This window comes from Miscanthus floridulus, chromosome 15 (assembly GCF_019320115.1).
Source record: "Miscanthus floridulus cultivar M001 chromosome 15, ASM1932011v1, whole genome shotgun sequence".
Lineage (NCBI taxonomy): Eukaryota > Viridiplantae > Streptophyta > Magnoliopsida > Poales > Poaceae > Miscanthus > Miscanthus floridulus.
This window is the reverse complement of record NC_089594.1, coordinates 39,566,876-39,638,964: the sequence shown is the minus strand read 5'-3', so window position 1 is coordinate 39,638,964 and position 72,089 is coordinate 39,566,876. Positions and strand designations below refer to the sequence as shown.

Below are 72,089 nucleotides of genomic sequence, written 5' to 3'. Positions count from 1 at the left end.
TATAAGTGGACGTAACTTGACAACATTTTTGCGAAAAAGGCAATTAACCGTTGTACAGTTGTGATTCTTTTATCAAGTTAATTATAACTATCCATTTCTAGGTTAGCAACTATCCTATGCCAAACATGTGGTATGTTATTTAGAATCATACAATAGTAACCATAGCAGATATTGTAATTCCATATTCATTTGAACCATCACGTTTCATAACACAGTTACTACGATGTTGGAGCTAGCCAAGTTTCTCACTATCCGGGAGAGACGGCGATTCGAATCGATTTCAACCAGCTGGGAATTTATTCCTAACACAAACCCAGATCTATCAGCCACGATAGTCTTAGGTCACCTTTGGTACAACTCCGCATTTCGCGGGTTCGTACTGCGCCGCACAATCTGGAACACCAGATGCCAGGATGCTCAGGCCAAGCCTGCCCTTGGGCTCAGTCTGATCGTTCCCCGGAAGGAGCGCACAACAGAACGATTCCCGGCCTGAGTTGAATTACTCGGCTTCGCGGTCGGAACGAGTTATCCGGCCAGCTAAGTGAGAGGCATGCGTTCAATCTTGTCAGAAGTTCCAACAACGGTACGGTCCTTAATCAACACAGACGGGGATAAGTCCACACACCAAGACCTCCATGCCTTGTTGCTTCCCTATCGACCTCCCGTCCGGTCTCAATTTACTTTTACCACATGGTTCTGTTCCACGATAGCAGATATAGCCAACCGTGCTCCGGTATCCACCTATATCTCGCAGGTGACAGAACATCACCCGACTTCTACCGGTCTAAGCATGGCTAAGCATATATTCGCTCCTGGACCTATACCAGTTAAAGGGTTAATATCTGGACAAGGAATGTACATGCATCAAGTGGTTTCATTCAACTCTTATAACCTAATGCATCAATCATAAATACGTAAGTAAACATTTATAAAATACTGGGAGACTTATAATGCTCCGGGGCTTGCCTCGCAGAAAGGAAGTAGGACGATGGTCAGGGCACTCCGGAAGCTCTTCAGGGTTCTGCTCCACGCCTTCGGGAACGGGAACTTGCGGATTCTCCTGCGGGTTCCCTTCCTCTGCTTCTTCGAATTCCAGCAACGTGATCTCTTCCTCCGATCCTAGATGCATGAGTATGGTATGAGTATCATGAATGCATAGATGTTAACAAGTGCATCGCGTTGTTTGAGTAGGTGCATATCTCTTCTCAATTATTACTTAACTATTTCTACAATGCATCGACTACACCATAACCAGCAGCTACTTGTTTCACTCATAACTGGAGTTCTACAAATTCAAAAACAGTGATCCTGGACTTTCTAGAAAGCTTATCAAATTCTCTACAACTTTGTTATTAACCATTTTTACAGTCTACACTTGTTTCAACATGTAACTCATTACACTCTAGAATCAGTCCAGAAATGTGTTAACATGCAATATAAAGTAAGAATATTTCTACATCAGGTAATCATTCAAAATTTGACAACATATAACCTACCAACAGTGTAAGCATACCAAATACAGTTAAGATGATATAATAGTGAAGCCCAAACTATTTATTAAATTGCCTTTATTATTTTATTTAGATATCTAGGCTAAATAATAAATATATATCAAATGTGCTTAATAAATTCTCAAAATTTTACAGAGTCTTACTAATGCTATCAAAGGGCTACTATAAAAATTTCATGTCATTTTACTAAGTAGAACATCCTATACAAAAATGATAAGGAAGCAAGGCTTGAAATAGCATAAATGGAAAATCCTATTGAAAAGTGTCAAGCAACAGATTTCTTATTTTTCTCAACATCCATATGGTACTAGTATCACCTCCAATAAATTTCATGAATTTTGGACTTATAATTAATTTATAAAAATTCATGCAAGGATTAACTATTTATAAAAGAAAAATCTATAACTATAGATCTACACATGCACTGGTTCTCAAATTTTTATCCAAGCTCAGGTATGACAAGAATAGCCTACCACAAAAATTTCATAAATTTTGGAGCACAGGAACTCTAGATATAAAATAAACAAATTTGAATGCATTCAAAAGCACATTTGAAATCCCTATTTAAATTTTTAGAAATTTCTACTGTTGAAGCCAAGAACATATTTTTACTAAATACTACACTTCCTAAGCAACATAATCATATTTATTTCACAATTTTTGGAGCTAGCAAACTGGAGATACAAATTTCACAAAACAAATCAAAAACTGGATTCAAAATGAGTTAGCCCTCTCTACTGCTGTCGCTGACAGGTGGGACCCGGTGGTCAGGGGACCCCACGCGTCAGTGACACGGAGCAGAGCAGCGGCGCTGCTGGGCACTGCGCGACTGCGGCTCGACGACGGCGAGCTTCGCCGGCGGTGAGGTCATCAGGGTAGGACCTACATGACCTGGCGAACCTATTGAGCCGCTTGGTCGGACCTATTGCTGACCCTAGAGCTAGCGGCGGCGGCCATGGTGGAATGGCGAGGCTGGACCACGGCAAAACACCGGCGACGTCCTCGGTGACCCGACCTAAGGCTCGGACGAGCACCGGGGTACTACGGCGGACCTAGCGCGCTAGCTAACGCTTGAAGAGGGGGACTGTGGCGCTCCGGCCACGATGACGGAGCTAGCGGCAGGAGCTCCGGCGAGCCTGTGCACGCGGCTGGAGCTTACCGAGCGTGGTCAGCGGGCACGGGCGGGCGCAGTGAGTCGCTGAGATGATGGTGAAGAGGTTGCGGGGGCGATTGAGTGGCCAGGCGTGGGTTGGTGCCGTCAACGGCGACGGCGGCGCTGCTGCTGTGCTTGCGGGCGCTGCGAACGGCGAAGGAGACCGAGGCGAAGTGAAAATGGAGCGTGGCTGAGTGCGGGCGGGTGCTGGGGACTTGAAGGCGCGCGCCTGCCTGCCTTGGCCGTGCTGGACAGAGCGCCGGCGACGTGCGGCCAGCCGCGACGTCCACGCGGCGCGCGGACTCTGCCCCGGTCGGCCACTGAAGAACGGACGATTCAGTTCGTCAGTCGCCCGATCAGTGCCTGACAGCGCGTTTTCGAAACGGTTTATCGGCTAATCGGTGGCTCCTTCGTGCAAACATCCAGAATATATTTTGTAGACCTATGTACCATTTACAAAATCACTTAAGAAACCTTCCTCTAATTCGCAACAGATAGGGAGAAAAATCGATCCTAAGGTGAGCCTGTCAACTGCCATAGCAAAAAGGGACTTAGAAAAATTTGTTAAGTAATGAAAGCTTAGTTTTGCTGGTTTTTGTGGGACCCATTCAAGCATGTTAGAAGCTAAATCAGTTCATGACCCAAAAATAAAAGTTGTTCCTTATGTCAAACACTACAACTTTGCTTTAGTGAACTCCTCCATGCAAGGTCCCTAACACCTAGTTCAACTTTAGTCAAACTTGTCACTTTGAAATCATGATACACATTCAAACCATGGCTAAATGACCAAACTAGCCCTAGCCCTAAATACCAAAGTTGTTCATGATGATACCCTAAGCATGTTAAGACAATTTGCAAGGTCATTTAAGCATTTCAAGTAGTAGTCACTCATATAGCTATTCAGCCCAACACATGAAATAACACTCAAATGCTTGATCATGAAATATGGCCTTCATGAACAAGGTTCCTTTTACTAACCTAAGTATAGCTAAGGTGTTTTAGTGACTAGCATTACCCACTTGCATTCATTTGTACAAGATCATATGCATATGTTCCAAGAAACATGAAATAACAAGCAATGTTTCATATGTTTCGATCAAATGTTTCAATTGTAAATGATGATTTATGGATGCTTGATGCTCATGCTCATGTTATGCAAGTCAAGTTATGCAAGGCTAACACCCGAGGTGTTACAGCCCCTCCCCCTTATAAAAATCTCGTCCTGAGATTTGCAAGACCTACCATTCTTGGAAAAAGGCGGGATAAACTTCTTGCAGATAATCTTCTCTTTCCCATGTAGCATCTTGTTCACTATGATTGTTCCACACCACCTTATAGAACTTAATGATCTTACTCCTTAGTCACTCTCTCCATCACTTCTAATACTCGAATTGGCTTTTCTTCATAAGTCAAATCCGATTGAAGTTGCACGTTGGTGGGTGCAATAGCTTCTTCCGGTACTCGAAGACATTTCTTTAGCTGAGAAACATGGAACACATCAAAGATTGCACTCATCTCTGTTGGTAGTTGTAGCTTATACGCAACATTTCCTTTCCGTTCCAAAATTTTGTATGGCCCTACATATCTTGGTGAAAGCTTCTTTTTCATCCCAAATCTCTTCACACCTTTCATGGGTGATACTCTTAAGTACACATAGTCACCTACTTCAAAAGTTAGTGGTCTTCTTCTTCTATCGGCATAACTCTTCTGTCTTGATTGAGCTGCCTTCATGTGTTGTTGGATGATACGTACTTGTTCTTCGGCTTCATTGACAAAATCAATACCAAAATATCTCCTTTCACCGGGCTCAATCCAATTCAATGGAGTTCTGCACTTTCTGCCATACAAGGCTTCAAATGGAGCCATTTTGATACTCGCTTGATAACTGTTGTTATAGGAGAATTCAGCTAAAGGTAACCATTTCTCCCATGACCCTTTTGAAGATATAACACAAGCTCTAAGTAAATCTTCTAGGATTTGGTTTACTCTCTCTGTCTGTCCTGAAGTTTGCGGATGATAAGCTGAACTTCTGATTAGCTTGGTTCCCAAAGCTTGGTGTAAGTGCTCCCAGAAACGAGCTATGAACTGCGGTCCTCTATCCGATATTATGGTCCGGGGTACTCCATGCAACTTCACGATCTGGGAAACATATAACTCAGAATATTTACCCGCGTGATATGTTGTGTGAACTGGTACAAAATGGGCTGACTTGGTGAGACGATCAACAATGACCCAGATTGAATCGTGACCTTGGGGCGTTGTTGGAAGGCCTGTGATAAAGTCCATACTGATCTCCTCCCATTTCCATCCTGGGATAGGCAGTGGCTGAAGTAATCCAGCGGTTTTCATATGGACGGCTTTCACTCTACTGCAGTTATCACACCTTGCAACATAGGCTGCGATCTCTTTCTTCATCTTAGTCCACCAAAAACGGGTTTTCAAGTCTTGATACATCTTACTACTACCCGGGTGGATAGACAATTTGGAGGAGTGAGCTTCTTCTAAAATTTGATTCCTTAGCTCTCGGTCTTTCGGCACCACTAGCCGGTCCTCAAACCATAATACACCTCTTTCATCCAATCTAAAGTGTTTTGTTTCTTGCTCTTGCATTTTTCTCTTGATGTGACTTATTCCTACATCTGTCTGCTGTAGCTCTATGATTCGGCCCTCAAGCGAACAACTGATTGTGATATTGTGGAGTACGGCAGGATGTAGCAAGTTGAATCCATCTTCCAATAGTGCTTCCATAGTGTTGCAATGGGACTTCCGACTAAGTGCATCAGCTACTACATTTGCTTTACCCGGATGGTAATGCACTTCCAGATTATAATCCTTAATCAATTCCAACCATCTACGTTGTCTCATGTTCAGTTCTGGCTGGGTAAAGATATACTTGAGGCTTTTGTGGTCAGTATAGATATGACATACATTGCCTAACAAGTAATGTCTCCATATCTTTAGTGCATGGACAACGGCTGCAAGTTCCAAATCATGTGTAGGGTAGTTGGACTTCATGTTTTCTCAGTTGCCGAGAGGCATATGCAATTACTCTCCCTTCTTGCATAAGTACACATCCCAAGCCTATTCCTGATGCATCACAAAATACATCAAAAGGCTTCTCAATGTCTGGTTGTGCTAGCACTGGTGCTGTAGTCAACAAAGTTCTGAGGGTGTGAAAAGCTGTTTCACATTCTGGTGTCCACTTGTATTTCTCATCTTTCTGAAGTAGTCTGGTCATAGGCTTAGCTATCTTTGAGAAGTCTGGAATAAACCGACGATAGTATCCTGCTAACCCTAGGAAACTCCGAACTTCATGCACCGAAGTTGGGGCTTTCCAATCCATGACCTCTTGCACTTTTGATGGGTCTACTGAGATTCCATCTCTGGATAAAATGTGACCTAAGAAAGGCACTTTGCTCATCCAAAATTCACATTTGCTAAACTTGGCATATAGCTTATGTTCCCTCAGTCTGGATAGGACAATCCTCAGATGCTCTTCATGATCTGACTCAGTTTCTGAATAAATCAATATGTCATCGATAAACACGACCACGAACTTATCAAGTTCGGGCATGAATACCGAGTTCATTAGGTACATAAAGTAGGCTGGAGCATTTGTTAGTCCGAAAGACATAACCAAATACTCGTATAAGCCGTACCTAGTAGAGAAAGCAGTCTTCGGTATATCCTCCGGTCTGATCTTTATCTGATGGTAACCTGATCTTAAGTCAATTTTGGAGAATACTTTTGCCTTCGCTAGCTGATCGAACAAGATGTCGATGCGGGGTAACGGATATTTGTTCTTGATGGTCACAGCATTGAGTGGTCTGTAATCTACACACATCCTCAGTGACTTATCCTTCTTTTTCACAAACAATGCTGGACATCCCCACGGAGATGAGCTAGGTTGGATAAGACCCTTTGTCCAATAGATCTTGCAATTGAACCTTTAAGTTCTGCTAACTCATTGGGTGGCATTCTATAGGGCCTTCTGGATATGGGTGCGGTACCTGGCACTAATTCGATCTTAAATTCCACATCCCTATCCGGTGGTAGACCTGGTAATTCCTCTGGAAATACATCCGGAAACTCACAAACCACTGGGATATCACATATGGTGGTGGCTTGGATAGCACAGGCTAAATGTTGGGGTTCGAAATCGCGGGAGAGTGGAACTAGAAAAGCATTCCCTCCCGTGGGTTCTCTCAACATGATAGTACGGGTGCTAGTGTCAATAAGAGCACCATGATACTTCATCCAATTCATGCCTAAGATTACACTTATCGACAACCCCGGCAATATTATCAGATCTGTTGTGTACTCCCTCCCTTGTATCAAGATGAGTACATTTTTGACTATCTTTTTGGTAGTAACAGTTCCCCCTGCTGAACTTATATTAAAACCCCCTTTACTTACTTCAATTATTTCTTGATCATGTCTAGATGCAAATGCTTGACTCATAAATGAATGAGAAGCTCCCGAATCAAATAAAACAACAGCGGGATGCTTGTTGACAAGAAACATACCAGCCGTGACAACTTCTCCGGCGGGCACTTCCTCCACAGCGGTATAATGCACTTGTCCCTGACGTGCCCTGGCATTCATCTGCCTTTGATTGTTCTGATTTGGGTTGCCATTCCTCTTGGGGTGGGGGCACTCCTTGGACCAATGACCCAGTTGGTTGCAGTTGAAACAAGGTTGATTACTTTTGAATCCGGTGGAGCTGTCCTGATTACCATTCCCTTTTGGTAAGGCAATAGTGAACGCCTTACGAAACGGTTTCTGTGGCCTGTTATTCTGAGCTTTCGGTGGTGGAGGCCTGAACTTGGATGCAGGTGGACGAAATGGTGGCCTAGCTGCGATAGGCGCTTTTGACTGAAAAGATCCGGATGCACTGGCCTCATATGCCCTCTTGCGACCCTTAGCAACTGCATGCAGGTTGTTGTGGTTTTCTTGGGTCAAGGCATCACTAATAAACTCATTGTACGTGGCACATCGAGAATTTGCCATAGTCTTCATTAATTTGGTTCCCAAACCTCGCTTGAAACTCTCAATCTTTTTCTCTTCAGTATCCACAAAACTTGGAGCATATCTTGACAAGTTGTTGAATGCGTGCATATATTCTGTGAGTGACTTGGTTCCCTGAGTGAGCCTCATAAATTCGGCTGCTTTCATGCGCATCAGGCCCGGGGGAATATGGTGTCCCCTAAAAGCCAGCTTGAATTGATCCCAGGTCACTCTCGCATTAGCAGGCAGAGACGACAGAAAGTGCGTCCACCAGATTCCTGCTGGTCCTTGCAGCTGATGAGAAGCATATTCAGCTTTGAGGTGCTCGGTGACCCTTAGCAGACGAAATTTCTGCTCGATGGTATTCAGCCACTCATCGGCCTGCAGTGGTTCCTCAGCCACCTTGAAGATCGGAGGCTTCGTGTCCAGAAACTCCTTGAAGGTACTGTGCTGATTTGGCTCGGCCCCTGGTTGCTGTGGGTGGCCACGAGCAGTGTTTTGCGCGATGAGGCGCAAAGCTTCTTCCATTGTCCTCTGGCTACCCAGGAACTGGGTAAAGAATTCCTGAGCAGATGGTGGCGGTGGGGGTGGCAAGTCATCATGGTTGCCATCCTGGCTGCTGCTAGCTCCTGCACGGGTGCGCGTCATCTGCGAAGTTGCAACAATAAGCGATTATGGGTCGATGCCAAGAGATTGCAGACGAATTAGGTACTCATGCCAAACTGAAATTACTGGAGAAAAATTCTCGAAAGCACAATAAAAACAGAGGCATAATAATTCATTCTCGCAACATGACATCGCCAATTTGACCACTTATCGTGCTCATAACGCATGCAATTTAAAGCGTGATGACCGACAAGGAACTGGAATTGCATCAACGTTTACCCAAACGTGCAATTTAACATTACAGGATAGTCTGGTTACTAATGCCAAATTCCAACTACTAGGTTCATTACATAAATAAAGGTGATACATTAGTCTTCCCACTACACGCTAAGTGATCTAATCCTCATCATGATCACTATCGAGGTCAGACGCAGAATCATCTCCTTCCCCAGGTTCTATTTCTTCTTCAGGTGCCACTTCTTCTTCCTCCTCGTACCCCTCTAGACCCATTTCTGCGGCTCCAGGTGGTACATAAGGGTGGAGCTGATTGTGCAGTAGGTGAACTTCTTCATGCAGATTATCATTGTATCCCTCCGCATTGGCCAGCTGCTGTTCCAGCTCAAACTAGTCGAGCTCTCAGGACATCTTCCCTGGACCAAGCTGCATTTCGCTGGTGAGTTAACCTAGTCATCTCTTCAGTGAGCCTCTCTATCTCGGCGTCGTGCTCCCTCTGAAGCTGACGTCGGTCTTCGCGGGCATGACCAAGAGCACCAGACACACGTCTGAGGCTACCTTCAACTCCATCTAACACTCTCATCACTGCGAACATGGCGCTCATTGCAGGGCTATCGCTGTTCTGCCCTTCTGCTGCACCAATTTCTAAGGGCCTTCCTCTAGCCTGCTGCCATGAGTCAGTGAAGGGATTACCTCTTGGAAAGACTCCAACCAAAGCGGCTGCCAGTTCCTGAGGAAAACGTTCCATGATATTCCTCAAGATTCCAAAGGCTGCCCTGCCAGCTGCTTCCTCAGCAGTCCTGCCAGTCGACTCATAACACCAACCTGTCCACTCTAGACTCGTCACCTCGGGGACGGAACAACTACCTCCACAGTAACTAAGAGACCTTCTCCCAACCGCTCATTCGCCCAGAAGTAGCGGGGTTCCATTCCATCAGGATAGCCTACATAGCTGAGCACTCTCCATAAGAGTGTAGGCATCCCAAACTCTCCAAGGAACGTGTGACGTTGACGGGTACGTGGAGCAAGCTGACGGCTAGGAGCTCTGCCTCCGGTGGATTTGCGAGCAGTCTGCTTGGTGCGTGCCATCTGCACCATTAACATGTACTCATTGGTGAGACAATGCCATAATGGATAAGAGTTACATAACCGAGTAAGAATCTTTATAAGGGGAGGAACAATTGTAATTATGTGAATGGTATTTTAACATGATGCATGCTCGTGCCGTACGTCCTCACAAACTTAGGAAAAATTGGTTTCTAACGGTAGACACGGTGGCATACATACGTTCTCTCATAAATAGCGTAACTAGTCGAGCTACACGTTTCGTTGTTAGTGTACCTGCATAAAATTTCATTTCAGCCCTAAACCCATAATGAATATGCAGAATGTAATTGTAAATACTTCCATATATGTATACCCATACATATACTTCCATATCAATCTACCCGACAAGAATTTAAACCCACAATTAAATACGTACCATATACACATGCAAGCATGCATACATAGCCGTACCAAAACTAACTCTTCCCGACCGCACGCTCACATCTTGCGGTCATACTCTCATCTTACCTTGGCGTAGAGGCATTTGATCCATACACTACCACTCAAGTGAATGGCATCCATACTATAGCACGCCGTATGGACGACGAAGTAAAAACCCCCATGTTAGTACTTAAATAGCCACCTATTAGTCCTTAATTTGGGCATAAGGAAAGTGATCATTGGCACACTTTAGATTTCAAATACCTATTATATACTAATAGTTGCTAGAGAGGGGTTTTTGGAAAACAAAAACTTTTGTTTTTAAATACACTTGTGACAATTAACGTTGAATCTTGCTCTGATGCCAGCTGTCGCAGAACCGACCAATTTATAAGAATACAAGTATAATGGCAATCCGCAAGCGGTCGCACTGTCATACTTGAACCCATATAAACCCGGTAGTCCGTCGAGTACCACGACGGGTCTCGATAAACGATTTACAACAACCAAGATCGTACAGGATTCAACATACATGCCACATATTACATAAAGTTCACAGATACTTTTCGTCATCAGAGTACGAATAAAAGTTATTACAAAACAAGTTTGATAAACAAAGCGGAAGCAAATAAGTTCGAGATAAAGTTTTCCAACATAGTTTAATACAGTGCCAAACCAGATCACGGTCCACAAAAGCAAAGATAGGAATTACTAAGGAAGCCTGCCCAAGGCTTACTCCTCATCCACAGCGGGATAGAAGCAACTCTTGCAATAACCATGATACACAGTGCCATCTGCAACAATGGGAAAATAAACCCTGAGTACGAGAAGGTACTCAGCTAGACTTACCCGTCATGAACCAGAAATAAAATGACTCCAAGGATTATGCAAGGCTGTATAAGTGGACGTAACTTGACAACATTTTTGCGAAAAAGGCAATTAACCGTTGTACAGTTGTGATTCTTTTATCAAGTTAATTATAACTATCCATTTCTAGGTTAGCAACTATCCTATGCCAAACATGTGGTATGTTATTTAGAATCATACAATAGTAACCATAGCAGATATTGCAATTCCATATTCATTTGAACCATCACGTTTCATAACACAGTTACTACGATGTTGGAGCTAGCCAAGTTTCTCACTATCCGGGAGAGACGGCGATTCGAATCGATTTCAACCAGCTGGGAATTTATTCCTAACACAAACCCAGATCTATCAGCCACGATAGTCTTAGGTCACCTTTGGTACAACTCCGGTACACATTTCGCGGGTTCGTACTGCGCCGCACAATCTGGAACACCAGATGCCAGGATGCTCAGGCCAAGCCTGCCCTTGGGCTCAGTCTGATCGTTCCCCGGAAGGAGCGCACAACAGAACGATTCCCGGCCTGAGTTGAATTACTCGGCTTCGCGGTCGGAACGAGTTATCCGGCCAGCTAAGTGAGAGGCATGCGTTCAATCTTGTCAGAAGTTCCAACAACGGTACGGTCCTTGATCGACACAGACGGGGATAGATCCACACCCAAGACCTCCATGCCTTGTTGCTTTTCCTATCGACATCCCGCCCGGTCTCAATTTATTTTTACCACATGGTTCTGTTCCACGATAGCAGATATAGCCAACCGTGCTCCGGTATCCACCTATATCTCGCAGGTAACAGGACATCACCCGACTTCTACCGGTCTAAGCATGGCTAAGCATATATTCGATCCTGGACCTATACCGGTTAAAGGGTTAATATCTGGACAAGGAATGTACATGCATCAAGTGGTTTCATTCAACTCTTATACCTAATGCATCAATCATAAATACGTAAGTAAACATTTGTAAATTACTGGGAGACTTATAATGCTCCGGGGCTTGCCTCGCAGAAAGGAAGTAGGACGATGGTCAGGGCACTCCGGAAGCTCTTCAGGGTTCTGCTCCACGCCTTCGGGAGCGGGGACTTGCGGATTCTCCTGCGGGTTCCCTTCCTCTGCTTCTTCGAATTCCAGCAACGTGATCTCTTCCTCCGATCCTAGATGCATGAGTATGGTATGAGTATCACGAATGCATAGATGTTAACAAGTGCATCGCGTTGTTTGAGTAGGTGCATATCTCTTCTCAATTATTACTTAACTATTTCTACAATGCATCGACTACACCATAACCAGCAGCTACTTGTTTCACTCATAACTGGAGTTCTACAAATTTCAAAAACAGTGATCCTGGACTTTCTGGAAAGCTTATCAAATTCTCTACAACTTTGTTATTAACCATTTTTACAGTCTACACTTGTTTCAACATGTAACTCATTACACTCTAGAATCAGTCCAGAAATGTGTTAACATGCAATATAAAGTAAGAATATTTCTACATCAGGTAATCATTCAAAATTTAACAACATATAACCTACCAACAGTGTAAGCATACCAAATACAGTTAAGATGATATAATGGTGAAGCCCAAACTATTTATTAAATTGCCTTTATTATTTTATTTAGATATCTAGGCTAAATAATAAATATATATCAAATGTGCTTAATAAATTCTCAAAATTTTACAGAGTCTTACTAATGCTATCAAAGGGCTACTATAAAAATTTCATGTCATTTTACTAAGTAGAACATCCTATACAAAAATGATAAGGAAGCAAGGCTTGAAATGGCATAAATGGAAAATCCTATTGAAAAGTGTCAAGCAACAGATTTCTTATTTTTCTTAACATCCATATGGTACTAGTATCACCTCCAATAAATTTCATGAATTTTGGACTTATAATTAATTTATAAAAATTCATGCAAGGATTAACTATTTATAAAAGAAAAATCTATAACTATAGATCTACACATACACTGGTTCTCAAATTTTTATCCAAGCTCAGGTATGACAAGAATAGCCTACCACAAAAATTTCATAAATTTTGGAGCACAGGAACTCTAGATATAAAATAAACAAATTTGAATGCATTCAAAAGCACATTTGAAATCCCTATTTAAATTTTCAGAAATTTCTACTGTTGAAGCCAAGAACATATTTTTACTAAATACTACACTTCCTAAGCAACATAATCATATTTATTTCACAATTTTTGGAGCTAGCAAACTGGAGATACAAATTTCACAAAACAAATCAAAAACTGGATTCAAAATGAGTTGGCCCTCTCTACTGCTGTCGCTGACAGGTGGGACCCGGTGGTCAGGGGGACCCCACGCGTCAGTGACACGGAGCAGAGCAGCGGCGCTGCTGGGCACTGCGCGACTGCGGCTCGACGACGGCGAGCTTCGCCGGCGGTGAGGTCATCAGGGTAGGACCTACATGACCTGGCGAACCTATTGAGCCGCTTGGTCGGACCTATTGCTGACCCTAGAGCTAGCGGCGGCGGCCATGGCGGAATGGCGAGGCTGGACCACGGCAAAACACCGGCGACGTCCTCGGTGACCCGACCTAAGGCTCGGACGAGCACCGGGGTACTACGGCGGACCTAGCGCGCTAGCTAACGCTTGAAGAGGGGGACTGTGGCGCTCCGGCCACGATGACGGAGCTAGCGGCAGGAGCTCCGGCGAGCCTGTGCACGCGGCTGGAGCTTACCGAGCGTGGTCAGCGGGCACGGGCGGGCGCAGTGAGTCGCTGAGATGATGGTGAAGAGGTTGCGGTGGCGATTGAGTGGCCAGGCGTGGGTTGGTGCCGTCAACGGCGACGGCGGCGCTGCTGCTGTGCTTGCGGGCGCTGCGAACGGCGAAGGAGACCGAGGCGAAGTGAAAATGGAGCGTGGCTGAGTGCGGGCGGGTGCTGGGGACTTGAAGGCGCGCGCCTGCCTGCCTTGGCCGCGCTGGACAGAGCGCCGGCGACGCGCGGCCAGCCGCGACGTCCACGCGGCGCGCGGACTCTGCCCCGGTCGGCCACTGAAGAACGGACGATTCAGTTCGTCAGTCGCCCGATCAGTGCCTGACAGCGCGTTTTCGAAACGGTTTATCAGGCTAATCGGTGGCTCCTTCGTGCAAACATCCAGAATATATTTTGTAGACCTATGTACCATTTACAAAATCACTTAAGAAACCTTCCTCTAATTCGCAACAGATAGGGAGAAAAATCGATCCTAAGGTGAGCCTGTCAACTGCCATAGCAAAAAGGACTTAGAAAAATTTGTTAAGTAATGAAAGCTTAGTTTTGCTGGTTTTTGTGGGACCCATTCAAGCATGTTAGAAGCTAAATCAGTTCATGACCCAAAAATAAAAGTTGTTCCTTATGTCAAACACTACAACTTTGCTTTAGTGAACTCCTCCATGCAAGGTCCCTAACACCTAGTTCAACTTTAGTCAAACTTGTCACTTTGAAATCATGATACACATTCAAACCATGGCTAAATGACCAAACTAGCCCTAGCCCTAAATACCAAAGTTGTTCATGATGATACCCTAAGCATGTTAAGACAATTTGCAAGGTCATTTAAGCATTTCAAGTAGTAGTCACTCATATAGCTATTCAGCCCAACACATGAAATAACACTCAAATGCTTGATCATGAAATATGGCCTTCATGAACAAGGTTCCTTTTGCTAACCTAAGTATAGCTAAGGTGTTTTAGTGACTAGCATTACCCACTTGCATTCATTTGTACAAGATCATATGCATATGTTCCAAGAAACATGAAATAACAAGCAATGTTTCATATGTTTCGATCAAATGTTTCAATTGTAAATGATGATTTATGATGCTTGATGCTCATGCTCATGTTATGCAAGTCAAGTTATGCAAGGCTAACACCCGAGGTGTTACAGCCCCTCCCCCGAGGTGTTATGCAAGTCAAGTTATGCAAGGCTAACACCCGAGGTATTATAATTTAGATTTTTTTAGAATTGAGAGAATATAAAATAATCGTACAAGGATGGAGAAACATTGGCCATAACGTGTCATTCTAAGCTTCCTTTGGAACTAGATATCGATATTCATTAGATGTATTTGAGCGAGCTTTATGGGTACATGAAAATTCAGTCTGTTCGCTTGTTGGTTTCAGCCAGGGTTTATCAGCCAAGATACAATATTTTTTTCTCACAACAAACCAGCATCAGCCGGGGTTATCAACCCAGAAACCAACCAGCGAACATGTTGTTTGTCTATGGTCCATAAACATTGGGCCTCCTTTGGATTGGAGGATTTTCATAAGAAAAGTAAAGGATTTTATTTCCTATAGGATTGAGAATTGTGTTTCCAATGATGCTCATTTCAAAGGAACACCGTAGGAAAAGAAACATCTAACTAGACCTCATTTTTTTCATTCCATCGCGTAGGACCGAGGCAAGTATGCCTGTTGCCGCTAATGCAAAGGGTCTAGGGTGCCTGCAAGTGGAGTATGTGAAGATCAATGTTGTATGCCTTTAATAATTTATCTATCTTTCCAATTCCTTTCCTGTGCTGTATCCAAAGGGTTATACTCCTAGTTTTCATGTGTTTCTCAATCCTCCGTTTCGCATATACTCTATCCAAAGGGTTATACTCGTAGTTTTCATGTGTTTCTCAATCCTCCGTTTCGCATATACATTCCTATCAAAATCCTATATTTTCACTATTCCTGTGTTTGATCTTTCCTGTGTTCCAAAGGGGGCCTTAATCATGATTTCTAAGGCCCCTGAATTGTAATTCTATAGAAAAACTTACTATGAATCCCTTTGGAATAAAGGATTGGGTTCCTACAAATCACATAAAATTCCTATGGAATGGCTTGTTTCGAAGGAATTTTGGAGGAATTTTACCAATAGGTTGAACCTCATGGAATGTTTCCTTTGTGTCATTCCCTCATCAAATTCCTATGTTTTTCCTATGCTACATCGAAACGTTCATCGATCTTACATTTTCTGTGTTTCTTCAATCCATATGAGATGTTAGAACATTCTATTCCTACGTTTTTTCTTATTTCTACCTTTCTAAAATCATGCATTCCAAAAAGGCTATAAAAGATTATTAGGTCTTTGACAAAATTTAGTTTAGTGGACCATAGAAAAGAGCAATCATGATATCTTTATTTTCTTTGAAAAGGCCTTTGACAAAATAGAACATGAAGTAGTACTTACTTTGATGGAGGCTAAAGGTTTTGGGCAAACTTGGATTGGTTGTATCAAATCAATTCTTTCTTCAGACACATCAGTTGTTCTGTTAAAGGAGTGCTGGGAAAACTTTTGATTGCAAATGGGGTGTTAGACAAATTGATCTTTATCCCCATTACTGTTTGTTCTTACAACATGCTTTTTTCAATGACCAGCCAAGGATCTTTGCTCCACGGTTTTGGTCAAAATAACAAAGCCAAAGACAATCTATTACCCAATTCGCCAATCCTGTTGCAAACTACCTCTTACTTCCCTATCATGCAACATGCTGATGACACCTTAATCATCATGAAAGGTGATGCCAGACAACTTTTATTTTTAAATTAGTACCAAACACCTTCTTGGAATCTACCGTTCTAAAGGTTAACTTCAAGAAATTAATGATGGTTCCCATAAACATCTATGAGAAAAAGCTAAATTATCTAGCAAGAAGTTTTGGCTATGCAAAAGGCTCTTTACCCACATACTTAGGGCTACATCTTGGAATCACAGCCAAAGCTAGAAGAATTCATTCCCTTGTATAAATAAATGCGAAAGAAGATTAGCAAGTGTCACCACCTTCCTCTCCCAAGTTGGTCGGCTAGAGCTTACAAATGTAGCTTTTTCATTTCCACCGAGTTTTTACATGAGTACCTTCACTCTACTAGCTTCTATTGTCAAGCAAATAGATAAATACAGAAAACAAGCCACGTTTAGCCTCCAAAAAATTTTCCTTAATCCTATGTTTTTTTTTGAAATTAAACTGTCCATTCCAAATAGACCGTGCACTGAGGCATACACATACTCGCTGTGTTCCAAATTATAGAATATTTTAACTTTTCTTGATATACAGATTTTACTAGATATATATTATGTCTAAATACATAGTATAATTAATATACCTAGAAAAAAATTAAATGCCTTATTATAATTTAGATTTTTTTTAGAATTGAGAGAATATAAAATAATCGTACAAGGATGGAGAATCATTGGCCATAACATGTCATTCTAAGCTTCCTTTGGAACTAGATATCGATATTCACTAGATGTATTTGAGCGAGCTTTATGGGTACATGAAAATTCAGTCTGTTCGCTTGTTGGTTTCAGCCAGGGTTTATCAGCCAAGGTACAGTATTTTTCTCTCACAACAAACCAGCATCAGCCGGGGTTATCAACCCAGAAACCAACCAGCGAACATGTTGTTTGTCTATGGTCCATAAACATTGGGCCTCCTTTGGATTGGAGGATTTTCATAAGAAAAGTAAAGGATTTTATTTCCTATAGGATTGAGAATTGTGTTTCCTATCCTGCTCATTTCAAAGGAACATCGTAGGAAAAGAAACATCTAACTAGACCTCATTTTTTTCATTCCATCGCGTAGGACCGAGGCAAGTATGCCTGTTGCCGCTAATGCAAAGGGTCTAGGGTGCCTGCAAGTGGAGTATGTGAAGATCAATGCTGTATGCCTTTAATAATTTATCTATCTTTCCAATTCCTTTCCTGTGCTGTATCCAAAGGGTTATACTCCTAGTTTTCATGTGTTTCTCAATCCTCCGTTTCGCATATACACTACAAACTTCTAACCCTTGCGCAACGACGAGAAAATGTTGCAATAGGCCTAATTTTGTTGCAAAAGGTAGTTCATACCACGAAATCGCGTTCGTTGGCAATGGTTGCAAAAAGTCACGTTGCAATAAGAACTTGCAACCGTTGCTAGTTTGGCGTTGCAAGAGTTAGCTTTTCTTGCAACGTTGCCAAGCATTGCAATAGGACGTTATCGCAACATTCATTGGCGTGGCAATATGAGCACTTGCCACGTTCGTCTTCGTAGCGAGAGGTGGTAAATACAACGAGCGATAGTGCGGCAATAGATTTTTGTTGCCACACTATAATTTTGTTGCTTAAGGTGTTGTTGCCACGACCGTTGTGTCGTGGCAAGTAAATCATTTGCCACGCAAATGTAATCGTTGTGAGAGAGTATACATTATTGCCATGCTTGTCTTGGCGTGGCAATAGTATCATTTGCCACGCAAATTTATCCATTGCGAGATACCGTTCATTATTGCCACGGCCGCGTTGCCGTTGCAACAATATCATTTGCCACGCAATTTTATTCGCTGCGATATACCGTTCATTATTGCCATGACCTCGGTGCCGTTGCAACAGTAGAATTTGCCACACAATTTTATTCGTTGCGGAAGATTAATTGTTATTGCAACAATAGTCATGTCGTGGCAATAGTATTATTTGCAACATAAATAAGTCTGTTACCATACAGCATATTGCCACGCATCACGGCTCGTAGGTATAGCTTTTATTGCAACGCTAGTAACATTTAATTTTGGTTTAATAAATCATCATTGCAAATCAATAAACCATATCAAAAGCAATTGCACCCACATATATTAATTATAATTAATCATTCAATATGTTGCCAAACCCATGAAATAGTAGCTAAAATCATAAACGAGTGTACAATTAACTCATTATTTGACAACTTTTTACAAACTTCCTAACATCTATGCAGCACTTGAGAAATTCCTAGCAGCCCAACATGTCATCTCCTCGACTATGTCCTCGCTTGATTATGAGCCTCCCACTGAAACCTTGTCCACCTACTGCCAAAAGAATATGATTGGGATATTAGAACAATATTAAGTTTACTAATTTTTGCACAAATGTAAAGACATGAAGATATAAAATGGTTCTAATTTCTAATTTCATATACAAAAGCCATCAACCAAGCTTTTGCATAGTTGAAGTTCTACTGCAATTCTGCAAATGAGCAAATGTTGTCGGTCTAGTTGCTGCAATTCCTTTTTCCATGAAAAAGATGGAAGTCATGTTCCATTGTTCCAGAACCACAAACGTATGAATCAATTTCTAGTTTTACTCAAATTCTTAGTGTATGCTTATTACAATTATGTTTTTCCATGAAAATAGCATTCTGTGTTTTCACAACAATTTGATATTTTGTTCTCTACTTTCTCAATCTTTATTTTGGTCTCTGTATATCCCTCTCTTTTCAGAGTTTAAATGTTGTTCAAGATGTCAGCAATCCTTACTCCTTGGAAGCGTAGATGGCTGGGAATTTTAGCAAAATTTCATTGTAAGTATAGGTTGATTATATAAGTTCAATTGACTTTACAAATGATAATCTATATTTTTTTTGTAGGCTACATACTGAAGGCATGGTTCTATTGGGTAATACAAGTTTTTGTAAAAGTCTAGCAGACACATGCAGCTGTGTTCCATTTGATTGCATTATAAGATGTATGCATTCTCTTTTGCTCTTTATAAATTCTGCTAAAAGAAGCAGAGTCTATCAGCAAGCCTTGGGGAGGGATGGAGAAGAAAATACGGCTTTGATCCTATCCATCGTGGCCTTTTCAACGGATCAGATGCAGCTACTGCATATGTTACAGTAGCAGTTTAGTTGATTAGAAAAATCATAACTTGAGTTGTAGACAACGAAAAATTATATTCTTTAACAATACGAAAAGCCCATGAAATTCTCTACATCTTTCTAGTTATTTGTTAAATAAGATTCTGTAGTTATCATGGTCAAAAAACACAAACACCTACTGCTATCCAGACCAAGGTCAAAACCTGACCGGCTACTTTCAAAATTCATAACTCTAATTCTCTAAGTCTAAAATCATGACCTTTCACGACGACAAACATCTTTAAACCCTCTACAACTTTTGTATTATCAAGTATCACATAAAAGATAGATTACTACTCAGAACAACTCACCCAATCAAACCTGCACAAGCTGCAGTTTTTAGCACGAATGTTCAATGTATTTTCTACATATCCTAGTTCAACAAGGAAGGTCACATTTGATAAAATTTCATTAAATCATGCAAGAATTGAGATTCCAATTAACTGGTTATTACCTTCCTCCTTTTGGGATTATTTCTTGTCCTATTCATCAGCTGTTGTGAAGTGATATACGTCTTCAATGCAGTCACATTTGCAGTGTTTTCGTTGAAAAGAGCTCTGTTGGGAGGTGCAGTACTTCTAGTGGAGCGAGTAGGTGCTGGTGCACCTTTTTGTACAGTGACAACGCTTCCAGGCTGAGTCTACAATACGGTGACAACGCTTCCAGGCTGAGTCTACAAACATCAAGTTGTTTGATCTATTTTAGCTACAGTTCAAGGTACATGGAACATAGTGAAATAATGTCATTACCTCCTGTAACCCATCTTCATTTTCATTTTAATGTCCACCGGTCTCATCTTCCTCTTCTATGATTGGTGCAACTTGTGTACTGGCATTGTTTTGCAGGGTACTCTATACATACAAATATTGGGGGTGAAAGATTCGCCATCAAAATCATAAGATTATCAAGAGTACAAAGGATAAAAAATTATTCTAATACCATAATCATAGCTCCTTTGTGCTGCGCTAGCATATTAAGAAATTCTTGCTTCATTTCTTCTCTTAAGTTTATCTTAGCATTTTCCAGCTCCTCTTGCATCCTCCTATTTTCTTCTTTCTCCCTTTCCCTTTCTGCAGCTTCTTGTGCAATCTGTTCTTTGAGCTTGTCAACCTCCACTTCTAAAGCAATGCTCTTCTCCCTAGCTGCAGCTTGAGCACGTGCATGTACTTCAAGGTTCTCTTTCATAAGTTCTCTACGAGTTCGATATGTAGCCAAATATCCATGCCCATGTAATTTGGATGATTTGATTTGCGTTGTTTCTTTGTAGCATGACTGGAAAATCATGTTCTCCTCAACAGTTGTAAGTGCTGGTCTATCAGATTCTAATCCAATCTCACCAATTTTCATGGTTGCATTTTCCTAAATTAAATAACAGAACCTGTAAAGAGTTGCTTGACACTACCAGCAGCTATAAAAAAGGTTGACGAAACATTTACTTACATATACTGAAGCTGATACAGGATTTGACCATGCGCCATGTTTTGTGTGAGTGGTCCTCCAAAGAAGAAGATCACTTGGCTCTTCACCAGTTTCTTGGTCTCTCTAGGATGCCAAAAAATTCAGCACACAAGTATTGTATCATACAAGGGAAGGACTAGATTAGTGTATCTAATGATTACCAGCTCAAAGCTACATTGTGAGAAGTTCTTTGAACCCATCACATGCTTGGTTCTTTGCTGCTGACGGTTGGAGGAGTTCTGGCTGCTAAGTTTCTGCAGAATGAGAACAAGTGGTATGTAACAATGCAACTTTGGTCCATCAATTTTGTTTGACAAAGTAGATTTTACTAGCACTGATCTTGAATTTATCAGATCCAAAATACAACTGCAAGTAGTGCCACTCAAAAAGGTGTATTTCTTCGAGTTTATTTCGTATCCTCTCACCATAACTATTAACAGGTTTGCATGAGACAGCTAGACACACACATAAGATATGCACTCTCCTGCTTCACTACTAAAGGCACTGAACATAGGAAAAGAAGTTCATACACACTGTGTCCTCACGCCTACTTGGCTACTAGAGGCACTGAACATAGGAAAAGAAGTGAAATAATTAGCTACCTTTCAGAAAAAAAAGAATCTATAGTATTACAAGTACTAAGACTAAGACAGAGGAACCTTTGTATGTAGATGCATCACAGAACCGAGTAACAATCATATCTTTTCTGCTCACATAAGTGGAACAACCATCTTTTGCCAACAAGTATGATTGCTGAAAAATGTGGTCTATTCGACCACTCATTGTACTCCTAAACTATATACTTATATACTTCTAGCTTGGTTATGTATAAATATGAAACTAGTAGCATATAAATAGACGGACAGAGCAAAATATACTTCTAGCTTGGTTAAATATGAATCTGAAACTAGTAGCATATATATAAACCGACGGACGACAGAGCAAAATATAGACAACACTAATCTCACAAGTTCAGAATATTCAGTCAACCATCCCATCAGCACAAGCTTCTTCATGTGCATCTGCCTCGTCCGCCGTCGTTGCTGGAAACTAGTACTCGCTAGCACTAGCACTGCTCGATGCTACATCTAATCACGGCTGAGACAAACCAAGACTGCAAGAGGGGAAAAAACATGGAGAATTTGAGAGCATTCATATGGGAGAACAATGGAGAAAGGAAGGGAACTCACTTCACCTGAGATGGACAGCGAGTAGCCATGGATGTGCCTTCGGGCAACATCGATCCCCTGACCTCCAGCACGCGAATCCGCCGTGCCACCACCTCCGCGCCTGCCTCCGTCACGGCTGGATTCGCTCACGAACCCCACGAAGATAATGTAAATGAAGAGCCATACGAGGGAAGTGCTTCATCGTGAAACAGAAGGAGGAGCATCACACCGGATCAAGGACCCTACCCGCCAAATCCAAGCTCTTTCCATGGATCCCAGCCACCCGCCTGCGTGCATGGATCCCACCCGGCCGCCCGCACGCCCGTGCGACCGTGGATCCTGGCCACACCCACGCCATTCGAGGTCAGAGGAGGTGGACCGCTATTGTAGTCGCTCAAGGAGAGAACGTCGAGGAGAGGGGAACCAGGGGAGGCGGCGAATCGGGAGTTCGGGAGTTGAGGAGAAAGTTTGGGGCGGCGGATCTGGGAAAGTGGGGAGGTGGGGCGGCGATGTAGGAGGGTGGAGATCAGAGAGAGAGAGAGCGCGCGCTAAGATTTTTTATTGGCGCTGAGGGAAGGAACGCGGGATTTTTTTAATCTATCTAATTTTGAAATTATTTGGTGTTGTGAAGCTTTATGCTTAATTTTAAATTTATTTGAATTTTAAATAGTTCTGAAACCTGGTCTTTGAAACTAAACTGTTGGGGGCATTTTTATTTCTCATTTTTGTTGTTCTCGTACACAAAATTATTTCAGACCCAACGTGTGTGGTAAACAAGATCTTTATTTCACAATAGAACTTATATATGAAAACATAGATACATTTTAAGATCACTTTCAAATTTGGTAAGAAAAAACCAGACGTTTGTATACTTTATTTATCCTCTTAGTACGTAAGATTTTTTCACATTAAGCAATACATATTTGCACAGGGCAATGGGCACTTGCATAATATGCCATATCAACTTATGATTAGTCGCTTATTCTTCAGAGTAAATTGCACTCACCATACAACAACTATCCAAGTAGGTGCATATTAGTCCAACATCTTATAATTTGTCCAATTTAATGCGGTAACTATCTAGGTGGGTGCATATTGGTCTAACATCTTGTAGTCTGTTTAATTTGATGCGAGAACTTGGCTCGCTGATGTATATACGGTCCAAGCACATGTGTTCGATGCCATTGGGAGCTACATCATAGCGTGCTTAGCTCATGGAACGTTTAGCTCGAATCGCCGACATAATGACTCATTTGCAGGCAACCTTCTTACTTGTTGCATTTAATTTAGGCTTGATCTATTTTTAATTCAATAAAATCAAATAAATCTTAGCCCATGTTAAATGTTATAGTCCAATATAGTTTAGTTTAATATGGATTTTGCCTAGACATTAACTCAACTTAAATAGGTGAAATATGTGTGGTCCTATTGAAAAGTTAAAGGATGTGCCACACGCACATCCTTGACGCCACCCAGCTAAGATGTGAGTGTGCACAAGCGGGGCCATGCCATGACATCTCTGCTCACTGTGTCGGGCGATCAAGTTTTTGGAAAGCGCACGGTTGCCTAGTGGGTTTTTGCATATTGATGTTAGTACAATTAAGGGTCTAATTATTTTTGTGAGATGTAGACATATTACAAGTGTACGTGGGTGCATGACAACACAAGGAGACCACCCAATTGAAAATCGTTGTGGCGTATTGACCATCGAAGGCTTACCTTAAACTTCTATTTTGAATTTGAGTATAGGAAAAACCCCTGAACAGAGTTGCAGCTCTTCCTCCATGCAATGGACAACCCGTGTATCAGCTTTTGTTTTTAGGGGTGAAAACTGATGAAAACAGTATTATAGTATAGAAAGAAAATTGGTTGGTTTGGTAATTTCCATATTTATGAAATCAGTGGAAGCTCTTATTGGCCAAATTCAGAAATGGTATAACAATATAGTAAATGATTAAACATGAGTGACGATGAGATGAACATGCTAGGGTGTAGCTTCCAATGGCAGTGATATAGAAAGTTCAATTAAATTCTAAAGAATGCAAATTGTTACAAAAAGTTACAATTAAATCAGTAACATAGACAAAAATATAGAATCGAGGCTACATTGAAGTTTCATTCAAAAAATATAAAGTTAACTACTAGTCACTTTAAAACTTGCTAGTGAGTAGAGACGTTTTGACACAATTTTTGTTTTAACATTTGATATATTATGTCTAGATACATGGTTAACCAAACTGTCTAGATATTTATTTGGATGAATGTACTGCAATGAATTAATGTATTGATATATGAATTTTTTTAGAACTTAATTACACTTTTAAAGTACATGTAATTCAAATACAAAGTGATCCAATAAATAGACACAAATAAATTTAAATCTTTAAAAGTAAAGTTGTCAATGTGAAATAATTAATTATATTTTTTGCACCAAAATACCTTTTCTAAGAATTTAAATTTCCCTATGACTTTTCTAAAAATAAAATTTTATTTGAAAGTTCCATTGTTTTTACTTGCATTGTTTTGCATCAAAAATGAATTTACAAACTCAGCGGACGGGTGCTGTGAAGTGAAGGGCATGGTGAGTTCGCACCTTGGATCGCTGGGCGCGGGATGAAATTTTCAGAGAGCAAACTTGCGCGCGACAACAAAACCGCCGCCGCATGCCCGCGCAGCTCTTTGTAGGTTTGGCCTCTCCCAAATTCCCCACCGCCCCTCACAGCCTCACTCTAGGCACCGTCGCCCCTCAGGTCCTCTCTCGGCCGCACCTCCGGCCGTCCAGCCCGTAGCATCCTTGCAGGCAGTGCTTGCAGCATCCAGGCGCACATCTTCATGGTTGTACCGTAAGTATGCAACACTAAGGCCAAGTCGATGCGTCCAAGACTCTAAAGCGCTTCCTGTTCCGCCTCTGATCTGCTTCTCCGGCGGCATGGGTGCACGGCGGCAGGCGCGATGCATCCAAACTCCAAAGCCAGCCATCCTGGGGCGAGGGGCACGGCATGGCGGCCGGACAGCACCCCAGTAGTTGCGGGCAATGTGTACATGGACGACGCCCAACATCTGTTTGAGGAGATGCTTGCAAGGTAATTAATTTGTTATAGTTCTTGAACGTTCTTGTATGCAACATATATTATCTGGTGAGCGGGTGACGAAACAAATAGGTCAAGGTACATGGTTCCTCCATATGAACTGAAAAATAGCAGTAATACTTGCTTTGCTACGAATTTTGTTTTTATTCTGTACAGATAAACACAAAAAATTTACATACTGCATTGGACATTTTTATGTTTAGATTAATCAGCAGGATCTCTTAGTTATCTCTGGAGGTGCAGTATCACTAATGTCGCCCTCCCTTGATTATATCCTGTGAGTGAAACCAAGATTAGAAATTGAGATGACTTTAGAAGATTAGAACTTCCATATAGGAAGAGTCGAAGACACAAGTTTATTTAATTATTGACCACCACCATGCTGTTATCGCTCTGCAAATTGCCAACTAGATGCATCAGTTTTTTGGTTGAAAAGGATAAATCTTATGGCACTAACAAGATGTTATGTGTAGTGCTGCTAATTGCACATCGCAAGCTTAACATGCAAACAAAGTGTGATGTTATTTATAGTTGGGTTAGCTTATATAAAAAAAGTGCGCTGTTTTTAATTGTATAGTGCTGGTACATATTGGCCTTTAAAAATGTGGTAAAGTAAAGAAATATATTGCTATGCAGATCCCATTTCTTTTCTAAATTCTACTGATATTTGCAATCTACTGTGTAGATTCTTCAACCTCAATATTAGAAAAACAGGTATTGGATTGAAGCAATAATTTGGCAATTGAATTTTATCACATCTGTTTCAGATTATTGTGCTGCACAATTTCCAGATTATTGTCCTGTACTTCTTTATTCATTTGGGTACTTTTGATCTCTGGTTCAGTCGGCCCCAACAATCGCGTTTGAGTGGGCTCCTGATTTCTCCAATGCTGAATCACATATAGTAGCTGGTGCTGTGTACGGTTGACACCTGCGAATTGTATTCAAATTGACAGACATGGATATGTATGTTTGCCATACCATTTCCTTCCTCTTTATCTTCCATACTCAGCTAATTAGTTAAGCCTAGTAGATGTGCATTACTGAACCACCATGAACCCCCATTGTGTGTCTCACGAGGCATTACTGAACCTCCATGAACCCCGTTGTTGGGCTCACACTTTCTATAGGTACTATATGGCGGTAGGGTAGTGCAGTTCCATTCGAGCTTCGATAAAAGCTAGTGTTTATTGCCTTTTACCTTTCTTCCTGGATTTACCAGGAGATATGCATGTATGATTGTTCCAAAGCGTGAATACTGGGCAGAAAATTGCCTTTTAATTTGCTCATTTACGTGTAGTTTATTACTGGTAGCAATGTAGCTTATATATACATACTCTCTGCAAATCACAGTACCAGTCATGGCTGTTAAAACATCAGAATAAAATGTATAACATAAGTATTAATTGGACATAGTTAATAGAAAATTTATTAATTTCTACAAATTAGGTCAACAGATATTATTGATCAGGATCATGAGTCATACAAGTGGCTGCCGGCAGGCAGCGGCGGGCATCGGGCGGCCTTGACGTCGATGCGGAGTTGCGGCGCGACTCGAATCGGAGGCTGAGGCTACTCCGCCGGTAGCTGGGGCAGCCGCCCCACCCCGCCCCTATGGCAGCTCCGTCGTTGTATTACAAGTCACAAGTATAAACCACGATATGGATGTACTAGCTACCGAGACATAGGCAATGACGTGCCACTCAATGGATGAGACATAGGCAATGACGTGCCCCTATGATCATGATGAGGCACTCGGTGGCATACGACATCGCACTTGGTAGCATATGACATGGCACTCGAGAGGATGAGACTACATATCAAGTTGTTGTTCGACGTGGCATCCTAGCTACATATGACACCACATCTACCTAACATAGTCAAAGATGTGGCACTCGTTGGACACGATGAGGTAGGCACTCAATGGCATAAGACATAGAACTTGAAAGGTCCAGAACACATATCTAGTCGACATGGCACACTGAGTACTACACCACAACAATGTTAGACATGGAATGAAATGGGACAAATTGTGACTAGTTGGAGACGATGAGCTAGGCACTCGATGGCATAAGACATAGCACTCAAAAGGAGCATATCACATAAGACATAGCACTCGAATGGCACCGCTACAACCTCAAGCATAAATCATAGTCCCGCAGCACCTGCTCACCACTGAGCGGCATTGGAGCTTCCCTAGTTTCAGCCTTGTTATTGAAGCTCGTCTTGTTCCTTCGCCACTTATGGTTCATGGGCAGAAATCGGCGATGTCCCAAGTAGCAATGCTTTGAGCCATGTTTTAACCACAAGTAATCAGTATGCTTGTGACAATAAGGACAAGCAAACTTACCTTTTGTGCTCCAACCAGATAACATCGCATATGTGGGGAAATCATTAATTGTCCACAGCAGAATTGCATGTAGAGTAAAATTCTTCTTCTCCTTCTCATCCCATGTTAAAAGTCCATTAACCCATAGATCATGTAGCTCATCGATCAGAGGTTGCAAATATACATCAATGTTCACTCCAGGAGATTTAGGCCTAGGTATCAACATCGGCATCATCCAATAAGGTTGTTTCAAACACAGCCAAGGAGGCAGGTTATAAGGAATCAGTATCACGGGCCAACAAGTGTAATTAACATTCAACATCCCAAACGGATTGAAGCCATCAGATGCAAGTCCCAGTCTAACATTACGTGGATCAGAATCAAACCACTTATACCTGTCATTCACGTGCTTCCACGCCAATGAGTCTGCTGGATGCCGCATTTTCCCATCACTAACCAATTCTTCCTTGTGCCACCGCATCAATGATGATGTTTCCTTTGACATATATAATCTTTGCAATCGAGGAGTAAGTGGAAAATACCTTAGAACTTTTCAAGGAGTGCGCTTCTTTGCTCCACCACTTTCGCTAGACTCGCCAATCTCATCAGAATTTGTGTCGTCTTTCTTCTACCTACTCTCACCACATGTTGGACACGTGTCCATATCAGCCAACGACCCACGAAATAACACGCAGTCATTCACACAAGCATCGATCTTAATGTATGTGAGGCCAAGGTCGCGGATAATCTTTTGTGCTTTCTTGATAGTGTCTGGGATACAATGTCCTAGGGGGAGTGTATCTCTCCATAGGCTAAGTGTTTGCTCTGCGTTCTCCTTACTCCATCCACCCATGCACTTAAGCTGAAAGAGCTTGACCAAGAATGATACCTTGGTAAGCTGTGAGCCTGGCAACAACTCTTGTTGCGCATCTATGAACAAATCAAAGAATTTCTTTGCACTCTCACAAGGCTCTTCATTGGTATTGCCACTGGTCGCACCCCAAATTAATGCGGACAACAGATTGTTGGCGGATGATGCATCATCTGGTGGGCCTACATTCAGATCCCTATCATCATTCAAAAATATGCCAGCGTTACCTTTCTCTTTGACAAAGTTCTCATCAAACCCTTTAGTTAGCAAGTCCATTTGAACCTTGGATTTTCTTTTGTATACGACTCCACAACACCTTGAACATGGACATGGTGCAGTTTCTGATGCATAGGTGCCTTCAAAAATAGTATCAATAAATTTGTCCAGACCTGCTTGCCACTCAACTGATGACCGAGGCAACAGCATCCAACTCCGATCATCATCATGTGCCATTAATTATATCTTCAAAATATCACAATGATTTCCTGTAGCACGTTAAATTGAAGGGATCATGACATTATTATAAACTTTATTTATCAGAGATAAAGAAAATTAAAAATATGTCAATTTTCTGAGCCAAGCTTAAAAAATGGCCCTTTACTTTAACTATAATTTAATAAACTTTAATGCATCCAAAGGGCATTTTTATCAAACTTTATATACTAGTATATCTAGAGCAATATTCAGAAGCTTAGCACTGTCCACTGTGACAACAGCTACCTAGCGTGTTTTGCTGTTTTCTCCATCCATGTCAGAACAGTAGTTAATGGAAACAAATGATTATCTCCTTAAAATAAATGTGATGAACCAAAACTCAGATTGGAGTATTACACATTAAGTCACAATAACTAATCAACGCTGCTAGACCAAGCCAAAAACGAAACAGCTAGACCTCAGCATAAATAGAGTACCATTGGCTAAGAATGGAATGTTTTTGCACTGAACCAGACAAATTAAAAAAATGTGTGGATTAGCCAATGCATCTGAATAAGAATCTTGCAAAAATTTGTCTGGATTATCAACAACAGTGAGTAATTTGATCTAGTCAAGTACCAAACTTAACAGTAATATGTAGAGAAAAAACTGAGCAATAATGCAAGCATACGTGATTCTCTTTTTCACGTCGATGATCGCTGGCCAGCTGCTGATCGTCTCTCTCGTGGATGATGAAGGGTGCGAGGTGAAACTAGTTCAATGCTCCGTCCCCTCTCGCACGCCGAGGAAGGACTAGACGGTGCTCGCTCTCCTTATCTCGTCGATGATCAGGAAGGAACTAGGGCACCAATATGCCGTAGTCGTTGCAGGGAATTCAAGGGCCGTGACGACTATGGCCGTAGGGAAGGGGCGCCGCGATGACAAAGGCTTCAGGGAGGCCTTGACGGCTTGACCATGCTAGCTGCTAGTGCTGGCTATAGGGATCAGGGGGGGCTCCACCACGTTCTTCGCAAGGAGACAGCATGTGGGGGAAGAAGAGAGGCCGCGGGAGAGAAGGAGCCACGACAGGAGCTACAGGCCACGACCTCTACGTGATATGTAAAATTAGATTAGATCCTTTTTCCAATATAACTGGTCAACATTAATTAATATAGGGTACTTTCGCTATTACTAACACAAACATAGACCTAGCCTAGTGGTAGGAGCTTACTTTCAAGACCAAGAGGTCTCAGGTTCGAAACCCATATTGTTGTCATTTTTTTTAAAAAAAATTATGCAACCATTAAAGTGGAAAGGCTTAGGTATTGCAACAATGTAATTTTTCGTTGCTATATTATAACCTTTTTGCAATGAACGAAACTGCTACATACAACGAAACCATAATCGTTGCAACCTTAGTGATTGCAACGAACTATTTTTTTCGTTGCTATATGTACCAATTTTTTGCAACGCAAGCGACTATTATATACAACGGAACATATTCGTGGCGATATAGATGGGCTATTGCAACCATAAAATAAAGAGTTGCAATATCACCTTAGTATTGCAACGAAAATAAACTTGCCCGCAACGCAAATCAAATCGTGGCAACATTAATCACTTATTGCAACCGTTCAATAATTTGTTGCGATAACACTTACTTTTTGCAACGATCTCCGCACTTATGGCCACAAAACAATCTTCATGGCAAAAAATCAATCTATCGCAACCAAAAGTGAAAATCGTTGTGATAACAACGCTTATTGCAACGAAACCATGCCGTTGCGATAAAAAAGCGTGGTATAAGGGCCAGAAGTTAGTAGTGATACTCTATCCAAAGGGTTATACTCGTTGTTTTCATGTGTTTCTCAATCCTCCGTTTCGCATATACATTCCTATCAAAATCCTATATTTTCACAATTCCTGTGTTTGATCTTTCCTGTGTTCCAAAGGGGGCCTTAATCATGATTTCTAAGGCCCCTGAATTGTAATTCTATAGAAAAACTTACTATGAATCCCTTTGGAATAAAGGATTGGGTTCCTACTAATCACATAAAATTCCTATGGAATGGCTTGTTTCGAAGGAATTTTGGAGGAATTTTACCAATAGGTTGAACCTCATGGAATGTTTCCTTTGTGTCATTCCCTCATCAAATTCCTATGTTTTTCCTATGCTACATCGAAACGTTCATCGATCTTACATTTTCTGTGTTTCTTCAATCCATATGAGATGTTAGAACATTCTATTCCTACGTTTTTTTTCTTATTTCTACCTTTCTGAAATCATGCATCCCAAAAAGGCTATAAAAGATTATTAGGTCTTTGACAAAATTATGTTTAGTGGACCATAGAAAAGAGCAATCATGATATCTTTATTTTCTTTGAAAAGGCCTTTGACAAAATAGAACATGAAGTAGTACTTACTTTGATGGAGGCTAAAGGTTTTGGGCAAACTTGGATTGGTTGTATCAAATCAATTCTTTCTTCAGACACATCAGTTGTTCTGTTAAAGGAGTGCTGGGAAAACTTTTGATTGCAAATGGGGTGTTAGACAAATTGATCTTTATCCCCATTACTGTTTGTTCTTACAACAGGCTTTTTTCAATGACCAGCCAAGGATCTTTGCTCCACAGTTTTGGTCAAAAAAACAAAGCCAAAGACAATCCATTACCCAATTCGCCAATCCTGTTGCAAACTACCTCTTACTTCCCTATCATGCAACATGCTGATGACACCTTAATCATCATGAAAGGTGATGCCAGACAACTTTTATTTTTAAATTAGTACCAAACACCTTCTTGGAATCTACCATTCTAAAGGTTAACTTCAAGAAATTAATGATGGTTCCCATAAACATCTATGAGAAAAAGCTAAATTATCTAGCAAGAAGTTTTGGCTATGCAAAAGGCTCTTTACCCACATACTTAGGGCTACATCTTGGAATCACAGCCAAAGCTAGAAGAATTCATTCCCTTGTATAAATAAATGCGAAAGAAGATTAGCAAGTGTCACCACCTTCCTCTCCCAAGTTGGTCGGCTAGAGCTTACAAATGTAGCTTTTTCATTTCCACCGAGTTTTTACATGAGTACCTTCACTCTACTAGCTTCTATTGTCAAGCAAATAGATAAATACAGAAAACAAGCCACGTTTAGCCTCCGAAAAAATTTCCTTAATCCTATGTTTTTTTTTGAAATTGAACTGTCCATTCCAAATAGACCGTGCACTGAGGCATACACATACTCGTTTTGTTCCAAATTATAGAATATTTTAACTTTTCTTGATTATATATTATGTCTAAATACATAGTATAATTAATATACCTAGAAAAAAAAATTAAATGCCTTATTATAATTTAGATTTTTTTAGAATTGAGAGAATATAAAATAATCATACAAGGATGGAGAAACATTGGCCATAACGTGTCATTCTAAGCTACCTTTGGAACTAGATATCTATATTCACTAGATGTATTTGAGCGAGCTTTATGGGTACATGAAAATTCAGTCTGTTCGCTTGTTGGTTTCAGCCAGGGTTTATCAGCCAAGGTACAATATTTTTCTCTCACAATAAACCAGCATCAGCCGGGGTTTCAGCCCAGAAACCAACTAGCGAACATGTTGATTGTCTATAGTCCATAAACATTAGGCCTCCTTTGGGGAGGATTTTCATAAGAAAAGTAAAGGATTTTATTTCCTATAGGATTGAGAATTGTGTTTCCTATGATGCTCATTTCAAAGGAACACCGTAGGAAAAGAAACATCTAGCTAGACCTCATTTTTTTCATTCCATCACGTAGGACCGAGGCAAGTATGCCTGTTGCCGCTAATGCAAAGGGTCTAGGGTGCCTGCAAGTGGAGTATGTGAAGATCAATGCGGCATGCCTTTAATAATTTATCTATCTTTCCAATTCCTTTCCTGTGCTCTATCCAAAGGGTTATACTCCTAGTTTTCATGTGTTTCTCAATCCTCCGTTTCGCATATACTCTATCCAAAGGGTTATACTCGTAGTTTTCATGTGTTTCTCAATCCTCCGTTTCGCATATACATTCCTATCAAAATCCTACATTTTTCCTATTCCTGTGTTTGATCTTTCCTGTGTTCCAAAGGGGGCCTTAATCATGATTTCTAAGGCCCCCGGATTGTAATTCTATTGAAAAACTTACTATGAATCCCTTTGGAATAAAGGATTGGGTTTCTACAAATCACATAAAATTCCTATGGAATGGCTTGTTTCGAAGGAATTTTGGAGGAATTTTGCCAATAGGTTGAACCTCATGGAATGTTTCCTTTGTGTCATTCCCTCATCAAATTCCTATGTTTTTCCTATGCTACATCGAAACGTTCATCGATCTTACATTTTCTGTGTTTCTTCAATCCATATGAGATGTTAGAACGTTCTATTCCTATGTTTTTCCTTATTTCTGCCTTTCTAAAATCATGCATTCCAAAAAGGCTATAAAAGATTATTAGGTCTTTGACAAAATTATGTTTAGTGGACCATAGAAAAGAGCAATCATGATATCTTTATTTTCTTTGAAAAGGCCTTTGACAAAATAGAACATGAAGTAGTACTTACTTTGATGGAGGCTAAATGTTTTGGGCAAACATGGATTGGTTGTATCAAATCAATTCTTTCTTTAGACACATCAGTTGTTTTGTTAAAGGAGTGCTGGGAAAACTTTTGATTGCAAATGGGGTGTTAGACAAATTGATCTTTATCCCCATTACTGTTTGTTCTTACAACAGGCTTTTTTCAATGACCCGCCAAGGATCTTTGCTCCACAGTTTTGGTCAAAAAAACAAGCCAAAGACAATCCATTACCCAATTCGCCAATCCTGTTGCAAACTACCTCTTACTTCCCTATCATTCAACATGCTGATGACACCTTAATCATCATGAAAGGTGATGCCAGACAACTTTTATTTTTAAATTAGTACCAAACACCTTCTTGGAATCTACCGTTCTAAAGGTTAACTTCAAGAAATTAATGATGGTTCCCATAAACATCTATGAGAAAAAGCTAAATTATCTAGCAAGAAGTTTTGGCTATGCAAAAGGCTCTTTACCCACATACTTAGGGCTACATCTTGGAATCACAGCCAAAGCTAGAAGAATTCATTCCCTTGTATAAATAAATGCGAAAGAAGATTAGCAAGTGTCACCACCTTCCTCTCCCAAGTTGGTCGGCTAGAGCTTACAAATGTAGCTTTTTCATTTCCACCGAGTTTTTACATGAGTACCTTCACTCTACTAGCTTCTATTGTCAAGCAAATAGATAAATACAGAAAACAAGCCACGTTTAGCCTCTGAAAAATTTTCCTTAATCCTATGTTTTTTTTTTGAAATTGAACTGTCCATTCCAAATAGACCGTGCACTAGGGCATACACATACTCACTGTGTTCCAAATTATAGAATATTTTAACTTTTCTTGATATACAGATTTTACTAGATATATATTATGTCTAAATACATAGTATAATTAATATACCTAGAAAAAAATTAAATGCCTTATTATAATTTAGATTTTTTTTAGAATTGAGAGAATATAAAATAATCGTACAAGGATGGAGAAACATTGGCCATAACGTGTCATTCTAAGCTTCCTTTGGAACTAGATATCTATATTCACTAGATGTATTTGAGCGAGCTTTATGGGTATATGAAAATTCAGTCTGTTCGCTTGTTGGTTTCAGCCAGGGTTTATCAGCCAAGGTACAATATTTTTCTCTCACAACAAACCAGCATCAGCCGGGGTTATCAACCCAGAAACCAACCAGCAAACATGTTGATTGTCTATGGTCCATAAACATTAGGCCTCCTTTGGATTGGAGGATTTTCATAAGAAAAGTAAAGGATTTTATTTCCTATAGGATTGAGAATTGTGTTTCCTATCCTGCTCATTTCAAAGGAACACCGTAGGAAAAGAAACATCTAACTAGACCTCATTTTTTTCATTCCATCGCGTAGGACCGAGGGAAGTATGCCTGTTGCCGCTAATGCAAAGGGTCTAGGGTGCCTGCAAGTGGAGTATGTGAAGATCAATGCTGTATGCCTTTAATAATTTATCTATCTTTCCAATTCCTTTCCTGTGCTGTATCCAAAGGGTTATACTCCTAGTTTTCATGTGTTTCTCAATCCTCCGTTTCGCATATACTCTATCCAAAGGGTTATACTCGTAGTTTTCATGTGTTTCTCAATCCTCCGTTTCGCATATACATTCCTATCAAAATCCTACATTTTTCCTATTCCTGTGTTTGATCTTTCCTGTGTTCCAAAGGGGGCCTTAATCATGATTTCTATGGCCCCCGGATTGTAATTCTATTGAAAAACTTACTATGAATCCCTTTGGAATAAAGGATTGGGTTCCTACAAATCACATAAAATTCCTATGGAATGGCTTGTTTCGAAGGATTTTTGGAGGAATTTTGCCAATAGGTTGAACCTCATGGAATGTTTCCTTTGTGTCATTCCCTCATCAAATTCCTATGTTTTTCCTATGCTACATCGAAATGTTCATCGATCTTACATTTTCTGTGTTTCTTCAATCCATATGAGATGTTAGAACATTCTATTCCTATGTTTTTTCTTATTTCTGCCTTTCTAAAATCATGCATTCCAAAAAGGCTATAAAAGATTATTAGGTCTTTGACAGAATTATGTTTAGTGGACCATAGAAAAGAGCAATCATGATATCTTTATTTTCTTTGAAAAGGCCTTCGACAAAATAGAACATGAAGTAGTACTTACTTTGATGGAGGCTAAAGGTTTTGGGCAAACTTGGATTGGTTGTATCAAATCAATTCTTTCTTCAGACACATCAGTTGTTCTGTTAAAGGAGTGCTGGGAAAACTTTTGATTGCAAATGGGGTGTTAGACAAATTGATCTTTATCCCCATTACTGTTTGTTCTTACAACAGGCTTTTTTCATTGACCAGCCAAGGATCTTTGCTCCACAGTTTTGGTCAAAAAAACAAAGCCAAAGACAATCCATTACCCAATTCGCCAATCCTGTTGCAAACTACCTCTTACTTCCCTATCATGCAACATGCTGATGACACCTTAATCATCATGAAAGGTGATGCCAGACAACTTTTATTTTTAAATTAGTACCAAACACCTTCTTGGAATCTACCGTTCTAAAGGTTAACTTCAAGAAATTAATGATGGTTCCCATAAACATCTATGAGAAAAAGCTAAATTATCTAGCAAGAAGTTTTGGCTATGCAAAAGGCTCTTTACCCACATACTTAGGGCTACATCTTGGAATCACAGCCAAAGCTAGAAGAATTCATTCCCTTGTATAAATAAATGCGAAAGAAGATTAGCATGTGTCACCACCTTCCTCTCCCAAGTTGGTCGGCTAGAGCTTACAAATGTAGCTTTTTCATTTCCACCGAGTTTTTACATGAGTACCTTCACTCTACTAGCTTCTATTGTCAAGCAAATAGATAAATACAGAAAACAAGCCACGTTTAGCCTCCGAAAATTTTTCCTTAATCCTATGTTTTTTTTTGAAATTGAACTGTCCATTCCAAATAGACCGTGCACTGAGGCATACACATACTCGCTTTGTTCCAAATTATAGAATATTTTAACTTTTCTTGATATATAGATTTTACTAGATATATATTATGTCTAAATACATAGTATAATTAATATACCTAGAAAAAAATTAAATGCCTTATTATAATTTAGATTTTTTTTAGAATTGAGAGAATATAAAATAATCGTACAAGGATGGAGAAACATTGGCCATAACGTGTCATTCTAAGCTTCCTTTGGAACTAGATATCTATATTCACTAGATGTATTTGAGCGAGCTTTATGGGTACATGAAAATTCAGTCTGTTCGCTTGTTGGTTTCAGCCAGGGTTTATCAGCCAAGGTACAGTATTTTTCTCTCACAACAAACCAGCATCAGCCGGGGTTATCAACCCAGAAACCAACCAGCGAACATGTTGTTTGTCTATGGTCCATAAACATTGGGCCTCCTTTGGATTGGAGGATTTTCATAAGAAAAGTAAAGGATTTTATTTCCTATAGGATTGAGAATTGTGTTTCCTATCCTGCTCATTTCAAAGGAACACCGTAGGAAAAGAAACATCTAACTAGACCTCATTTTTTTCATTCCATCGCGTAGGACCGAGGCAAGTATGCCTGTTGCCGCTAATGCAAAGGGTCTAGGGTGCCTGCAAGTGGAGTATGTGAAGATCAATGCTGTATGCCTTTAATAATTTATCTATCTTTCCAATTCCTTTCCTGTGCTGTATCCAAAGGGTTATACTCCTAGTTTTCATGTGTTTCTCAATCCTCCGTTTCGCATATACTCTATCCAAAGGGTTATACTCGTAGTTTTCATGTGTTTCTCAATCCTCCGTTTCGCATATACATTCCTATCAAAATCCTACATTTTTCCTATTCCTGTGTTTGATCTTTCCTGCGTTCCAAAGGGGGCCTTAATCATGATTTCTAAGGCCCCCGGATTGTAATTCTATTGAAAAACTTACTATGAATCCCTTTGGAATAAAGGATTGGGTTCCTACAAATCACATAAAATTCCTATGGAATGGCTTGTTTCGAAGGAATTTTGGAGGAATTTTACAAATAGGTTGAACCTCATGGAATGTTTCCTTTGTGTCATTCCCTCATCAAATTCCTATGTTTTTCCTATGCTACATCGAAACGTTCATCGATCTTACATTTTCTGTGTTTCTTCAATCCATATGAGATGTTAGAACATTCTATTCCTACGTTTTTTCTTATTTCTACCTTTCTAAAATCATGCATTCCAAAAAGGCTATAAATGATTATTAGGTCTTTGACAAAATTTAGTTTAGTGGACCATAGAAAAGAGCAATCATGATATCTTTATTTTCTTTGAAAAGGCCTTTGACAAAATAGAACATGAAGTTGTACTTACTTTGATGGAGGCTAAAGGTTTTGGGCAAGTGCTGGGAAAACTTTTGATTGCAAATGGGGTGTTAGACAAATTGATCTTTATCCCCATTATTGTTTGTTCTTACAACTGGCTTTTTTCAATGACCAGTCAAGGATCTTTGCTCCATAGTTTTGGTCAAAAAACAAAGCCAAAGACAATCCATTACTCAATTCGCTAATCATGTTGCAAACTACCTCTTACTTCCCTATCATGCAACATGCTGATGGCACCTTAATCATCATGAAAGGTGATGCCAGACAACTTTTATTTTTAAATTAGTACCAAACACCTTCTTGGAATCTACCATTCTAAAGGTTAACTTCAAGAAATTAATGATGGTTCCCATAACCATCTATGAGAAAAAGCTAAATTATCTAGCAAGAAGTTTTGGCTATGCAAAAGGCTCTTTACCCACATACTTAGGGCTACATCTTGGAATCACATCCAAAGATAGAAGAATTCATTCCCTGGTATAAATAAATGTGAAAGAAGATTAGCAAGTGTCACCACCTTCCTCTCCCAAGTTGGTTGGCTAGAGCTTACAAATGTAGCTTTCTCATTTCCACTGACTTTTTACATGAGTACCGTCACTCTACTAGCTTCTATTGTCAAGCAAATAGATAAATACAGAAAACATTGTCTTTAGAGGGGTTTAGACATAAATGCAAGAAAAACTCCAAAAGCCGCATGGAAAATGGTTTGTTTGCCAAAGGATGAAGGTTGATTGTGAGTCATTGGTCTCAAAAAATACAATAAAGCTCTAATGCTAAAAATTTTCACAAGTTCTTCAATAAGAAAGGTATTCCTGTTGGCCGTGTATGTCCAATTTAGGAAAAGTTGTATAAAAATGGAAGGCTGCCAAACCACATAAAGAAAAGGGTGTTTTTGGTGGAGAGAAAAAGAATCTGGAAACCTTCAAAGATATATCATTGGTGCAACTAAGAAATGGAGAACTTGCTTATTCTAGATAGACAAATGGAGTGTTGAGGTCATGGGAGACAAATTTCCAAAACTACAATCTTTTGCAAAGAACAAGTACATTTCATCCAGAGCTTTCTCACAAGAGCTTTGCACTCATCAGTTATCTCACTTTTAGATACTGCTTTTAGCCAGTTACAACTCATTATTTCTCTAGCGGAAGAGACACAATTGAATTACAATGATGATATCTGGGGATATGTTTGGGGATCAAACTCCTTCTCATCTTCAGAAGAATACAAAGTTCTAGTAGGCCATCCTCAAGTTCATGGTGTTTACAAGTGGCTCTGGGAATCCTTTTGTCAGCCAAAGCATAAGGTTTTCTTTTGGTTACTTATCAAAGATAGGCTTAGCATAAGGAACACTCATAGAAAGAGAAACATTGGGGATCAAACTCCTCATCTTTAGAAACATCCAAAGTTCTAGTAGGCCATCCTCAAATTCATGGTGTTTACAAGTGGCTCTAGGAACCCTTTTGTTAGCCAAAGCATGAGGTTTTGTTTTGGTCACTAATCAAAGATAGGCTAAGTATGAGGAACACTCTTAAAAGGAGAAATAAACACTTCAAATCTTATGATTGTGTCCTTTAGCTTTGTCACCTGGTAATAGAGGAAACCTTAGAGCACCTGTTTCTAAGCTACCCTTTTGCAAGATCTTGTTGGAGCCTTTTGAATGTTAACATTCCTACACATGTCAGTTTCCTAGAAATCTTTACCTCCTTCAGTGATAAGATTCAATCATAGTTCTTTATGAATTCAATCATTCTTCTATGCACAATTTGGACCACTAGAAATGACAGAATTTTCAAAGGAATTCAAATGAATCTTTATGACTGCAAGATGAATTTCACTAAGGAAATCTCGCTACTATCCTTTAGGGCAAAGTCAAAATTTCAGCAGCTTTTAACTTACATATCCAAAATCTGTTGTAACTTGATGTTTGGCGCTTATTTTCTTTGTCTCCTTTGTTTCTTGAACTTTCTTGTATTTAAACTCAACTTGTTCTTAATATATAACTGCAGGGGCCAAGGCCCCTCCAGATGATTCTTAAAAATAATAATAACATGTTTTCTGTATATTGGGCCTTGGGTACCCTTGTCACAAGGGAAAACAACCAACCTAGAGGGGTTTGGCCGATCCGACTACTCGAGGGGCCCAAACTAGTTGGGTACCTCATCTACTACTTGGTGAACAAGGCACAACAAGATGTATTAGAAACTAACTCTGTTTGACTAGATTTTCTTATAACAAACTAGGAAACCAACATGTAAAATGATTAGGACTCTATCTGTGTAACACTACCCCTTGGCTATGTAAGGAGGAGGTAGGGAGTCCCTGATCGGTCATCCCAACTTAGATCTCAAGATCATTCATAGCGCATCCCTCATCAACCAAGATAGATAGCTCCACCTATAGATACATCATTGTGATCCCCTACTCGCAACTGACCTTGAATGCACGACGCCAAAGCAATAAAATGAGATAGGACACACCCACTACCAGGCCACGGGTTTCCCTGATGGTCGAAAACCGTTAGGAGAAGCTAAAAAACGATAGGATATGAGTGGGGTGGGGAGTGGATATGAGTGGATTAGGGTTTTGGGTGAGTGGGAGCGCATGTTGTAGGCCCAATAGCACAAGCCAAGGCCATCATGCGCGTCATTTTTTTTGTGAAGCCGCTTCTTTTTTGTTCGAGTTTGGATCCGCTTGCCCGCACGTAGCAGTTTTGGTTGCCACTATGTGGACAAAAGTGAACTCCAGACATAGTTGGCTAGCCGACAGGATAACTATTGTAACACCCCTGGTGTTATGAGCTTGCTTAGCACTGAGATTGAGGCTCGAGAGAGATTAGCCAAACAAGTTTTTGGGTTTTAAAAATTTTAAACGCACATGAAATGATAAACGAATCCAATGCGACTCACTTTTGTGGACTCAACTAAATATCCAAGTTAACTTACTTAGTGCGTAAAAGTGCTAATAAAAATCCTAACAAGAAGAATGGGATAATTTATTTTAATTGTTTGGCACGAAAAATAATTTATATAAACAAAAACAAAATATAACTTGTGTGTAATACTTAAGTAAAGTTGAAAAATGCAACTTTAATTTTTAAAAATGAATGTTGTTAACTAGTGTTCTTGGAGCTCAAAAAGTGAATTAGAAATTAAAATCAACCCTTTTCGTTAAGTCGGTAAACACTTGAACCATGTTTAAAGTGCCATTTTTGGTGAATTATATTGAGCAAAATAATTAAATAGTGCTTAAATGTTTTGTTCCCATGAGTTAGTATGAAGTATGGACTATTGCATGGCATACTTGTTGGATGGAGTTAACAAGGTTTAGACCTTTTAAAATTTTGGCAAAAGGGCTAGTGGCTGTTAGTCCAAAATTAAAATCTTTATTTTTTCTAAGTATAGAAAGGCACTAGACAATGCCATTTTGGCAATTAATTTCTAAAAAATTTAGGTAAACACTATAGCTGTGTTTTGGCATGGTTGATTGCACCGAAGTGTGATCTTTGTAATGGAGTAGGGGTTAGAGGGGTTTGAGCTCGTTTGGGCCATGCAAAAATCTCGTGAAGTTGCAAGAAGGTCACGTTTGTTGGCGGTTGTGACCCATGGTCGCGGTCACCACATTGGTTCGTCATGCCATAGCCGTTGGCCGCGCTCTATCCCGTAGGCTATGCCCTGTCACACGCGCGCCGCCGTCTGGCTCATTGCTGCGCACGGCTGCTGGCTATGGTGAGGTTGGGCCGCTACACTGCCGCACTGCTGTTGCGCACCGCGGTCGCGTCCTTGGTAGTGTCAAGCACGCCATCGAGGCCCCTCGCGCGTGCCACTGATGTGTGCTAGGCCAACGTCATGACGCGTCGAGCCGCTGTGCCTTGGTTGCAGCTGCCCCATCATGCGCAACGCGCTCTCAATCGCGCACCTCACCTATGCGCCGCGCTGCTCTTGTCGTGTTGCCTGGCCTTACCGAGCCGGTCCTACCACGAAGCTACAGGGAGGGTGTAGCCTTGCGCATGTGGAGCAGTCGGCGTGTCGCTGCCCTCCCCGCACGCCGTTTCGTTGCACTAGCCCCACGCGATAGCCTTGCGCGATCACTGTTTCGCTACCGCCGGCCGCATCCCGCCAAGGTCGAGCCATCCCATTCCGGCACTCCATGACGCTCTCTCTCTGAGCCTCACCCATGTGGATGCCCTCGTTTCATTAACGCGGCCTCAGCCAAAGTTGGCTGAGCCTTGAAGGTTCGCTGCCCTGTCTTCCCTTATCGCCGACGGAACCACACCGCTTCGCAAGTTAAATGCGCGCTGTCCGTGATATCTCATCTCGATTTATTGCTCCAGTAGCTAGGAATAGAAGCTAGCTAGCAGCCCGACCCGCACCAAGGCGTAGGCAAGCCCTGTTGCCAGCCAGATTCGAGTTTTTGCTCACCACCGATCAGTTTCGCCGCCATGTCATACTCGTGTTGAGGGTGAGCCTCTTGTCACCAGTAGCAGTTCAATTGATGGGTGTTTTGAGCTCTCCTTGACCCCCTCGTGCTGGTGCTCACCTTCTTTTGGTTAGAAGCTTCATCGGTGACGAGGTGATGTGCTGGTGTCCGTCTCGGAGCATCGCTGCCCCGCCAGCTCGCATGTGGCCAGACCACCTCAGCCCTTCCCAATTTTAACCATCACCACTGCGTGCACCTTGGTGAGCTCCGACTGCTTTTTCGCCACTGCGTTACCTCCGTTAGATCTTTAGGTCACCGGTACGGCCTCGCCGTCATCACAAAATGCGTTGTCCCAGTTGCCACTGTGGTCGACTATGCTGCAGTGCCTCTCCCGGTACCTAACCACCGCCTCTAGAAGCACGCTGCCAAAACTTAGATGCTTGGCTGCCGTAGGTCACTGGAGACCCTTTCCGATGGCCGGCGTAACTATAGTTGTTGCCGGTGTGCCACGCCGTCGCACGTGGGCACGCCAGGGAGCCGCCTGTTGCGAAGACAACATTTTCAGGGTGTTTTGGGCAAAGCTTGAGTCTAATGAAATCGTGATTCACTGTGTCGCTTGATTGTCTAATAGTGCGAGCCCTCTTTTGCAAAAGCGCGAGCGCGCGGGGCTCTCCCACCTTGGGCCGTTGCTGGGCCTGCCGGTCGAGCACGACCACGCTCCCGTGGCTTCGTGGGCCGCTGGGTCGGATTAGTCGCCACCGACCTTTTTCATTTTCCTAAAGCGTTTTCTAATTTAGTTTCTAAAGCAAACTTGTAAATTCCATATAAATTTGTGTTGTTGACCAAAAATGGTAAAACTAATTTTGTTAGGTTCATAAAATTATGATCTATCTGCTGGTATATCTTGTTCATATAGCTTCATAGTATTTTCAGGAGTTATTTAATTAAATTGAGATGCTTAATATTGTTAAGATATAAACTTGTAGGAATTTTGTAATAAATTGGTGATAGTGTTGGCTCTGAGAATTTCACAGTAAATTTCTAATATTATTAGGTGCTCACTATAATTTTTGTAGCTCCATAATAATTAGTTTGCTAAGATAGCTAATGAGCCCTAGTTTGAATATATATTAAATCAATGAAATGAAGTAAAGAAACACCTTGGGGATTGTAGAACTAAAACACTTATCCGGAAACAACGCCTTATGCAACAATGTGGATACGTAGCCTAGTATGTTAGTCATTAGAGCTAGCTCGTAGCTTGAGAGGCATAATCCTATTTTAAGAGTTGCGGTTACCGTTGATTAATTGCGTCTCTGCGTTGCATCCACATATGTCATAATATGAAAAACGATGGATCGCAGAGATGATCGGAGTAGCAAAAAAGATGATGCCTTGATGATCGTGTCACCATGATAGAATGCTAACTTTTGGTTATATCTTACCTAGGCAAGCCCCGGTGCATAACCCCTATTATTCTGCACTTTAGTTTATGCTTGCGCATTAAGTTTAAAGGAGTTGAATGAAATCCACTTGCATAAATATATCCTTATCCTATGAGTCTTACTAGTATGACATGATCGTGTAGATTGCTGTGCTACAGGATTCCGGTAGAAGTCAAGTGATTACCTGTCACTCGCGAGAGATTGGACAAGATATTATTGTTACTATTATCATCACATGGAATATGAATGGATAATAATTAGGGACTGGGCGGAACTGTACTTTGAATTTGAAATTGGATTGTGTTGGGCAATCGAGCGAGGCTCTGGTTGCACTCGTTCCGCCTGTGTCGATTGAGGATCGTCCGTTGTTGTGGATGGTAGTCAGGTCACAGACTTATTATCCTGAGCATATACTTGTTTATGGGAGCAGAAAGACTTATTACTCTCTTGTCATGGGTTCCGGCTCTTTTTGGACCGACTTTTAGGGGTGGGTATGAGGTGGACATCTAAGAACCATACTGACTCAGGTGTTGGGGGATTAGAGTCTAAGTTTGGACGGGGACCTGGACCCCTTGACAGGAGTGGAACGGGTTGGTCTTGTTTGTGCCTGTGGTACAAGCGAGACGTGTGTTTCGGGGTACCTAGCTGGGATACATTGATTCATGAATCACCGTTTCTGTGAGACGGTACGACTTGGCTATGGTCTAGCACCATAATAAGAACTGGAATATGAAAGATGGTTAAATGGTTCTGATTGCTTACCACATGCTTGAAAGTAGCATAGGTGCTTACATAGAATGGTTAGTTAATGAACTAATGATGACTGCTAATAAAATTGAATATAAGGACGCACGTTTAGTAATGCTTCCTGCAGATGCAATAACCCACAAGCCAGATAGCCTTACATATCCTTGGAGTCTTTTATTTTCCTTCTGTCGAGTAAGTCTTGCTGAATACAATTGAGTAATCAGGGTTTTATTCCTCCTGTTGCAGGTGATCGAAGGATAAATAGATCTGACTCTTGTGTGTGGAAACCTCCTGGTGGGCTCAGAGATGATTCTTTTCACGCTACGACCGTAGTGTTTATTTATAACCCTCATTAAAAGTTTTTAGAAGAAAAGTTTTATTATCTATCATCATATCTGGTTTATAAATGTTCACTATGTTAATGATTCATCATTAACCTTTATTTCCGCTATAACTCTGATCATATGTTTTTCTCTGCTGCAAGATAAAAATGTGAATCTAAAATGTATAAACTCTTTTACAAGTAAAACTGTCTTAATTCCGCTATTACATTCAACTTGTTTAAGTACTCTAATGTTGTAATAAAGTGATGTAAGAAATTGTTAAGAATGTTGTATGCTTTATTCTCTCATTTATGATCCTGACAGAAGAATGTGGATTTTCGAGTTCTCCCTTCAGGTGTGCTCGACGGAACGGCACGATTTAGTGCACTCTCTTGGGTACTTAGTGTCTAATGAAAGATAAGTACTTTGGGAGGACATTATATTAGGCGGTTCTGCCACAACTATTCCCGTCGGTTTTCTTTGAACCGACAGGAATCCTTTTCTGACGGTTTTGATAACTCCTGACGGTGCTCACAAGCCAACAGGAATAGTTGACGTCTATCCTGACGGTTTTTTCCTCCCGGATTGTACAAGGTTCCTGTCAGTTTTAATAAAATCATCAGGAATAATCCTTTCTTTGATAGTGACCCATATCTAAACCGGTATAAATTTATATCTCGTGTACTACCCGTTTGATCTACTGCTGTGATACACAAATTAAACTACTAGTCATAGGTAAAAAAAAAAACAATGACAGCTGCATAGTCGTAAGGAAACTCGTAAGGAAACTAGTTCAGTCACAATTCACCTCGTGCTAGTGTGACGACAGACGAAATGGTATTTCCCCCACGATTTTTCTCCCCTAACACTGATTTATTGGAATGACTTCATCTATATATGTCATTTTCCAGTCGTGATATGACCGGTATATATGTCGATTCCCATTTGTTCTTTTCCATTGTGTGAACTATGACCGGTATATATATATATATATATATATATATATATATATATATATATATATAACTACTATCCTGTAGCTGGCTACAGAATAACTTATTCTGTAACCACTTTGAGTTACGATAATTACTATGTTAATTTACGAGATTATAGTAACTCCTTACTAAGTGGTTTAATATAATGTTATGGTAAATATCCCTATGTGTTATAGTAACCCAACTATCCTAAATATGTATTGACATTACGGTAAATTAGTATATAAAATTATAGTAAATAGAGGTGGCTACAGAATAACTTATTTTGTAGCCGGCTACTGAATAGCCTCTCCCTATATATATATATATATATATATATATATATATATATATATATATATATATGTGGATTACCGTTTGTTCTTTTCCATTGTGTGAACACGAGTACTACATGACTACATATATATACAGAGAAAATAAAACAACAAATAAGTACAATAAAACTGTTGAGATATACTTTTTGCAGCTAAAATACTTGTCATATTTGACATTGTATATATATGGCCTTTGATGTGTATTGACTAATAACTTTTTTGTTGAACATATATTTTCCAAATTCTTCAAATTTATGAGATTTTGTAAGTACTTTTGAATACAAATATACATATATAACTTACATATTTTAAAACTATTAATTTAAATCTATTAATGCTTGTACTTTTAAGTTTTGAAAAAAAAATATCTTGTCTTAGACGATATACTTATGACCGGAGGGGGAGTATGCATGTGACAGATGACATATGGATATCTAGTAGAGGAGGACTCGTGGATAGCTAGGTGAGAAGCTGCTGGGAACTTAGTGACCACTCGATGGTTTACTTGTCCGAGCAAGTTGTTCGTTGGATGGTGTTCACATGGATAGGTCCATATAATTCCATATCTAGATAGCTATAGCTTTGACAATTTATTTGTCATATTCGGTCAAGATTATCTGTATGAAATATACTTGATTTCCAGAAGATTTATTCGTCATATTCGTTCCGCCATTGTTGGTCGTTGATTGCCATATTCATTTTCAGAGAGGTCATTTAATTTATTTGTCATTTTGGGAAGAAGATCTAATATATAGGACCATGCATGTGCATGCCTTCATGTTGAGAGCCGGTCTGCACACTGGATTTATGTAGAAAATTAACATGGGAGTTATATTATTTGCACATGGATCGGTAATATATGATGTCTTTTTTTTTTCATGCCCAAGGGATTCCTAAACAAACTGGATTATTTTGGGTCTAAATTGTACCGGCAAGCAGATGAACATAAGAAAAATATATATCTTGCACCATGATCATTGCCTTATTGAGTAAGTGGCTTTTTAGACTCCTCACATCTGATGGCATTTAAGAGCAACTCCAAGAGCCTTTTAATATCCTTTCTAATCGAGAGGAATAGATATTTTGGTGAAAAAAAAATCCTCGAGCCTCTTTAATTAGATCTCTAAATATAGACATCATACATTCCGGATATCTTGCTAGCCAAAGATAGAGAGTGAGGATGGCTCACTAGAGTGTCCACAAGATACAGAAAAATTACTGGAGGGTACAAGGATACAAAAAGCTAATTTTATATTCAAATAACTCTTAAATGATAATTTAGAGAGTAAATTTTAGAAAAGCTCTTGTAGATGCTCTAACAACCATTACTGCACAAAAATATCTTGCATCTAAATCTTTAATTTAAGTTTAGTAGAAATCAGGTGACTCATACTTTTGGTCTAATATTATGAAGGTTAAGCATGATTTTATCCACTTTGGGTGATTCGTTGTTAAGAATGGATCGAAGGGGGATTCTAGGAGGACAATTGCCTACTTTGAAGGACTAGTATCCTAGCCTTTACAATATAGCAAGATCAAAATTTATCACCGTAGTTAACCCACACTTACTTATGCATCATCATCATCAAATCGATAAGAGCACAAGTGGTTTCAGACTTGAGCCGTGGTGAACACGAAAAGGTGAAAGTGGACATACATGCACGCGCGCAGAAACCACACCACACGGACACGGGAACAGCGGCGACCCAGAGCACCAGAGAGTGCCGGGCACACGTCGAGATATTTTTATTTTGAAGAAGAAGACGGGGGCTTTTATTTCTACCTAATAAATTAAAACCCACCGAAAAGCGATCGAGCAGTACCCTCATTTGTTTCTCCAGCAACAACTTCATTCGTCCCTCGCCGCCGGTGTGCGCGCGTCGCGTGGGTGTGCATCCCTAGCGCTCGCATGAAGATCGGGTGCGACGCGTGCGAGCGCGCGGAGGCGGCGGTGCTGTGCTGCGCCGACGAGGCCGCGCTCTGCCGCAGCTGCGACGCCGCCGTCCACTCCGCCAACAAGCTCGCCGGCAGGCACCACCGCGTCGCGCTGCTCCCGTCGTCCACCGCTCGTCACCCCTCGCCCAGTCCCATCGTCGACGACGGCAGCGGCGCCGGTCACCCCGCCTGTGACATCTGCCAGGTACGTAACGTGCGTACGTATAGTATCCTAATCCTAGCTAATAACGGCCGACGTTGTAGCTTGTAATTTTGTATAGGCGCTCGGCCGAATGAGTTCAGGTCGATCAGTTAGCAAGAGAGTACAATTTAACAACTGGTTCTAGATACAGCACAAGAGGTTGCAATGGCCTTTGTATGCAGATGGGGTAGCTAGCTAGTGAGATTGGATCAGTATTAAGTCACATTCACCATAGGCAGATGGGTATGAACAGGAGGCGGAACCAGAGAAAAAAAACTAAGGGGGGGGGGGGGGGGGGGGGGGGGGGGGGGGCGCAAGATGAAGGAAAGACATGGAGATAACACCTTCAAGAACTCATTTTTTTTCTTTAAAATAACTACTACTACTATGGCTCAAGAAGTATATGAAAAGTTTCAGACCATAGGGAAGGGGCGGCCTTGGCCCCTGCTAGCCCCCCTGGTTACGCCTCTGGGTATGAATATTGCTATGAATATGATCAAAATTAAAGAAGCTTCACTTATGATGAAACTAAAAAAACATCGTACCCGCTAACATTATTTTGAACAGAAAGAGTACAGAGTATGAAGTTTTTTTTGTTACCTCAACAAGCATATTCTCAACTAATATAAGGATACTAGCCCTCCTCTCCATAAAAATTTCTTGTTAATTTCCTGAAAGAAAGGTTTGCCTGGTTGTTGGCTTGTTGCTGCCTCTCTCATCCAATGTGGTCCAGTGTCTTGAGAGATGCAGCTCATGAGAAGTACAGACATGATACCACAACCCGTACGTATCTGATGGGATATCTTTGCATGTGATCTTGTCACGCTACTTGCTACGATCGTTTAATTGCTTGGTGATGCACAACGGTCTATTATCACTGACATGTTATAAATACGCAATATTAGCGGTCCCGCAACCAATGTTATTACGTAAAAAAAATTTCAATTGAAATGATTATGAATCTGAATAAACACAGAGTCACCGTAGATAAATTTGCGCGCGGAAAAAGGAGTCAAAAATTTTGATCGCAACATGACGATATTGAATTGAACAAAGTTTGTTTTGCCTTGCTGCTGATTCCTCCCTCGTCTTTTTGGCTTTTTGCACGCGCTGCTGCTTCTGCCCGATGCTGGTGCTGGCAGGAGAAGACGGGCTACTTCTTCTGCCTGGAGGATCGCGCCCTGCTGTGCCGGCCCTGCGACGTTGCCGTCCACGCCGCGGGCGCCCACGTCTCCTCCCACCGGCGCTTCCTCATCACCGGCGTCCGCGTGGGCGACGTCGAGAGCCTGAGCCACCACGTCCCAGGCAGTGAAGGCGTCAGCCCCAGCCCAAGGACCAGCAGCGGCAACGGGAGCAGCAGTGCTCCCTGCAGCTCCGGCGGCAACCCGATGACGACGACCATGCCTGGCCAAGTGCGGCTGTTGTCGTCGGTCCGCGCAACAGCACCGACGACAGAGGGCTCAGACGGGCAGCAGTGGCTGTGGAGTGAGTTCTTGGCCGACGACGTCGGCGTTGGCGTTGGCGTTGACATGGATCAGTGCTGCCATGCTGAGCTATCTGAGCCTGGCTCGTCCGGCATTACTAGATGCTGACATGTTGAGATCTCATCAGATCATTTGAGGTGATTTCTGGAATCAGCTGATCAAAGAACAAATGTACTAGTATCGTCAAGTGTTTGGTGAGCTTTAGCCTCTCTTAACCATCAAGTGTTATAAATTCTTCAGGATTAAAAGAATATAAATTGTACTCCGGTTCCACAACTTTGGTTGTTTTGAAGTTTGGATATAATTGAGGTCAAAATTAATAAATGCTCAAACGGACAGTACAACGCTACATGGCACAGGGACAACAGGTACGACTAGCTAGCGGTGCCACCAGTTGTGCCACGGCAACAACGCAAGCATGGCTTTCCTCCTTGGTCTTAGTCGTGCTGTGCTGGACTGCCGGTGCCAGCAGCACGCTGGCACGACAGGTCTAGCCATATCAGCCCGGGCATGACAACCATCAAGTATTTGGTGAGCTTTAGCCCCCTGCGTTGTCCCCGTCGGGCGACCCGGGCGGCACCCAGCGGCTCTGCCTCCTTTCGAACCAGCGTCTCTCCTCTCCCTCGCCTGCTGCCGGAGCAGGCGGACCGCATGCCTTGCGTCCGCCGGAAGGCAGCAGTGAGGCTTCTTCCCTGTTCTTTGACCGGCATGCTCATGGCGACGCCGACAGCGAGGCACGGCGGGCGGTGGTGTGGGCGCGGCCAGATCTGCACCCTAGGGGCTCAGATCTGTCGCCTCCCATACCGGATTTGTAGGCTACCATTTGGATTGCTGCAGGGGTGTGGTCTCCAGCGCGAAGATTCAGGCGGTGTGGTCTTCGTGTTTCTCGTCTTGGTCGTCTCCCTCGGCCAGCACTAGCACCAGCAGGCGGTGGAGGCAGTGGCCATGGAAGAGAAGTAGAAGAAGAGAGAGGAGGAGGAGGAGGTCCTGCAGTGGCATGGCCGGTGGCTTCGGTTGTCTAGCGTCAACCTGTTGGAGGTCCTATGGTCGAGCCCTTCTTGTGGGTTTTGATGTAGGCGGCGGTGCTCTGCTGTTCTTGGCAGTGGTGTGGCCTCTAGGTGGGGGCACACTCATCTGCTTGCGGCGCCACTGGTTTTCTGCCCCGCCTGACGGTGCTTCGGTGTTTTATGTGTGGCATCATGTGACTGTCTTGGCTCATGCATCAACATGGTGTGGTGACCAGAGATGTTTTGGTGCTTGGCGAGCTAGCAGCGGCTATGAAGGGGGGCGCCACATTGACGAATCACACTTGCCAGTGACTCGTTCGATGTCGTTGTGAAAGCTCACTGGTGGCGGCTCACTTTGGTTAGATCCATGCTTTGGCTTGTGGTTTGGGGTGGGGCATTGGGAGAAATCCTTGCTTGGCTATGCTGATGCTGACAATGACGACGCTTCAGGGTGTCAGTGGACATCGGTGGAGGCATTGTTCGTGTGCCCTCATCCCACTCCCGCATCTACCTTGGGGTTCTTTTCTTGGTTGAAAAACCTGTGCCGATATTCTGGTTGGCTTGGACGGCATCCTGCGGATGTCGTTTCCTCCATGGAGGCATCGCTTAGTGAACCCCTTGGTGGTTGTTGCTACAATAGGCAAGGTGGCCTTTGATTTTGTGGGCAGTTTTGATTGTGGTGGTTGTCATGCCATTGCTAATGTCGTGTGTTGGTTTTCGATGTTATTGTTGTATAGTGTTTGTTGTTTTCTTTTATTTGTACTTGCTTACTCCTTCTTTATTAATACATAGGCCGGTAGTTTAATCTATCCGCTTCTCTTTGAAAAAAGATTCTTTAGGATTAATAAAACTATACAAAATTGTAGTCTCTCATAATTTTGGTTCTTTTAGAGTTTGGATATGACATTATATGGCACAATCGACACCACCTAGGCACAACACTGCTTTGCATGGGGATGATAGGCACAACTAGCTAGTCATATGTCGCTTGTTGTTGGCATTTGTTATGTTCACAGAATCGATCTGCAAGTGCAAAGATACCATTGCAGCATTTCACGAGAAGTATTTCAGATATCATTGTTTATATTTCCATTGGGAAGGTATTGATGAAGAGTGACAATTGGCATACTTGTGATTATATCATAACTAAACATCAAAGTCTAGATAGGGGTAAATCATATGATGAAAGTAGTGTGGCACACACAAAGCTTCTACTTCTACAAAGAATCAAACTAAGCTAGGTGGAGACTAAAAAGAGAAAGCTAAAGCTCCTATCAAACATCCATGCAGTGACATACATGGTTAGGACTTAGTTTCATGTCCCTAGGCATGCCAGGTATCACCCTACCCTACTAGTGGTAGCTAGATGGCGGTGACATCTTACCAATTGCCTACGTGAAAGGATCTATGAATGACTAGAGGGGTGGATAGTCTCTATTAAAAAGTTCCACAAACACAAAGACACTAGGCAAAGTGTATTAGTATAAACGACAATCATAGTAGCCACTACTTGCCTAGCCTAAACAACACAACGCAAGCCCCCTACACAATTATAGTTGCAAGCCTAAATAATTAAGCACTCACACACACAAGCGACTAGAGGCAATGTAACACCTAACAACTAGTGAGCTAACTAAGAGAGCAACTAGTTTGCACTACTCACTAGAAGACTAAGCTAAACTAGCAACTAAACAAGCTAGAAAGCTACCACTACTCAGCAACTACACAAGCACTAGTTATGAAATGAAATTGCAAGTGTAGAGAGTGCAAACCAATGAGGGAAAGTGACACAATTGATTTACTCCGAGGTCTGGTTGCTTGCCGACGACCTACGTCATCATTGAGGCGGATTCTTTATTAGTTCACTGCTTCACTAGTCTCGAGAGCACACTAAGAACCACTCCAAGCCTTGATGATTCCACTATAATTTCTCTTGGCGAATCTCCCATAGGGATGAGCACAAAAGCCCCTCACAGAGCCAATGATCGGAGCCCCCTGCACATTCTCCAACCGGTGCTCAACGGTCTCCACAAGCACCAAGCCAGATAGGTGACGACAATCACCAAGAGTAACAAGAGAATTTCAAATCACAAAGATTTACTATTGCCACCAAATAAAACTCTCAAATACAATGCACTAGAAGTTCCCAATATCTCACAAATATGATCACTAAGTCAAGAGAGGGAGTGGGAGGGGTTTGCTTAGCTCTTAGAGGGAGTATGGACTGTCAACAAATGGACAAGAGAGGTCCCCAAACCGAGCAAGCCACTATTTATAGAAGGGGGAGAGAAGAAAGAGCCATTACTCTCCTCATCTAGCTTATGCGCGCAATGGTAGTCCAACAGATCGGCTGCAACGGTCGGGTCTGACACAGCCAATGGTCACTTTTTTGTTGATCTCAAGCTTTGGCTCTATGGCCTTGTATTATGCAACCGAGAGACTCAGCTAAATCGCAAGCAACGGACAACGATTACACAGTGTGGAAAGTAATCCGACCAACTTTGTATTTGGACCCTGGTTTCCCATTCTTTAGCTAATTGAGCAATCTCGTGCGCAGACGAGTTACATGAACGAGAAACATATCTAAAATTCAAAACAACAAAACGAAGTTAGAAGTAGCTCCCGGATCGCTTTGAAAATGTTGCCGCTTGGACTTAGATCCCTGGAACCAGTACGGATTGCTTCCTCAAGCTGAGATGAGTCCGTTTCAAGCTGGATGTGGGATATGCCAAATTGATCTGCCAACTCAAGAGCTCGGCAGGCACGTTGTTGCTTCAACCATCAGTGCATCACATGCCAGCTCCATATTCCCTGCGCCAGCCAATACAACCTCCCCGGTCTGATCACGAGCCAGAAAGCCCCAAGCACCCTTCTTGGTCGTTGGTGAAAAGGCACTATCATAGTTTATCTTCACCTGATTGCTAGCTGGAGGACACCAAATCTGTTTAGTCCTCGACGAGGAAGTGCTTCTTGGTTGCTGCTTCTTCTGAAAGTCATGAGCCATTATGGAGACACTTCTTATCACGGATTCGGCCGTCATTAGCACCAACAAGTCATTAGTCTGGTGCATTAGTTTTAATCTGGTGCCCTAACCACCGTACTAATCTGGTACTAACTAGAGAGGTCCAAAACACGTAAAATTCAACACTGGATTAGTCCGGTGCTTTTACACTGGATGCCGCATGCAGTGCTCCAACATGTTAATCATGACTGTTTTGTGACCTGGAACATTTTTCACAAAGTTTTTCTCACCCTACAGCCATTGTTGTCGTCAACAATAAGCTTAACATTTGAAATAAGATTTGATCAAACTGTCATGCTTTAAAACATTGGTTATTATTATTTTTAAATATTTTGTTTAGAAATATGAAAGAAAATCATGTAGAGAATTTCTATTTTGTACATGCGCACACATCCCATGCACATCAAACTAAAGCATATATAGTATCTTTTTATTTGAATCCCACTCTTCGCAAATCCAACTGACACACATGTATGCGTGGAATCTTTTTGTTGTTCAAATTTTAAAATATGATATCTCTTAAACTATAAGTCTGATCGATGAAATGTTTGAAGGCTATTGTTGGAAAAAATATGCGGAACAATTTGTAATTCACACGTCTATGGAAGTGTTTTCCATAATGTCTGATCACACATAGTAGCAGTAAGAGATGGTGTGCCATGTCCAAATCATCAAAGATTGGGAGGACAACATTGGTCATCATACAACACACCAGATGCATAAATTAAGGCATCCACACTGAGACAAACCTTACCGAACATAAGCAATCACAAGATGGCAATAATTGTACTACTTGCTATGAACAAGCATAACTTGGTCCTTTTTAGCATTATTCATAACAAGTGATAGTAAATGTCCTAAGCCAACCCCATCTAGGGTTAGGATTAACTTTTTAAAGGCTTGGCTTCCAACAAAATCGTGTAAAGTCTTAAACACCCTCAAATATGCCAATGAATCTAGTCGTTAGGCCAATGGCACTATGTAAATGGTGTTTTTCTTGTTTGCCTCCCCTATGAATAGGATGACATCGTATATGGTTTCACATCTGATCAACACTCTAGTTACTCTATCTTTACCTGAGTGATGTGCATGTGTTAGTTTCCCAATAGAAGCTCTCCAAGAACACCACCACCAAGTCATCTAGGTGGTGATCACCGATAGTGTACATGTCAAGCAAGGACTCTCGCTTGACTTAGCTAAGCCAAAGGGAATGGGTTGATGAACAACACATCCCACTACTCTCTAGGAACTAATGATGGCCTTATCCAATTAACCCACAAATCGCTCTTGTGCTCTTCTCTTGCTCTTGATCTCAAAGTACATTTGTGATTTCAATTTGGACTAATGCTCAATTCGAAATGTTCAAGTTGGCTTCCATTCTTTGCATCCAAAGGCTAGATCTGAGCTAACATATGCAGATTTCACAAGTGTCCACGAAAACTACACTCAAGGCTCAAATTAATTTGTTCAATCGTCGCAAACCTTTGATGTAAATTAGTTTAAAGAACAGCTAGCTCCCTGTCGTTTGTGTTTGTTTTGGTTCCACCCTTCCACGGTAGTCTATGGATTACTTGCATTGGGAATGATGTAACAAACCATAACTCTACTTCTACTTAATGAAACACGTGTCACAAGGACACGCTCAGCGAAAAAAATTAATTTGTTCAAGCTACTACTCTTTTCCCCTGACCTCTATAGTATGGCCAAAGGGGATAAAGGTCCAAACGACACTTAGGGGCTGTTTGGAAGGGTGAAATGTTTCGGATTCTTGCTTGCAACTCAAGAATCGGTACCAAACGGCTAACAAGATAAATGTTTCAGGTAGAAACGGTTCCAAGCGATTCAGGTTTTTCTGCCTACAAATGTGAATCACTAAAAACGTGGTTTCACAGTGATTTTGATTCTGCAGCCAAACGGTCTAGTGATTTTATTCGCCATCCGAAACATTTCTTTAGAGTATCTAGATCTAAAACATTTCTACGAGAATCTGGATCCCTACCGAACAGGCCCTTAGAACAAGTCCCTCCTTAATCTTCATGCATGTATCCTTTGCAGTGTTACCATGAAAACCAATATAGGGACAAAGAATACCACATAAGTCCATTGTCATGACCTAGTTAGAAAAACTCAAGATTGCACCACCCCAACGACACACATTAGTCATAATCATCATGATTCACTAACCACCAACCCCAGTTAGGGCCATAGATGTTGCGTACATGAGGTGTGTATCAATGAGTCACTTTGTCTATAAATGGGGATTATCCATCCAACGAATTTTGGTGGCATTGCTCTCTTCTTCAGTGTTTATACTTGATCAACCCATTCTATTTCCTGAACCGAACAAAATAAAAGCAACAATAGAAAAAAAGATGAATCATATTCATCCTTCAAACCAAGTCAGTAGGTTTATAAAAATTTCTAACGTTGTACTCACATCCCCAATTAGGAGGATGTATTCGACCATCCTCTGAGCTGTAAGAAGAATAAAGTTTTCAAAAGAAAAAGAGGAAGAAAAGAGAAAAAGCATCCACCAAGCTACATAGTACACTTGTTAACTACAAGTAGAGGAGGCAATAATTGCTCACCTGTCCTACCAATGCAGTTTTTTCTATTTACATGCCGGTTTTAGCAACTGACAATTACCCCTAGATTATTACAGTACGTCGGTAGCGGAGCGAAATTACAAATAAGTTTGGCATTTCAAATAAGATTTGATCAAACTGTCGTGCTTTTAATACATTATTAATTGCTATTATTTCTAAATATTGTTTTTATAAATACAAAAGAAAAATCATAGAGAGAATTCTATTTTGTACCCGCACACAACATATGTGTGCGGTGTACACATCCATGCCCACCAAACTAAAGCATACACAAAATCTTTTTATTTGAATCTCACTCATCGTCAATCCACGTAGCACATATGTATCTACGGAATCTTTTTGTTGTTAAATTTTAAAATGTGATATCTCCTAAACCGTAAGTCTGATCGACGAACTATTTGAAGATTATTGTTGGTAAAAATATACCGAAGAATTTTGTAATTCTCTCATGTCTATGAAAGTGTTTTCCGTGTCTGGTCACACGTACTAGCAGCCATAGATGGTGCGGTGTCCAAATCATGAAAGATTCAAAGGGAGGACAACATTAGTCATCAAATCATACAGCACACAGATGGATAAAGCATCCACCGAGACAAACCTTACCGACGTAAGCAATCACAAGAAGGCAATAAATGCACTACTTATGAACAAGCACAACTTGGCCCTATTCTCAAAAGAAGAAGAAGAAGAAGAAGCACAACTTGGTCCTTTCTAGCCTTATTATTCATAACACAAGCGATAATAACCGTCCTCCCTCCGAGAGAAGGTGATAATAACAGACGTTTAGCAATCCGTCTGGACTCCGGAGTGTCGGACACACACACACGATGTCCTTGGCGTCGTTTGTGTTCCACCAGTTCATCGTCTATTCCAATCGTTTTCCGGGCAATCATGGGAGAGTCCACAGATCCTTGTAGAGAGCCTCGCCACCGCCATGGTGACGCTCCAGGTCATGCAGTTCGTCTTGTACCATGCGCGCTTCGGTGCAAACCACTGCTCCGTCCGGTGGGTGGCGTGGGCGGCGTACTACTTGCCCGTGCCAGTTGCTGTCCTGGCCGTCGCCACGATGCTGCGGTTCCGCTACCCACCACCATACTGGCTGGTGGCCATCTTCTTCGCCGCCGGGCAGGGGGACACCATTGGCGGCCTACAGCCTGCTGCGCGACGGCGATAAGCAGAGCGTCAGGCGCTTCGCCAAGCGGGCCCTGCCCTTTGCGTACCTGGCTCTCGTCTTGTTCCATCGTGGAGATGGAGCAACGACCATTAGCAGCAGCCTGCGGCGCAAGGAGATGTTCTCCCTCGTGCTGGGCTTCCTCGCCGTCCTCCAGGATCTGAAGATCAGCCGCAGGGCCATGGTCCCTCCGTCGGAAATCTGCAAGTTCGCTGCTGATCACGCGCGATTCGAAGCACAGCGACGACGGAGGGCAGCATCACCCTTCGCAGATTACGACGATGAGCCCCAGCCGGAAGCAGGACCGGCCATCCGTAGTCGCGGTGGGTTCGCTGGAATCGTACCGGAGTGCCGTGTCAGGATGCACCACACTTGAAGACATACGCACGGGGCTTTGCTCTTGCTCGCGACGGCTGGAAGACGCCTGCCTCTCTTCTGCCCTCTTCCTCCAGCTGCTGCAGCGCTATGGCCATGGCTACGGCAGGCCTCCCCAAGTAGCCGAGCGTTCGAGCGCCAACCGTGCTTTCACGGATGTGCTTGCAGATGCAGAGCATTGGTGGGGGTGGGACGACAGAGCCTTCGAAATTGTTGAGGTACAGCTATCTTTCATGAAAGATCACTTCTTCTCTGAATATGGCGGCTCGCCTTCTCGCACATCCTACAGGCTTTACGTGGTCTACTTCCTCCTGAAGATAAGCTTCTTGCTAAGTGTTGTGAGTTTGGTCACAGAGGAGAAAGAGACACCACGGCGCAGCACCTCTGCAAGCTTATATGCTCTCATTTTGCTCCAGCTCTGTCAGTTTTTTGGTTACCTGAACTCAGATCGGTTTCTAGTATCATACATGTGTGATCGTAGAGGGGATCTAAGCGGTTTCTAGGAAAATGGACCCTAAGCCTATTTACTTTGGATTTTGGTGTTTGATGACTAATACAACTAAATTGGACTAATGAATTTGCAAGTGTTTGTTTTGTAGTCCACCAGGGTGCAAGACGTGACTTGGATGAAGACGACGTGATGATCCGATGATCAACACCTTAAGCAAGACCTTAGAAGCACAAGAAGAGACCCAAGATATCAAGCAAAGTCAAGCATGAAGATAGGAACCAAGCCGTACGCAAGATCACGAAGAAACGAGCTCGCAGATGCGACCGGACGCAAGGACCGAACGCTGGAAGCGCGACCGGACGCTGGACCGGTGGCTCGGCAGACAGGCGACCGGATGCGAGAACCGGACGCTGGCGGAAACCGACCGGACGCAGGAACGCAGCGTCCAATCGAGTACAGAAAGGTTCCAGAGCGGCATATCTGTGACGGGACGTGTCTGGTGGCAGGCGATCAGACGCTAGCCAGCGTCCGATCAGTGTTTTGCCGGCTCAACGGTCGGGACGACCGGACGCGTCCGATTAGGACAATTCAGCGTCCGGTCAGTAGCAGTTTCGTGGGAATTGGACCCCAACGGCTACTTTCTCAGTGGGGCTTATAAATACAACCTCCAATCGGCCATTTGAGTAGAGTGGAGTTAAGAAAATATACCAAGGGTGTTGATACATAGTGCTTAGTGTTTTATTAGGTGATTAGCATAAGTGCTTTGTAAAGTGCTTAGGTTGATTAGACCACTGCTCATGCGCTTGCTCTAGGTTTATGCCTAGTGTTTAGTGAGGTTTGCATACCTCTTGCCACCCCGTGCTTGCGAGCACAAGTGTTGTACATCGGAGGGGCTTGAAGTCTTGTGAGATCACACCAACCGCGTTTGTGGTGTGGCCGCCACCATGTACCGAAGGGAACAAGACCCGCGGCGTTTTGGCCGGAAGCTTGATAGTGAAGACGGCGGGGAGCATCTGGAAGAGGCTTGCCGGAAGGCACGTCGGAGACCCACTTGCGCGTGGAGAAGGCCCGAGGCTATCCACGGAGTTACTCGACCGAGAGCTTGGCCCTTGCGAGGGGCTCCAACGAGGACTAGGGGGAAGCTTGCGCGCTTCTCGATACCTCGGTAAAAATACTAGAGTCATCGACGGGAGTTTGCATATCTCTACCTTGCTCTTTAGCTTCCGCACTTACATTGTTTACATTACTTGTTTAGAGGTAGAGATAGCAACTCACTAGCAAAACCGTAGTTGCACTTTTAGATAGTTTATTTATTGCATATGTTTTGCTAGAGTTAAAAAGAGGCCATAATTTTAGAGTTAGAATTTTAAGTTGCCTAATTCATCCCCCCTCTTAGGCGTCACGGTCCCTACAGGCTTATAACTAACAAGTTACATAGGTTTTGGTGATTCATCATTTGCAGGAGGGCATTTGTGGAAATGCACATAAAAGAGTAAGAATACGCAAAGAAACAAAGCGTAAATACCATCCTACACAAACCAAATGAAAGACCAGGGCCCAAAGATGAGGAGAATAAAGCCAAAACTGAAGCAACGCATCTCACTCGGCGTCAAACCCATACATGCCCACTTAAGAAGACCAGATAAGACCACAAACCAAGATTGGGCTCATTCGAGGCCAGCCATGTGTGGTAGAACCGCCCAAGTTATATGGCTCACATGTGCCTATCATTGTCCTTTAGACTTCTGATTGCTGCACATGAGAGCCAGACAACTCCGGTAGTCTATCGGGTGTCCTCAGTGAACCCCGAATCATCCACATTTATTCTCTCGAGCAGGATACATTACAGAATTCATTACAGTATTACAACAGTTGTACAAATATACAAATATATTACATCAGAGTAAGTGGTGGAGGTCTTACAATACTATAAGTTTACAAACCAGTAATTAAGTTATTACAAACCATAAGTTTTAGCCATTCAGACAGTGGGGTAGCAAAACAGGTACCACTTATACTACAATCAAAAGAAGTTCACCCCGCCCAAGGGTGCACAACAACAATAGCTCTACTGTTGGGACTCCTCTTGAACTGTCATGCAGTAGGGACAAAAGCCTAACTGCTCATGAGGCTCACCTGCAATAAGGGTTTAACAAACCCTGAGTACAAAGGTACTCAACAAGACTTAACCAACGAAAAGGAAAGACTCGAAGGATATGCAGGCTTTAGGGAGAATCAAGGTAAGTTTGTAGTAAGAATCAAGATTAACTTTTGTAGAAAAGCTTACTAATAAGTGATCCTTACTTTTAATGTTTTAGCTCAAGTTAAGTTATTATCAGTCTCCAGTTTGCACCTGATCTAAAGCAACCACTTCCTTAATCATCACATCTCATTATCATCTGTACTATTGTTTCAGTTTATTAACTACGATGTAAGTCAGAGGATCGGGTCTCCATCTCCGAGAAGCACGACGATTCGAATGGATTTGGCCCAGCTGGTGTTTCCTTACCACACGACATATGCTGGTCTAGGTCCGGTCCCGAACCTACATATATCAACCCTCACTTGGATCCGCCAAAACATGAACCAGTCAGGGCTACCTGAGAGCACAGTACTCCACCTCCCTGTGCCACTCCTAGTGGATCCACAGGATGTGTACATGCTACTCTCACCATCTCCCACGCCCGGTGCACAGTTGTCTTTTCACATAATAGAATAGCTGGGGTATCAGGCTTACCGGAGTATGTGGTCAGTACTACAAGGTCCCGACCACATGGTGGCCTACAATGGTATGGTCCTGAACTAACACAGACGAGGCAAGTACGACAGGCAACCCTGTCGACTTAACCACAAGAGACAACACCCATGCCCCATCCGGTCTCAGTTTTAAACACATTCATTATACAAACTCTTAGGCACATCCTAAGGAAGCAACCATTCCGAACAATGAAGTCACCATTCGACCCTTAACCACTATGCAAGACTAAGCATAACTAATTTATCATACTAAACTGGGTGTCAAGGAATGATGTTTAAGGAATCAAGATAGATAATGCAACAACAGGTATACACTCAACTCCTAACTTTCTTAATGCAACAAGTAAAAGACGTATGTGAGAAACATTTATAAAAGCACAAGGAAATGTTCATATGCTCCAGAGCTTGCCTGCATTGTCGGGGTTGTCAGATACGTCAGGAAAACCCCCACTCTCCAACCCAACTGCTTTTGAGTGAAAACCTACCTCGGAAGCCTGCTCAACTATCGGATCACCACCCTCGTTCACTAAACGTAAATAAGAAGCATGCTTTAGAATGATAATTCATAACACATGGATAAAGATGGCTTAAACAAGGTTAATTGCTTGAATACAACTTTCCTTCACTAAACACTTAATTAGTTATTCACTAAACAAAGTTGTCATTTATTATCAATAAATTAACCATGAAAACACATTTATGTAAAGGAATTGCCAAGGAACAGTAAGGTGTTAGTGTTCCAAGGTCCAGAATCAACCCCAAAGTACACTCAATTCATTTTAATGATTTAAGGAAATCATTTTTGTATTTCTATTAATTCATAAAAAGGCATCCAAATTAAGTGAGCAATTTATTTTCATCAAACCAGAACCAAACTTTTTGTGAAGGTTGGTTTTAGCATGTAAAGCATATACACAGACTTTCATGATTTTTGGATAATTATTTTACTCTATAAAAATCATGGAAGGTTCATTTATTAATTAAAAGAGGTAATTTTTAGACCTAACAAATGTACTGATTTTTATCATCTCATATTTTCCATGATTAAGTGCATCATAACAAGCTTACACAAAAATTTTCATAATTTTATCAGTTTTATTTATTTAGTTATGAATTAATCAAGTTTTAGTTCATTTTAACATTTTCTAAAATACCGAAAAGGACACTCTCTCTCACCCTCTCTGACTGACATGGGGGGCCCGACCCGTGCCCGCGCTGACCGCGACCACGGCACCGTTGACCGGCGGGTATCTCGCCGGCGGCGAGCTCGCCGGCGACGATACCTACCCCGTCAGACTCCCCTCGCTCTCGTGCACCTTCTGGCACTATCCGTTGAACCTCTACTGTACGGCGGTGAGCACGACGGCAGCTCCGGCGGCACAGCGGTGCTCTAGCGCGGCGACGGTGACCAACCACGGCGACTCCGGTGACGAAACTTGCTTCTACACGTCTTTCTCGACTGCGCGAACACGCACAGGGAGACGGTGGAACCTCTACCGCACGGTAGCATGCACGCCGGCGTCCATGGCGGCACGGCGGAACTCCAGCGAGGCGGCTACGCGCAACGGTGAGCTTCCCGGCTGCACGAAGGCCTCCGGCACACTCCTCTCGCTCCCGTGAACACGCTCAAGGGGTTAATTGAACGCGCGCGGCCTAGCTATTCACCTAACCACGAGCTCGGCGGCTCTGCCGTGCAGAGCACACTGGCACAACGGCAATCCGGCCACTAGGGCACGGTAGAGTCCAATTGGAGGGCAGTGTTAGCTGCAGGGGCTCACGGCGACTTTGGTGCTCCTGCTGGTTTAGACGGAGGCGAGGCAGAGCTGCACGGTCGGCGGCGAGGACGATGGCGGTGGCGTTCCGGTGCGTCTGGAGTTCTACAGCTAAAACGGAGGAGCCGATGAGCATCAGGATGTCAGGGCGGAGCTAGTGCGTGAAACGACTCGGTGAGAGACTCACCGGAGCGACCTGGCCACGGTGAGGTGGTCACGGCGGAGCACGGTGATCGACGAGGAGGAACACGGCATCGCGCGGGCAGCTCAGATAGGTAGAGCTAGTGTGGGCTGGCTCAGTAGAAGCGCAAGGTTATGGCGGAGCTGTGGGCGCGATGAATTGAGCTAGGAGCGAGCGAGGACGGCAAACACTACTGGTGGAGAGGAGGTGCTCGACGGCGGCGGTGGCGAAGCAGAGAGAAGGAAGAGAGAGAGGACGACGGCATCGACGCGTTTATGAAGACGGGGCGACGCTGGAGAGCGCGACAGCAGCTGCTTGCAGTGGCCAGCGCAAAGCAGCTGCGTGTCCCTGCGCCATTGAGCGGTGCGAGGGCGGCGGCCGCCTCCGGAGAGCAGGCAGCCTGCCTGACTGCCGATGGAGCAAACGAACAGCCTGAACCCCAATCTTCCTCCCTTCTTTTCTCCCGATTTAGCACAGCAACATGATCTTCTCTAAGAACAAAATTTGTTCAACTACACGTCCACTCCAACTTTGCTTAAGAAAGTCTTCCCTAATTCTGCTTAGATAAGGAGATCAAACCTATAGAACTTAGGTAGATTAAAACTGAAACCTGAAACTTCAGTTAAAGCAGTTAGGGTTTGGAAAAACAGTTAACTATGTTTGTGAATTAATTGGTGATTAACAAGTTTATTTATAAAATTCATTTTAATAATTCCCACAAAAGTGAATCCAATACTGATTTTCAATACTTAACCAAATATGACTAACTATTGAAACTCAAGTTTGAATTCAAATTTGAAGCTCAAATTTTTAAGGGTTTGGACTTGAATTCATACCCCACTCTTGCCACTAGTGTAAAACACCTACTTTACACTACAAAGTTTATTAGGGCATAATTCCAAGTATTTTAGTGAAATTCAAAAATAGAAGGCCACAAAGTACCTCCAAAGTATTTTTGAGTTTAAACACAAATCAACACAAATGCATTGCGATACTAATAAAATAAATATTAATTTTTAGTGAATGCAAGACATGATGAGCTACTAAAGATGATTATCATGCTTGATGATGCCATGATCAAATTTTAGTGTTGCCTAACACCAGGCGTGTTACAGCTCCTCCCCACTTACAAAAATGTCACCCCGAGATTACGCAACTCCCAAAGCCTAGGGTTTAGTAATGGAAAAGGAAATGTGTCAAACACATTTGCTAACAAGGTGTTTCATAAAACAACAAGGAAAAGGAACACTACTACACTACTTTCTTTTAGAAAGGTTACCACTATAGAGGAGTTAGTAACCTAGAGAGACAAAAGGAACCCGAAACATTCTCAGTAGTTCCCAAAAGATAGTTGGCATTCCATACTCTAAGCTTTATTGGTGATAGCATGCCATGCACTTGAATCAAAGAATATAACTGCAGGGTATGTTGGTAGAAAACATACCCATCACTCGACAGGTTCGCCCTCCAGAATAGCCTCTCCCTGGATATAATGAACTCGACCTATTTTTTGACCAGGTCCTTTCTTCTGAGCATTCTGTTGATTGGTCTCTTGCTGATTATTATATTGCTGATTCACTGGTGGCCTTGGATCATTGTTCTGCTTTGGAAGATGACAGTCTCGAGAAAAATGCCCAACCATTCCACAGTTGTAACATGGGAGGTTAGTATTATATGGTGGGTTGTTGAGACGAACACCAGTGGTATTCGGCTGTCGTGGATAGGAAGGAACTGCAGCGGGTCAGACTGATGACTGCTACTGACCATGTTGCTGAGATGGACTATAAGACGGACGATGGCTATGTTGATACACAAACCTCTGGCGCTGATTATTGCCACCAGAGAATCCCATGTGCACATGCTTCCTTTTCTTTGTCTCCTGGTGCAGACGATTCTTTTCTTCAAAAGAAATAGCCATACTGACTACCTCATGATAGCCCGCATTAGTAAAACCAGTCAGCATTCTCTGAAGTTTAGTGCTGAGACCGCGAATAAACCATTGCTTCTTATGGGCATCTTTACTAACATGCTCTGGAGCATACTGGGATAGGTGATTAAACTGGGCCAAGTACTCCTGCACTCCCATATTTTCTTGCTGCAATTTGATAAATTGCTCCAACTTCATTTCCATCACCCCTGCAGGAATATGGTGAGCGCGAAAAGCAGTGCGAAAGGTAGCCCATGGAACTTGATGTCCCACTAGTTGGGTTGCATAGAAATTAGCCCACCAGGCGCCAGCAGGGCCCTGGAGTTGATGTGCAGCGTACAGGGTTTTCTGGACATCGCTACAGCGGATCAAACCAAGCTTCTGTTCTATGGTACGGATCCAATCATCTGCCTCAAGCGGTTCATCAGCTTTAATGAATACTGGAGGTTGGGTTTTGAGAAAGTCAGCATATGTATTATTTCCAGGTGGATCTTGATGACCACGAGGAGCAGGTGCACGGTTCTAGGCTATTGCTTGAAGGATGCGAGTATTGTCAGCACTAATATTTATCAAGCTAGCCACGGTTAGGTGCTGGTGTGGGCTGACGACCACGGGAAGAACTAGGTGTATCAGTGGCTCCAAAACGAGTCCTCGTTCTGTATGGAAATTATGACCCTTTAGTTACCGGATTCCACAATTAGGTAAAGTTATATATGAAATAACAGATAGCAAGAAAAAGGATTGACAAATTACTTAACCCCAAACTACTAGTAAATGGGAAGACAATTAAAAGTTGTTATGGCATGATGTATGAACGTTCTTACGATTACGCAAACCTATTTACCACACTTTATTCAAACCTTTTTACATAAAACAGTAACAAGTAGCAACACACTTAAATTTTTACAACATAGGGCGATATTACACATGCTATCCCACTTTTACATAACTCTTCTAGGAGTATCCCCCACCCTCATGATGATACAGAAAACGTGCAAAATGACGACGAGGAAAAGCAGGAAGATTATAAAAGATGGGATGACCGGTATCTCCTGGTGCTTTAGGATGGGTAAGTTTCCCTGGTTCTCCCATAGCCCCTCTTAGTTCGCTCGGAGGTGCATAACGGTTGCGTGAAGAAAGGATAGGATAACGCTCTCCTCGAACGACTAGGTGTAGGTAAATTTCTGGTAAAAGATCTGTTGTGGTAAAAACATGGGGTGCTCCTGTCTCAATGGAGGGATATGAGTGGCGGTTGCGAAGGTTTTCTAATTCTGCGGTCATGTCCCCTAAACACCTTCGAGATTCGTTCAACTCTGAGGTAAGGCATCGGTATGAGACATCTAGTGCTCGGATAAGCTCAGACATCCTATAGCTCTGGTTATGATCCTCATGTTCAGGATGTGGGTATAGGACTTCATTCACACCCTGGGTGACTCGATAAGGGAAGTAGGCAAAGGTATAGGAACAGTTAAGTTCTGAGTATCTGCATCTAAGGCTGGTAAGGGCATTATTGGCACAGGCTTGGATTGCAGCTTAAGTAGAACTTCCAATACCATAAAAGATGTGAGATCTTTCTGTCGGACCGGTCATGAGATGAGGATGCAAGAGAACACTAGCATAGCATTCTACAAGATTGGGACCTATTTTGGTGGTGTAGACAAAGTACTCCGGTTCATAGGAGAAGTTGGCACGCCACATGAGCTCTCGCAACGAGGCGAGGAATCCTTCAGTGCCTTCAGCCCGAGTCATGACATAAGGTACACCTCGAGGCATCCTAAGAAAGCATAAGGATGAGTTAGAACAACTTTTTGGACCAAATTAAACTTGAAATTAATTTGTTTAGTTCATTTTAAAGTTTTCTAAATTATTACTACATCACTTCTGTAATGACACGCTTTGATACCAGCTGTGGTAGAACCGTCCAAGTTATATAGCCGACATGTGTCTGCCATTGTCCTTTCGACTTCTGATTGCTGCACATGAGAGCTAGACAACTCCGGTAGTATGTCGGGTGTCCTCGGTGAACCCTGAATCATCCACATTTATTCTCTCAAGCAGGATCCATTACAGAAATCATTGCAGAAATCATTGCAGTATTACAACAGTTGTACAAATATACAAATGTATTACATCAGAGTAAGTGGCGGAAGTCTTATAATACCATAAGCTTACAAACCTATTATTAAGTTATTGCAAACCATAAGTTTTAGCCATTCAGGCAGTGGGGTAGCAAAACAGGTACCACTTATACTACAATCAAAAGAAGTTCACCCCGCCCAAGGGTGCACAACAACAATAGCTCTACTGCTGGGACTCCTCCTGAACCATCATGTAGCAGGGGTAAAAGCCTAACTACTCATGAGGCTCACCTGCAATAAGGGTTTAACAAACCCTGAGTACAAAGGTACTCAACAAGACTTAACCGACGAAAAGGAAAGACTTCAAGGATATGCAGGCTTTAGGGGGAATCATGGTAAGTTTGTAGCAAGAATCAAGATTAACTTTTGCAGAAAAGCTTACTAATAAGTGATCCTTACTTTCAATGTTTTAGCTCAAGTTAAGTTATTATCAGTCTCTAGTTTGCACCTGATCCAAAGCAACCACTTCCTTAATCATCACATCTCATGATCATCTGTACTATTGTTTTAGTTTATTAACTACGATGTAAGTCATAGGATTGGGTCTCCATCTCCGAGAAGCACGGCGATTCGAATCGATTTGGCCCAGCTGGGGTTTCTGAAAGGTCCTAATATGGCTAGAGGGGGGGGGGGGGTGAATAGCCTATTTAAAAATCTACAAATCAACTAGAGCAATTTGATTAGTATGACAAATAGCGAAATACAAACTTGCTCTAGCTCTACAAGGGTTGCAAGCCACCTATCCAACAATTCTAGTTGCAATGATTACTAGGCACATAACTTGCAATGCTACTACTCACTAAGAGCTCTCAATCTTGCTACTCTAAAGAGCTCCACTAGATGAACTTAAAATAACAAAGCAAGCTCTCAATTCTAATTACACTAAAGAGCTTGCCACAACTAGTTTGCAAGAATATAAATGAGTGAGTAGGGTGATTATACCGCCGTGTAGAGGAGTGAACCAATCACAAGGTGAATATTAAATCAATCACCGGGAGAATACCAAATGGCAAGAGACAACCAATTTTCTCCCGAGGTTCATATGCTTGCCAACACGCTACGTCCCCGTTGTGTCGACCAACACTTAGTGGTTCAGCGGTTAAGAGGTGTTGCACAAACCTCGTCCACACAATTTGGATACCACAAGAACCTACCCACAAGTGAGGTAACTCAATGACATGAACAATTCAATAGAGTTACCTTTTGGCTCTTCACCGGGGAAGGTACAAATCCCCTCATAATCACTAGAGATGGCCACAAACAATCACCGACTCATGCCAATCCTCCTCTGCTACACCAAGCTGTCTAGGTGGTGGCAACCACCAAGATCAACAAGTGAATCCCGCAGCAAAACACGAACACCAAGTGCCTCTAGATGCAACCACTCAAGCAATGCACTTGGATTCTCTCCCAATCTCACAATGATGATGAAACAATGATGGAGATGAGTGGGAGGGCTTTGGCTAAGCTCACAAGGTTGCTATGTCAATACAAATGGCCAAGAGTATGAGCTTGAGCTGGCCATGGGGCTTAAATAGAAGCCCCCATGAAATAGAGCTATTGTACCCCTTCACTGGGCACAACATGGGGTGACCGGATGCTCCGGTCAGATCGACCGGACGCTGGACCTTAGCGTCCGGTCATGCGATGCATGCCACGTGTCCCCTCTCTTTGAATGCTGAGCGCCCAATCTTAATGGTCATGAGCTAACCAGATGTTGCAGCTAAAGTGATCGGACGCTGAACCTCCAGCGTCCGGTTGTTTCCAGTAAGGTTCCATAAACGATTTTTCTCGACCGGACACAGCCAACATCCGGTGACTCAGTAACTTCTCTGTGCGCTGTCTAACAACATGACTAGACGTAGCCTCCCAGCGTCTGGTCGCTGAGTGAGCCAGTGTCCGGTCAATGACCAATGCCAGAGACTTCACTGCCACAACTGACAGGACGCGCCGGTCCCTCTAAGACCAGCGAGACTAACTCCTTTTCACTTCTAACTTCTTCACCCTTGCTCAAATGTGCCAACCATCAAGTGTATCACCTTGTGCACATGTGTTAGCATATTTTCACAAATGTTTTCAAGGGTGTTAGCACTCCACTAGATTCTAAATGCATATGCAATGAGTTAGAGCATCTAGTGGTACTTTGATAACCGCATTTCAATACGAGTTTCACCCCTCTTAATAGTACGGCTATCTAACCTAAATGTGATCACACTCGCTAAGTGTCTTGATCACCGAAATAAAATGGCTCCTACTATTTATACCTTTGCTTTGAGCCTTTTGTTTTTCTCTTTCTTCTTTTCCAAGTTCAAGCATTTGATCATCACCATGCCATCACCATCATCATGATCTTCACCATTGCTTCACCACTTGGAGTAGTGCTACCTATCTCATAATCACTTTGATAAACTAGGTTAGCACTTAGGGTTTCATCAATTAACCAAAACCAAACTAGAGCTTTCAATCTCCCCCTTTTTGGTAATTGATGACAACCCTTACACAAAGATATGAATTGAGATTTAATTGAGTCCACGTTGCTTGCCCAAGCATATTTTCCATGTGTAAAAAGAATATGGACAAGTTTCATGAACTCCGAATGGTAGCAATTGCTCCCCCTACATATTTGCTAAGAGTTTGGATTGTAGCTTGCACATATGTTTAGATAGGAAATATAGGAGACAATTTCTACCATATGATGCTAAGGTATAAGAAATGGACCTTTGAAGCGTGATACCAATCGGAGTGCACCAATATACCATCCTTAGCACCATTAGTAACTATACATACACAAAAAAACTAGAATACCCCATGAGATCAACATTACAAGCAAGGGTCTAGTTTCCATAAAATGAACATAAGTCTAGTTACTTTAGCCTATGCATGCTAGTTTTTCATTTCACCATTCAAGCATATAACTAGCATACACCACACAAGCATGGATATTGAAATTTAGAACTTGTGCCATGCAAGCAAATATATGAAATGCATATTCAAATGCAACATACAAGTTTATGAGCTTGCTCCCCCTTCTTATGTGTAATGTTGATTGATCCCCTTACAATGACATTTCATTTGTTTGTTCCCCCTATCTTACTATCTTTATGAATTTATATCCCCCTTTGTCAACAATTAGCATAAAAAGAGAGCTTGAAATTTTAGATAGGTTAGGGTGAAACCATGTGAAATGAGGATCATTTTCTCAATTTGGTTCAATCTAGATCACTTGCAAAAGATATATTTAACTCAGTTTGATCCAAGGACAAGCTTCTTCACACCTCCAAATAAGGGTTATCTTGTACCATGTTGAGTTAAATACTTATAGCTTATTTTCTAGACCAAACACTAGGTTTACAAGCCCACAAATATGTTACATGCTACCACTAGATCATTTCAAACATACAAGCAATAGTGGTACCATACAAGCATCAAATTTATTTGATTTTCATGAATGAGCCTAGGACATGATAGGAATGACTAGATGCACTAAACAAATCCTTAGCAATGGATGGATGACATGTCAATCAAATTTACCTTGCTTTGCTCGAAGGAGAGGCATGTCATATAGTGGGGGGTGCATCGACACATATTGGAGAAGTCAAGTATGTTCAATTCATTCCTTAGCTTGCAAAACCTCTTTTCATCAAGTGGCTTGGTGAAGATATCAGCAAGTTGATCTTCGGTGCCCACACTCTCAATACAAATGTCCCCTTTTTGTTGGTGATCTCTTATGAAATGATGGCGGACATCAATATGCTTTGTTCTTGAATGTTGAACTGGGTTGTTGGTGAGCTTTACGGCACTTTTATTGTCACATAGCAATGGCACTTGCTTGAATTTGATTCCAAAATCACTCAAAGTAGCCTTCATCCAAAGTAATTGAGCACAACAACTACCGGCCGAAATGTACTCCGCTTTGGCGGTTGAAAGTGCTACACTATTTTACTTCTTTGATGACCAAGACACAAGTGATCTTCCCAATAGTTGACGTGCCCGATGTGCTCTTTCTCTCCACTTTGCATCCCGCATAATCGGTGTCCAAATATCCAATCAACTCAAATCTTGCTCATTTGAGATACCACAATCCAACATTTTGTGTATGCTTCAAGTACCTCAATATTCTCTTTGTTGCTTTCCAATCATAGACCAATACATCTTTTGATCCCCCATGTTGCCACTAGCATCACTATCCAAGCTTCCACTTGTCCCCATTGGTGTATTAATAGCTTTACTATCATCCATTCCAAACTTCTTGAGCATGTCCTTGATATACTTTCCTTGACTCACAAATGTGCCATTCTTCATTTGCTTGATTTGAAGAACAAGGAAGTAGCTAAGCTCTCCAATCATGGACATCTCAAACTCACTTGCCATCATCTTGCCAAACTCCTCACAAAAATCTTGATTTGTTGACCCAAAAATGATATCATCAATATAGATTTGCATTACAAATAAGTCATTTCCAAGCTTCTTGATGAAGAGAGTGGTGTCAACCTTTCCCATCTTAAATCCCTTAGAAAGTAGGAAATCTCTCAATCTCTCATACCATGCTCTATGTGCTTGTTTTAATCCATACAAAGCCTTTCTCAACTTGTAAACATGGTTGGGTTTCTTCTCATCTTCAAAACCGGGAGGTTGCTCAACATACACAAGCTTATTGATGTACCCATTGAGAAATGCACTCTTCACATCCATTTGGTACAACTTGATGTTGTGGGCACAAGCATAGGCTAACAAGATCCTAATTGCTTCCAATCTTGCAACTGAGGCATATGTTTCTCTAAAGTCAAGACCTTCAACTTGAGTGTAACCTTGAGCCACTAATCTTGCTTTGTTTCTTATTACTATCTCATCTTGATCTTGCTTGTTCCAAAAGATCCACTTGGTTCCAATCATATTATGATCCTTAGGCCTCTCAACTAACTCCCGTACTTGGTTTCTTGTAAAGTTGTTTAGCTCTTCATGCATAGCATTGACCCAATCAACATCTTTCAAAGCTTCATCTATCTTCTTAGGTTCAATGGATGACACAAATGAGAAATGATCACAAAAT

General features: G+C 42.0%; 2 protein-coding genes and 1 long non-coding RNA gene across 12 annotated transcripts; 1 reads left to right on the top strand and 2 right to left on the bottom strand.

Moving 5' to 3' along the window:
* Positions 1-18,440: 18,440 nt before the first annotated feature.
* On the bottom strand, positions 18,441-22,654 carry LOC136508723 (uncharacterized). 10 transcript variants are annotated; one of them, XM_066503490.1, is made up of 9 exons: positions 22,381-22,654; positions 22,156-22,270; positions 21,934-22,079; positions 21,127-21,219; positions 20,948-21,049; positions 20,447-20,866; positions 20,257-20,358; positions 19,962-20,180; positions 18,441-18,680 (listed from the first exon to the last, which is right to left on the bottom strand). In XM_066503490.1, the coding sequence occupies exons 3-7, from the start codon at positions 21,985-21,987 to the stop codon at positions 20,284-20,286; spliced, it is 744 nt and encodes a 247-aa protein (XP_066359587.1). In that variant the 5' UTR covers positions 21,988-22,079; positions 22,156-22,270; positions 22,381-22,654; the 3' UTR covers positions 18,441-18,680; positions 19,962-20,180; positions 20,257-20,283. The 10 variants fall into 10 exon arrangements, 9 of the variants coding, with proteins under 9 accessions (XP_066359587.1, XP_066359581.1, XP_066359586.1 ...); XM_066503484.1 differs by having other exon boundaries at positions 21,127-21,395; positions 22,161-22,270; XM_066503489.1 differs by having other exon boundaries at positions 22,161-22,270.
* A 25,091-nt stretch (positions 22,655-47,745) lies between these two features.
* Positions 47,746-49,908, top strand: LOC136508890 (B-box zinc finger protein 22-like). Its single transcript, XM_066503671.1, has 2 exons — positions 47,746-48,151; positions 49,291-49,908. The coding sequence occupies exons 1-2, from the start codon at positions 47,921-47,923 to the stop codon at positions 49,738-49,740; spliced, it is 681 nt and encodes a 226-aa protein (XP_066359768.1). The 5' UTR covers positions 47,746-47,920; the 3' UTR covers positions 49,741-49,908.
* A 10,156-nt stretch (positions 49,909-60,064) lies between these two features.
* LOC136506516 (uncharacterized) lies at positions 60,065-63,243 on the bottom strand. The gene is made up of 4 exons (XR_010771630.1): positions 62,981-63,243; positions 62,800-62,904; positions 61,431-61,547; positions 60,065-60,400 (listed from the first exon to the last, which is right to left on the bottom strand). It is a non-coding gene; the product is annotated as an uncharacterized lncRNA (long non-coding RNA).
* Between the last annotated feature and the right edge of the window lie 8,846 nt (positions 63,244-72,089).

Bases quoted from the DNA above. Each gene is read 5' to 3' on its own strand.
- LOC136508890 (XM_066503671.1), top strand. From the start codon at position 47,921: ATGAAGATCGGGTGCGACGCGTGCGAGCGCGCGGAGGCGGCGGTGCTG. The intron at 48,152-49,290 runs GTACGTAACGTG...TGGTGCTGGCAG, and splicing joins CCGCCTGTGACATCTGCCAG to GAGAAGACGGGCTACTTCTT.
- LOC136508723 (XM_066503483.1), bottom strand. From the start codon at position 21,393: ATGGTGAGAGGATACGAAATAAACTCGAAGAAATACACCTTTTTGAGT. The intron at 20,867-20,947 runs GTAAGTAAATGT...TATTTAATTTAG, and splicing joins CTGTATCAGCTTCAGTATAT to GAAAATGCAACCATGAAAAT. The intron at 20,359-20,446 runs GTATTAGAATAA...TTGTATGTATAG, and splicing joins ACAAAGGAGCTATGATTATG to AGTACCCTGCAAAACAATGC.